The sequence below is a fragment of the Papaver somniferum genome, chromosome 5 (assembly GCF_003573695.1).
Source record: "Papaver somniferum cultivar HN1 chromosome 5, ASM357369v1, whole genome shotgun sequence".
NCBI lineage: Eukaryota > Viridiplantae > Streptophyta > Magnoliopsida > Ranunculales > Papaveraceae > Papaver > Papaver somniferum.
In genome coordinates, this window is record NC_039362.1 from 69,175,296 (window position 1) to 69,247,384 (window position 72,089).

Here is a 72,089-nt window from a genome sequence, read left to right on the forward strand (position 1 = left end):
AGGCCAAATATGCTATTTATTTGAAATTTATCAAAATAAAGCATGTTCGATCTCATTGTTCTCTACTTCTGGAGCAACTATTTATGGGTTATATCATCACTATGCACGCATGATCCTTCCATTGACTCATGTGCATTCTCATAATCCGTCAGGATTTTATTATTCTCTAGAATCATTTAAAACTTCGGAGCGTCCTCCAGTTTGATTCATGGACATATTCAGAGACAATCAAATGAGATGATTTCATTAATTATACAAACTAGGTTGTGTCTTACTCATCTACTTCCATTCTAGGTGAGCATTGATCGAACCTGGTGGTCTCTCCATCTTCCTTTATGGAGCCATGGCCTCAACCACACTTCCACTAAGTGTAGTTGCAACACCTTAGTCTATGGTGTATATCCCTTATTGGGGATTCGTAACCTTGCAGGTAGGTTTGCAGTTGGTATGTGTGATCTCATCACTTTAGCGACATCAGTGTACATTCTGAAATTCGATTATGTCACTTCACATTTACATTTGTGGAGTACAAGAATCAATATGAGACACAGTGGGAACACACCACGACAATTCCTGTCGTTCCCTAAGAAAATACTTTTTCTTATCTCCCCCTAACGATGGGAAGATTGTCTCATTAAAATGACAACCGACAAAACTAGTGGTAAGAGATCTCCTGCCAAAGGTTTTAAAATGCGGATAATTGTTGGAAATTCTTGTCCAACATAATCACTTAATCATTTTGATGACCCATCATAGTACGATGGAGTCTTAAGGGAACATATATAGTGCAACCAAAAATGCGTAAGAACACAAAATGTCAGGCTTATATCCAGTTACCAACTGGTACGCATAAAAGGTTGACTAATATTGGGTTCTAAAATGAATTAAGTAAATAAGCGTTAATATTGCATATTCCCCAAGCTATTAAAGGTAGGTTTGTACGCATAACCATGCCTTAGGCACCATCTGTAACCTTTAATGATAGCCTTTGCGAGACCATGGGGTATAGGATGCTCTGCATTGATCCTATTAAACATGCAATAACCATCAAGTCCTTTTGATGTACATTCACTCGCACTTACAAGGGGTGGTGAGCCCTTATATGTAAAATATGTGCTAGTAGTTTTCCAAACGCAAATTTCTTGGGAACTGTAACTAGTCCAAAATGTCAAAACATTCACCAGAGCCATAAGTCACTTTTATGGTTCGCATTCTGCATGAATATTTTTCTAAATTTCACCTTGTTTTCTTTGTAATATGGAATTTATACCATTTGCATCTTAGGATGGTCTCGATCCTGTTTTACTGAAGACTGTGTAAAATTGAGTGATATGCTTTCTTACCTAAAAGCATAATCGGAAGGGGGTTGTGCATCTAGTAATTTAGAAAACACTTATTGAGAGAGATGTCGTCACTTTGCATTCTGTCAATCTTTTTCCATTTTCGTTCACTCAAATAAAGTGATATTTGTATGAGTTCTTTCAAAACAATCATCATGTCACAACCAGAATTTCTTTATGGTTATACTCAAAGCCTGTATGAGTCAGTTTCCAACATTTCATCGTCGGAGTCAATATGGATTCAATAATCCAAATATTATAGTGAATTATATTGCACTAGACTGACTCATTCATTTCTCTAAAATATATTTCCTTCCAAATATATTAGAGACTATAAAAGATGCAATCAATTACATTCTCATCATTTTGATGTTCCACATGATATCCATTTGCACGGATTACTTGGGAATTTAACAAGGTGTGATTATCTCTTGGTACATCTAGAGATTTTGCGACGTCTTTGTTCTATCTTGAAAAAATGAGCAGTGCTGCGCTCGATAAGATAGTCAATTGGCAAGGCAAAATTCTTGTTTCCATTAAAGTTGATGTGAAAATTGGTTGCTACTATGATACACGTACACATTACATTGTATATACAAACAGTTATGACCAGGTGCATTTCCAACTCTTTTATTTATGATGGGAGCTAGCATTACATTTTAGCTGATCCCATGTTCAATTGATACCTATACTTTGGCGTCATTACTGCTGGGAAAAAAAAGAAAAAAAATACAATTTTGTCTCATGATATATAAGTCCCTTTTCACACGCTTTATATGAGTCATTACGTCTAACCCTTATTACTTCGGGTTACTTTTCATTTTCAATTTTGCTACATTTAGCTTTATTTGAGAAATTTCTTTATCTCAATAGGCCAAGAGAATCTCACTACAAATGTCAACCACTTACTTTAGGTTGAATATATTACTAAAAATAATTAATTCTCTTGTCGTCATACTTCAACATATACATGTTCGTTAGTATTATAGATGAAGTAGATAAATTGAAATTTTCTGACTCATATCATCTTTTGTGAGTTCTTCCACAAAAATTGGAATACATGTGATTTTATTTGCAACGTATCTTTTGAAAATACCGACTCTTAATAGTCGATCCAGTGGATTGCATCCCATGGAACATTTCAAATTTGGGAAGAAAATATCAAGTACACGATAATGGAGCTCAAGTACTTCTAAACCCCAAATAAATATATTGGAATTGAGTTGGTACAACCAATTGAACAAAAGACATGATTCAACATTGCCAGTACAATTTTCAAAGAACAAAGTAGCATTAGGACCAAAATTCTTAATGATCGAGATTAGTAATCATAATTTAAATTGACCATTTGTATAATGTGAACTTATCCTAAGACAACATAAACAAAACTAGGCATGTTCTAAAAATAAATAAATAGGCCTATCAAGTACTCAATGTAAAACCCACATTATAGTTACATACCTCAGACTTTGGTTCCCGCTTTACATACACATAACCAAAACTGACTTGATCGCCCGCAGCCAAAAACCAAATAGGAACAGGGGATAGCTAGGAACCAAGCTGGAAGCTGGAACAGGACAGAGTTGGACGGGGTTGGATAGGGCCTGGTTGGATCGGGACCTGGTGGATCTTGACCTGGTTGGATCGGGTCCTGGTTGGAGTCGCGAACAGAAAATTTCTGGTCACGACCACAATTTCTTCCTCCGAAGAAGAATGTATAGGGTCACGAACAGAAAACACCCCATTAGCTGATTATCAAAAAAAACGATGATTAAGGATTAGGATTAATCCCAAATTACAAACTATTAGTTAGATTAATTAATCAAAATAATTCCTGATTAGTAACCTGATTAATCAAAGTCATGAACAGTACCAAAAATAATAAATCAAAATAATTCATGATTAGAAACGATTAATCAAAATAATCCCTAATTCCTGATTAAACCAATTTTCGCCGCAGATTTAATATACCCAAAATTGAAATCACAAAACAGGGCAGATTCCAAAAATAAAATCAAAAAATTAGGGAAAAGAAAATATATATATATATATATATATTTATATTTATAGGGCAAAATAGATCTAACTTATCTGATTTGATTCCAACGGTTTCCGCATTAGCTTGACGTTAATCCGTGTAGAAAAAAAAAACAATCAATATGATATAGCTCTGTGGTATAACATCGTGCATGATAACGTGTTTTAGTGGATGGGAAAGATAAAGAGGTACAAACAGAAGGAGATTCTATACATTAGAGATCATATGTGTTACATGGATACAATCCTTTATATACAATAAGAATATAGTCATAGATACAATATTGGGCCGCACATCCATGGGCGAAAGCCCTACACCATCTCCCTTTTTCGGGTGAGACTCATCAATGGCACTAGGGACAGACTGATATATTACCTCCGTCTTTTAAAAAATACTACCTCAGTTCCATAAAAAGTGAGTCTTTCACTTTTTTAATTTTGCATTTTTTTTGGTAAAAATAAAAAAGAAAAAGATTCACTTTTGTAAGGACATGAGAGTATATGTTACACAGAGTTGATTGTGAGTCTTTTTCCATTCTTTTTTGTTATATGACTCAGCTAGTTTATTACTCATATATGCGCACAATTTAGAAGATTTTCGGACTAATCCTAACTTTGTCTAAGTAGTATTTACATTTTCGGTACGTCTATTATCTTCACGAGTATATGTAGACATTGAGATGTACACGAGTTAGATTGGGAATGTTCATATATGTTGTTAGAGCATCGCTCGGTCAAAATCACAAGTTTTGGTATGTCAATCTTGTTGTTAAATTTAAATGACCAAAACTACATCCTGATTTATAGCCAACTGGAGTCATTCTCGGACTAGAAATGGAGCATCGTAGCTGAGTATCAGAATTCACCAATCGGCCTTGAAGAATGAAGATTGTAGAACAACGACGTCAATGGAAAATTCATCAAGAAAGGTATGTGAAGAATGATTATCCTATTTACTCATATTATCAACATTTCGTATGGCTTTAGTATTATGGTGAACATTGCAAAGAAGAACTCAAGCAATAAGGAGTAGTCATGTTAGTTCTTATGTTCACAAACTGTTTTGCGTAGTTTGCAAACTTGAACTTATAAATTAAAAGACTTGATGAATTAAATCACAATTAACTCACACACACAAATTGATTTTGTCAGTTCGTGAACTGGTCGATTTTTAAATGTTCGCATGACCTCTACAGGTGAGATATAACACACTTCAGGCCATGGATTTAGCAAAACGTACCAATAGGTGAGGAATGGGGCAATTGTTCCTTAGGGAAAGATGTTCGTCTATGTCTCTACTACAACATACCAAAGGGCACATCAATTGGACGTACGAGTTGAGAGATATGACCTCTACACTCAGGTCCATGGAATCTGAAAATTTTCACGGGATTACACATTACGAATGTGCACGCGTCATAGACTGGCCTAGACAACTCCAAATTGAATGATTATTTTTGCATATGATACTTCAGTCTCTTAGGTTCAAAAGTTTGGGTCAAACATCGAATTCCGACATCGTATAAAGTTTCAAAAACATCCATAGTGGACGATGTTCAAGAAGAAATTTCTAAACAGGATTCATAGCACTCACAGTCGATCGACGTCCACTTAGGTATTTTCACAAAGTCCTTAAACCTCGATATTTCCACCTTTCTAGAAATAGGAAAGAATAAAGAGAAGGAACAAAGATAAGAGCATACCAATATCGGGATTGACAGTTTGCCGACTAGTCACAGTCAAAGAGTCATGTGACCTGGTTACTCCCTAATCAAGGTTAATCGTCCATCATACATGATATTGCACGTCCTCCATGACGGCTCCAGAAGTTTGATATTTTCATGAATGGACAATTCACGAACATAAGACTAGTGCATCGAACATAAAAGTCAGAGCATAAATGGAGTAATAACATCAAGGTTCTTTATAAAGCATTCAAGATACGACCAAATGGTCTAAAAACCTAAAAAAGACGTTTTGCAACAAGCTCGTCTAATGCAATTTTACACTGTCCTGCACAAAGTGATGATCTGGGAGCAATTAGTGAAGAATATAGAGATGGGTCACATGTCATTATCTTTTTATTTAGGTCCTCTACGACGTATCCAAAATTCACAATAATTGGATGAACGAGCTAAGAGATGTGGGAAAAACGTTACTACATGACAAATGAAAAGTTTTTTGAAGACTTCATCAATTTCGACCACCAAACGTGCTCAAAACTCAAAAAAATTCTTCAAAACATTTAGGAAATTTCCTGAAAATCAAAAAATTGGGGTAGATCATCAAAAATGGACATCGTATGAAGATTTTAATATATTTTTAACAAATACCTAATATCTGAATTTTTTGATGACAAAGTATGACGAAATTCCTCATTCATCCACATGGATCTTCATCCATTCAACCATCAAGTGACGAGTTCTATCAAGATGAAGACTTATTTGGGTACTCCATAAACCATTTGGGGAGTTAAAGCAACAGACGAAAGTAATTTCACTTCAATTGATGATACATAATGATGCTTCGAAGACTAACCACATGGTGGAACAAGGATTTTCTCTTTCGAGCAGCGTACCACTAGTGCTAAGCCCACCAAAGTGGTCATTCCACCACCAAAATCAGTGGTACTTCATCAATTTATGTCTTCCAAACGAAGCTCTATCGTACTGCCAGGATCACCATTCAAATCATTGCTCGTATGTAACATCACCGGAGCAAGTCAAGGATTCTGGTAACATCTTATTTCGTTTATAATTAGTAAAATCACCATGTAGTGCTTACTACGAAACATGACTGTCCCTTACTATGCAGGGGATTTAATGTTGATGGTGGATTTTTGATGAAGGATAAAATTGTAAAATTATAATTTTGTATATTTCTGACCTAGCTTCAGCCGAATATATGAAATTCATATTTTTGGTTTAGACATGAAAGCTCATGTCATGACGATCTCTGACTTAGTGTGTAGTCTCTTCGGAGCATGCATGAATATGTAATTATTGAAGTCTCTCAGCTGAGCAATTGCAATTGATATTGAGCAATTTAAGTATATACAATGCAATTGCAGTATCCACATTTCGTCTTTTATACTGAGTAATTTCAGTATAAGTTGTGCAATTGCGGTCTGTATATGATCAAAAATGATTGGACGACTCCTGGATGGATTGACCACTAATACAGAGCAATAACGTCTTCAGGATGTCGCAAATGTTCCCTGACTATATAGAATATATTTTCAGAATGAGTATGACGCTTCTACCATCTCATATCTCGGTTCTCGAATAAATATAATGCTCCTAGAAAGATTGCCTGCTAGTATGGAGCTATCAATTAATTTCTAGTGCAGTATTCATCAATTGAATTCCTAAAAAAATATTCTATTTTTCACCATAATATTTTATTACATCAATTCACGGATCTTTCAGCTGAATTTCATGGATTAGTAATAAATATGCACCTTTCGGGCATATGGGTCACCACTGAGTGAGCTCCAAGAAAATGGTGAGGATATGGAGAGCTAAGCAAAAAAGGAAAGAAAAAAAATAAAAATAAAATAAAAACGGTATCGGGCCATGCCGTGGCCTGTCCCACACCTCTCCACTTCTTTATTTTACACTATTATTGCATAATCTTGACTCCCTCATTCGAAATCCTCGGTTCTCCATATTTTGTCAAATATTGCTCAATTCACCATAAGGTCTACAAACAAATGGTCCCACGACCATTAGGTCTTTTTCACCAATAAATATTAAAGTATCATTATTTTAATATTTTTAAATATTGTCGCTTGAGGAAAAACCCTACTTGCTCATTCATCCACGATGAGAAATCTGAGTAAGTCGTGTTGGCAGTTGAAGGTGTAAGTGAAATAGTGGATGAACAATCGACCAAGTCTCCCACGCAATATGGAATCGGTTCAACCAGGATTCCCGCTTCCTCAACCGCCACCTTACTAGAGATCAATGTGTTAACTACTTCTGCAATAAATAGGTTTATGAACCTAGGATTGATAAGACAACAAAAACTCTCTCAATCGAACTTAATTAAACATATCTCAATCAATCTGATCAGGATTTACCTATAGTTCATCAAATTTTCAGAAATCTCTAATATGGATAATTCAACACATCCACAATCTATCGATCGTCATTGACATCGCATAATTCTCAACTTCCCTCCTACATTTTAACCCTCACCCCTCTTTGTGACCGAATTTACTATGGAACGACCATTGTCTTGGTTTAGGCCGGAGTCATACAGATTGATCTCTCGAACTCCAAGTACTCCCTTGTGGTATCTCTGTTAAAGGTTTAGTCAATTTACTTAATTGAGTATCCTCCTTATGCACAACTCTCCACTTTTCCTCAAAAAATAGCAAATCGTGTTTTACCCATCAACAATAACACATGAAACAAAAGGATGTTTTATGTTGTTACTATTATCTAACGTATGAAACAAGAAATACTAATTTAACATTTAGTTGAGAAGCTATAAATCTAAATTCCAATAATTTAAAAAGGTGTTGCGAATGAAACCACCATGCCACATATTTCCTTTTGATATTCAACACATGATTAATATCAAGTATACAGCAAATAGTACATTAGCAAATAAAATCAAAACGAAAGATATGATCATTTTTAATATATCCAATAATTCCCCTACAAAACATCTTTCACATTCCAATTTCCAAAAAATCAACTCACCTATATATTTTCAGTCGTTGAAAAAACGTATTCCAACACGAACTATAACCATTTCAACCGAGACAAACCCTATTCTACGTTTGTTCACTATTTATAATTATTTAATCTAAAACACTAATTGTGATGATAATTTATCCCCGATTAGAAAAGTTAAAGGATAATATGCAATAGACACCAAAAAAAATATATAACCATTTATGAAGTATGATTAAAGCTCAAAGAAAATTAAAACGAAAGAAACTTTTTTAACATGTAACATTTGCAATATAAGTGGCATCTTTCATCATTTATTCAGAGAAATATAGCTTACAATTTATATTTTTTGATTTTAACTGGGCAAGAACCTTGCACGACATTTTTCATTGTCGGAGATACTAGATCATTTCCTTGCTGAGCTTGGTTACTTGAGATTTAATATGCACAAGCTTCATGTCAGATACCTCAAATCAATTTAGCAAATTTACTTGTCTGAATTTATTATCCAAAATCTTAAAACTTCAATCCTTTCTTGTGCCCATCAGTCCTGATTGTGTCACGGTCATCTAACACACCAACCATAATATGCAACTCTAATTTTATTTATCAGTTCTGCAAGACGAGGAACACCAATGATACATTCAACTAAGTTAGTGCTTTATTTATAGTTCTGGCTTCAGTTTCGCTCAGTAGTGCAAGTAAAGTTAGTAAAATAAATTTACATAACCATTATCTAGTGAAGAAAACAAAAGATATAGGAAAATATTTACTATATTTTGATTTAGATACTCAACAAAGCTACTAATTAAGACATATTACACATCATTATTAACTGCGGCACATTGACTGATGGGTGAATACCAGATATCAAAGCAATTACCGAGATGGGTAACCGAACATTTCTTTATTGTCATCCGGGTTAGCTTCAAACATTAGATTTATATAAATCCACAACTGCAAATGGAAAGAATAAAGATAACAACTCATAAAATGTAACGATTATTTCAAAAACATGATAAGTTTAGCTACTTGTCTCAGCTTAGTAGTTACAATGAACTTCCTACTTAGAAACTTAAGGGCGAACCCCTTAATAATTGGAACTTTCAAGCAAGCAATTAGTGGCCTTGATCAGTTTCACACCTTCGATCCTAAAAATCTAGCTAGGGAACTTCGAATATGAAGGTTTAAGTAAACTTGCATCAAATTGTAAATATTTTGTAGTATACAAAATTAGTGACCACTACTAAAAAGTCCAAAGAGAAGTACGATATATACCTTGACCATCTGCAATTATATTTTCATTATCCATTCGCAGCAAAGCTCTTATCATTTGTTCCAAAAGGGCCTTCCCAATTCCTGGACCTAAAACAAACAAAAACACGTCTTTACCTAATAAGATAAACTGACGTTGACGCTGAAATGATACATCAAGATATGAGTGAACTATTTCTTAAAGTTTCTAGTCTAGAGAGACATATCAGAAGTGCATACCCATACATGGTATTGAGGATCGACGAGGACATCTCAAATTGTGGCATTGAAGGCATGATTGATGTAGCACGAGCAACCCCAATAATCTCCACTTTATCATCCCCTATGTCAAATAACTTCGCCAATTATAATAATATGTTCATATTTACTCTTTATTTAAATAGTATAGGTCAAAGCTAAATATTACAATGAAAGAACACGTGTAAACTTCTATTCACATAACTAAGTAGCAAGTACATGCATGTGGAAATTTCTTTATGGAATGCAAAGTAACAACCATGTAACTATTTTTCAGAGCTACAACTACTTTGGATAGTGGTCTCGAAGGCTAACCTACCTTTTAATTCAACGAGAAGTTACCCATCAGAGATCAAGATAAACAAAAAGATACATGAAAAAAATACGTGGGGTTCATAAATGGGGACTATAATTTATCATTGTTATTTAGATCGAATAAACAATAGTTACAGAAGTTATCATCATTAAAAATTCAACTCATATATATGTCTAGATAAGGCATTATCTTTGTATAACTTCACATACAGATTACAAACAAATAAAAGAAAAATGGTTTATGTATCAAGCTAGCTTTAACAATGTAACAGTGAAGGGTTGAAACAAACACACATTTTATGTTTTGATATTCGTTTAAAATTTACATGTTTTCAATTGGTTATCCAATTTCCTCAACTAGTTTCTTTATAAATTGGTTATCCAATTCTGTTTATCTCGTTATCATAATGACCACAACGAGCGTTTGTTTCTTTCTTTCTGAGACCACAATCGCAAGCACATTATCACTAACATGATTACCAAGAGGAAATATTCACGCTGAACATGTTATTCTAGTAACTTAAACTTATAAAGCAAAATTTATAATAGTATATACTTGTTGTTTCTCAAAAATATTCATCAAATTCTGAATATGTCTTTCCATCTCCGGTAATTGCATCGCATTCTTGGTACATAAGCAACAAATATATCCTCTTAAAAAAAATTAGATAAGAAAATAAAAATAAAAAATATTATCATCGTGCTAACTATTTTTTTTGTATGTTCATCTTTCAATTTCTCCATCACTTTATTTTGCAACTTGAGTTTTTCATCTCGATATGTCACGTGTGACTTAAGGTATTCATACAATAAGCATTGAGTTAATATCCTAATTGTTCATGCATCAGATAACAATAACTTTTTGATCGATCAACTTCCAACAGTTTCAGAGAATTTTTTGACTTGATTCTGAAATTTCCACGGAGACAATATTTTTCAAAAGGATCCCCAACTTGAGCAACTTGAGTACCCCAATCTCAGATAAAAGCGAGAGAACAATAATACCATTTGGGTAAATCTTCTTCAAGAATGAGAGGTGATAAACCAAAGTATCGACTTGAAATTAGTTTCCAAGTCTGTCAATCCTTTCAGTGCTACTTATTCCATCTCCTGTGTGGTTTTTTAGGAACCCTAGGAGTGATTCAACCTCACTAGCTTCTAGAGGAGCAAGCATATTTTTTCCAACCCATACCAATTTCCAATACTTGGATTGATTCATAATATCTTTCATTAGTTTAGGAGATGGGTCATTGTTACAGTTTTCTAGATTCTTCTATATCTTATCAGTCATTATTGAACTGGCAGTTTTGGTAAGCAAACAATTTAACTTGGCACCCTTATCCCACGAAGGCCACCAGGCTTTGGTCACATGCAAGGCTTCAAAGATTGTCTGAAGGTAATATGTGATAGTCGGAATCTATTATCTAGTAATAGGAAGATTAAATATCAAAATTGTTGCATATATGCCTTGCTGCTCCAAATCGTCAACTGGTGCTAAAGAAATGTCATATATGTGTTTTTTTTAAGAAAAACTCATCTATGAGATTGGTTCGGTTGCAGTGAAGTTTTGTCGAGAAGAACCCATCTCTTTGAATTTATTTGTATGTATACTATAGTTACGCATCGATTAAATTTCGTAAAAGTTACAACTCTCCATTTGAATGCAATGCGGTGGTCCATTTCATTCATTGAATTATGACTGAAGTTATGACTCTTTGTTTCGGTTTTGGTATTTTCTTAATTCACAATAGTTTTATGTTATAACTCTTCATTTCAAACCCGTTTTTATGTTTGACTAGTTATTTATTAGCATTAAGTTGTGACTCTTCACTAAAACAGATGTGTAAGTAAGTTTAAACCGATTCATTCTCCAGTCATAGTTCACATTTCAGTAAAATTAAATGAATGTGTAAGTTCATTGCCAATAATTTCACTACATAAATAATTATATAAACAACACAAAAGACTTGCTTAAAATAAAAGACATCATCCTAAAAAGGTAAACCTTATAATGAGGTACGCAATAACCTGCAGTTCTTGATAACACAAGGTTGTAATAAACCAAAGTAATCCAATATCATAGTGCAAACTTATTAGTGCTTAACACATGAAACAAAATGATATGTTCTGTTATTCCTAGCACCTTACACATGAAACAAACAACACGTATTGCATTTAAGGTTTAGTTGAGAAGCTGGAAATCTAAATTCTAATAATTGGAAAAGTTGTGGGAAAGAAAACACACATGCCTAGTAATTCCTTTTAATATCCCGTGCAATATTCTGCATGTAAATAACAAGTGTACACCAAATAATAACATAGTAAACAAAAAATTTAAAATGAATGATATAATCATGTTTAATTTTCCACTACGCATAACAAATAATTATAGAAAAAACATAAAAATATGATTTTCTTAAAATAAATGAAATTAACAATAGTGTGCAGTGTTTGACAGCTCAAAGTTGCAATAAAACAAAGTAAACCAATATCAGAGTGCAAACTTATCAGTATTTTACACATGAAACAAAATGATATTTTCTGTTGTGACTAATATCTAACACATAGAACAAGCAACATTACATTTAACCTTTAATTAAGAATCTAGATATCCAAATTCGTATAATTTGAAAAGGTATGGCAAAGGAAACACCACTATGCTCCTTATTTTGTTTTGGTGTTACGTACATGGCTTTGCATGTAAATAACAAGCGTACACCAAATAGTAACATAATAATAATATAATAATAATAAATCAAAATGAAATATATAATCATGTTGGGTATTCCCATTTGCTACAGCATTACTCGGTTGAACTCACAAAGCGTTGGTATATATGTCAAGTCTGGTTGTCAAGTTTTCGAAAACTCGGAGCCGCTTGATTTGATTACTAAAGTCAACTTCATTTGGTTATACTAGGAACATAGAAATGTTGATACTTTTTATTTTCACTCTCGAAGAACCTGAAGACACATCGAAGAAAATGAAGACATCATCCTTCCGCTTGAGGTCAATAACTACGGACTTGACTTGTTACATTTCTATATTTTGTACTTTTAAGTCAATATTTATTGAAAATATAACACATGAAGTGAATTTTATTATAGTGAATTTAGTATACGTGATTTGTCCATTATACTACGATCAAAGTATCATTAAGGAATGATATACTTGTTTTTTCTACAACTTGAGTATATAGAGCTAAGAAGTATAGATTATCTATGGACTACGTGTTATCGACACTGCACTAATTGGAACTTCCTTTTGAATCCGGATAACATGCACCATTTCTAAAGAGACATAAAGGATCCATAGCAAGTGTTACCTTAGAATTATGTTTGAAAGCAATTCCAATTACATGGTTAAAGGAAGTAGACTTAACTTGTTTCGCTGTGGAAAAGGTGATTCAAGGTCAAATCTAGGATGGATCCCAATTTAGTATTTAATTTAGGACCGACCCCAATAATATAATCTAGATCCCAAGTCAGGATCTAATCCAGAACCGATTCTGATAAAGTCTAGTTAAACTTTACACTTTCGATATGTCTATTATCTTCGAGTTTCTGCAGACGCTGAGGTGTGCACGGGTTGGTCTGGAGATGTTCATAAATGTTGACATAATGAATTGAAAAATGTGTTAAACTCTAATATATTAATGTTCAAGAATATTCCTTTGGTACTGAAGGAAAGATCCTGGAAATGATTTTTCAATATCTACTTAGGTATCGAAATTATATGCTTACCATGTCCCATAAGTTTGCAAATCTCTAGTGAAATGATGAGGGTACCCAAGTACACCACAATTTTTTCGTATCAACTTATAAGTCTGACACCTTGAGAGATCGTTTGTGGACAAAGTCGAGACAAAACGACAACAAGGTATACACTTGATAATAGTTACGATATAAAACCTATATACTATAGGATCACTATCAAGTGTCTTGGACTAACATATAAGTGTATTTACTTTTCACAAGTCAATGTCATTGGTAAGTTTAGATACTCTTTCCTTTTCAGAACATAGTGAGAGTTCGTTTTTCACAAGTCGTCTATTCAATTTTTCTTTATCACTCATATAACTTAATCTGATTTGATCAAGAGATGATTTTATTCCTTTGATCTCAGATTCCAAGGACTGAATCTTTTTATCTTGATAAAGAAGTTTTTGTGAAAATCTTTAGGAATGAACTCTTATTGTGTATCTAAAGTTGGAACTAAATCAGGATTGTAGATCTCTGCAATAGTTGCAATACAATCTGTCTTATAGTCTTGATCGTTCTCATCAGGAGAATAGTCGAGAGTTGCAGTATATGCATTTCTTTTCCCTCGAATATCTATGTAGGACAGTTTGGAGATATATGAATAAATCCTTGGTATTTATAGCATTGAGGAATATTATCATCATCATCCCATGTATACTTTAACTTAGAGGTAGAAGAATGATTCCTTCTTGATACAAAGTGATTTATCTTTTGTTGTCTCAATAATTTCTCGAATTACTGAGTAACAAGAGATAAATGATGATTTAATTCAGCATTTTATTCATCATCTAGAGCTACATGATCTTTGGAGTTTCCCGGACTGGAAGTCATCGGAATTGCAATGGATTTGAATATCGTGCTTGTGTTATTTTCCCTTTTTGACATAAACTCCTGATCAAAAATCTTTAATTTCCTAACAAGAGTACTTCTTTATAAGGAGGAAAGATCATTAGCTTCAATGATAGCATGTTTCTTATACTCGTATCTAGATGGTAAGAATTTGAGAATCTTGCATACTATATCTTTTTAAGAAATAGTCTTTCAAAAAGAGAAAGAAACATTGACAATCTCAGAGAGCTTAACATGAGACTCTTCAAAAGTATTGTTATCATCCATACAAAGATTTTCCCAATCAGAAGTGCGGGTTTGCATTTTAGCTTCCTTTTCTGAAGTATTTCCTTCGAATACGGTTTAAAGATTATTCCACGCTTTCTTAGAAGTTTGACATGTAGAGACATGATGTTGTAGATCTCGGCTTACAAATAGTTAGTTCCGTTAAATCTTGACGGTACTTTAACGGAAATCGATTCATGTGAACTCGAATTCATATCTTATAGGTTGGATCACACCAAACATGGATTGTTAGATCTTTTCGTGTTTGCCTACTCTTATACCAATTGAAATGACGAGGGTACCAAATTACACCACAATCTTTTCATATCAACCTATAAGTCTGATACCTTGAGTGATTGTCTATGGACAAATTATAGACAATGCTACAACAAGGTATACAATTGATAATAGTTACGGTACAAAACCGATATACTATAGGATCACTATCAAGTGTCTTGGATTAACGTACAAGTGTATTTACTTTTAATTATAATTGTGGAAAGTAAAAGTAAAATTAAATCACACAACAAGATTTTGTTAACGAGGAAACCGTAAATGTAGAAAAACCGCTGGACCTAGTCCAGTTTTGAATACTCTCATACTTAAGCCGCTATACAAAGAAAAAATCCAACTTCGTATAGTTGAGACAAAATAATCTACCCCTAGTTACTTAGTTCCCTTAGTATCCCTGTGCCTACAACCGTCTGTCCAACACACGTGAATCCCAAGACAGAAATCACTATCTTGAGTTGCTTTACCTATGTAAGGATTTCAACACTCAAATCCTTTTGATCGTCTTCTAAACAGTAAAAGAACAAATCTGTTTGGTAACTACTCTATCAATCTTTAAGAATAAATATATGTTGAGCTCTTGAGAAAGGTTATTCCGTCTTACAAGTAAACTCCTTTGACGCGTTAGATCGGTCAAGATCTTATTACCAAAGTAATTAGATCTATATTCGCAATCAATCTAAATAGATCTCAAAAGAAAACTACAAAGAGATGCCAGTCTATACAACTAGATTATCACAAGTTTGTCAAAGATAAACAAGATCTAGTTGGATCACAGACGATCAAGATGTATGCCCGAAGTAATATCACAAGATAAAAAACCAATCAGAAAAATCTTTATGTCTTTAAATCTTCAATTGTATTCAATTGTATTGCACATCAAACTTGATTCCACTTATGATCGATCATGCACAGAAAGGAGTCTGTTAACAATGGATGATCATAAGTTGTCTTCAGATCTAAAAACAATTTTGGAGATCCCATCGATACTTTAATCTAGTTTGAGTGACCTTATGTCAGAAGAGAAGGATTTCAATAATAATAAAACTAGGTGCAATCAAAGTTTCAACAACCGCTATTCAATCAAATCAATAATCAAAAATTAAAATAACAATGCAATTATCTAGTTTCCCACCAACGGTACTTTCTAGAGGTTCTTAATCTCACAGAAGTCTGTAAACGAGCGGACGTAAGAGATTCCGCCTAATTAGGGTACTTTCCTCTCCGGTGTAGTATTAGAAGTAACATTAGTAGTCGTCTCCACCGGAAACAACAAAAAGATGAAGTTTGCCTGACTAAGGATGGTTTGCAAGAATAACAAACTTCACTATTTATAGACCAAGGTTGTTTGGACAACAAGGAAATTCCAAAACCGAAAGATTCTCAAGATATGCAATACCTAATTTCGGTTTTCATATTCCCAACTAATATCCAACATGTAATTCTGAAATCTCTCTTTATAAAATATATAATATTAGTTTAGAACTTAACTAATATAGTTTTTCTAGAGATATGTTTTGATTGCTGGAAAATCAAAAATATATAATTCGAAAATCTTAATTAAAAGATTCTCCAATATTTTGGTTTGGGATCACCTTGAGTATCAAGGAATATCTTTAAACAATCAATGATAAGAATTATGCACATGTTCAAATTATGTCGACATCTTGAACTTTCCTATCTAGCAAACCCTAATTTCAAACTCACACAAACCCTAAAGTAATATGTGAATATTGGAAATTGGTTTCGCTCTTGGGACCGGTTCTACCATGGCTCCTAACATAGGTTAAGATCGGTTCTACCAAGTCTCCAAATATAGCTAGGGATCGGTTCTACCATGATTCCCAAAAAAACAAAATCTAGGATCGGTTCTACCAAGTATCCCAATATAGGTAGGGATCGTTTCTACCATGATTCTCAATATAAGTTAAGATCAGTTCTACCTGAATTCCCTCCTTGGGTTCGAATTGGTCATCCAACATATCTTCATATAAAACCAGACCAAAACACCTATTAATTTCCTTTCGATTACAAAACAAGTTCAAATATATACTTCCTTAAACCAATGTAATAAAACATGGTTTCCTAGGATGAAATCACACCTATATCCAATACACGATCGAGTAGCAAGTTACATATATTATTTCGATGTCGTATTTACGACGTTCAAAAGATAAACGTTATACTTCATAATTTAATATACTTCCTTGACACTTTGATCATACTAATATGAACAAGTCTAATACTAGAGTATCATATATATAACCTCGCATGTTATGTTTTCAATCTTAAACGACTTGAAAGAAATGATAGGAATGGAAAAAGTCAAGTCAATATTACTAACCTCAAGTGGAAGGTCGATGTCTTCGTTGTATGCATTACGCCTTCAAGTTCTTCAGGTCTTCAGAGTAATACTTGTATGTCTCAACATTCCTAGACTCTCTAGTCTAACCTAAATGAAGTTCACTTTGGTAGTTTTAATCAAGCGACTCTAATTGAGTTTTGGTACCAATATGACAACCAACCTTGACATACTAACGCATGGTGGGTTCAACCGAGCAATGCTCTAACATATAGTTTTCATATTAGTAAAGGACATGGATTTGTGCTAGATAATATTAGTTGTCATCTATGATGGATATCAGTTTAAAAGTTGGAATATAATTGGTATTCGCTGGTTCGAAAATAAATATATATGCCATATCTTAAGGATTCCGAATTAGTAATGTGTTTTCTTCCAAAAAAGATTTGGTCTAAATACGTGAGTCTTACACTCTTACAAACTCATCCCCTGATTTATCGTGTGGGAAGCCAACTTCTTAAGAGATATGAGTAATATAGTTAGATGAAATATCTTGTGTTGCGTTTGTTTAATGTCTTCTTTGGGATCAAGAATCTTTTAGTAGTACCGTTGATGGGAAATTAAATCTTATTGTTTTTAATTTTTCGATTTATTACTTATTTGATTAAGAACTAACAGTATAATTATCCTTCATATATCAAACTTGTTTATTCTATGGCATTTCTCTTCCGATATAAGGCCTCTCAAGTTTGGTTGAGCATTTGACTGTTACATATCTAGGGATTCCAGATTTATAGATAAAATTGTTATCAATCTACGTTAACAGGCTCAATTTTGTTTGAGTTGATAAATAGTATAATCAAATTGTTTGCAACGATTACTTTGAAGATTAAAGATTGAAGGCTTGAAGACTTTTTTTTTTTTTTTTTTGGTTTTGGTTTCTGATTTTCGTGATTCTTTTTGCACAGTTTATTCTATAGTATCTAACAAGATGTTTATTTCGATAAACATAAGACTTATCGAAAGATCGAATAATCTGCCTAGTTGCTTGGATAGAATTTGTTCACTGAGATTGATTATTCCGATAATCATTTTCTTGGTTTGATCTTTGACCAAAGAAGTGTATGTTAATTAAAAAAAGATCATTTACTCTATTTTATCTCTGATCTAAATATTTACCTGGGAGATTGATAAGCGAATTGATTGCTGAAACAAATTTAGTCATTTGTTGTTTTGGGTTACGATCAGAAGGAGTTAAGAAGGGAAGTCTTCATAGTGGTGAAGCAACTTAACATAACCGACTCTATCTTGGGATTCACGTGTGTAAGCTAGATATATTGTGGTCACAAGAATACTGAAGGAACCGAGTAACGAAAGTGTGTTTACTTGGTCTCAACTATACGAAGTTGTGGTAGTGAATTTGTTTAACCACTTAATTCTGAAAGTTTTCATAATTGGATTAGGTCCTGTGGTTTTTCTGCCATACAGTTTTTCGCGCTAGACAAATCTTATGTGTCATGTCATTATTTTACTTTTCGCATTCCAATTATTGTTATAGTTAAGTAATTTCACTTGTATGCTAATCCACTTGGTAACCATCTCATAGTTAGTTTGGTTTTGAACTCAGATTATTTACCATGTACACCTTGTTGAAATAATATTTTGACAGTTATTGTTTTTGTAAGATTATAGAAGATGTGTCTGCATAGGTTAATACCGAAAAGATTGTGGTGTACTTGATACCCTCTTCATTTCAATTGGTATCAGAACAACGTACTAAGAAGGTTTGTTAGAGCATTGCTCGGATGAAGCCACCAAAAGTTCGTATGTCAAATTTGGTTGTCATATTTTTGTTCCAAAACTTGAAGCTACTTGATTGGATTACTAGAGTTAACTTTGTTAGGATAAACCGCAGTAATGTTGAGACTTTATCTTGCTACTCATGTAGAACATGGAGACTTATCGGCATTAACAAACACATCATCCTTCATTTCGAGGTTACTAACAACATACTTGACTTGTTTCATTTCTATATTTATTATTTCAAGTCATTATTCATTGAAAACATAAAATACAAAGTAAAGTTTGTTTATTTCTCTCTTTCATATAACTAGAGTATATGGAGTTACAAAGTATAGTTTATCTATAAAATTCGTAAATTTACATTACACTAATTGGTAACTTGTTATTATTCAGTGTATTGAACTTCCGGGTGGATTCAACCCTTGGGATCATGATTGGAAGTAATATCATAAACATAATTAAAGAAAGTAGACTTGCAAACATTGTTTCGTATTTGAAAGAGAATTCACGACCGATCCTGATAGGATTCAAATCCATTTGTATTTTTTCAATATGTTTGTTATCTTTGGTTTTCTGCAAACATGGATGGAACTTGGAATGTTCACGTGATGTCGATATAGTGATTTGAACATGTACTAAACTCATGTATCTTAATGTTCAGGTAGTTTCCTTTGGTTCTCAAGGAAAAATCTTAATGTGTGCTAGCTAATATTAGTTGTCAACTAAGAGTGATTTCGATTTATTAGTTGGAATGCAGTTGGTATTTGTCAAATTCAGAAATAACATTCATTGTATATCTTCGTAATTGATTATACATTGTTTCCAAACAAGTCTTGATCATAACACTAAAAATAGTTGAGTTTATATTAGGGGTGGGACTTGGGTTGGGTTAACCCGTCCAACCCGAACGCTGAACAGGCACGAGCAATGTAATTCAAAATGTTGGTCAGGCATGTCCAAAAATCTTACCAACCCAAACTAATTTGGGCGGGCATGGGCACAAATACATACCTATGAAGGATTTGTAGTCCATTCTTCACTTGATTTCTTGTATTATAAAGACACACAAAGAGTTCATATTTTGTATTTCAGAGAGAAAAAGAAATCAAAATGTTATCACGCGTTAGATGGATCATCTTGTTTGTTTTTGGCTGACTCGGGTCTGAATCTGACTTAGCTCAAGTCAGATATCACCTCGTTTGTTTTTTTATTTTCTGTTTTGAGGTCTGGTTCTCTTAACAAGCTAAGATTCATGTTGGTATTTTAGCTAAGTCTTAAGATTAGTGCAATTATTTCCTCTTGGGACAGAAATTGAGTTCGTTACTCTTATAACCCGTTCGGTTGGGAGAATTGGAAATCTAAGAATTCAATTATGAGGTAATCCAATTCTTGAATTGGATTCCAAAGAATGCAATTCAAATCCTAAAAATTCATGTTCGGTTGAGGTAATTCAATTATCTTTGTTTTTATCCTGGAATCCAATTCCATAACACTATGGGACCAATGCAATGGAATTCTACTATTTTGGAGAGAATTGGATACCTAGTAATCAAAATTCTTAATTACAAAAAGTTCATTTGCATCGTTCGCTTCAAGGAATTGGGTGCATTCCCCGGAATCCAATTCCTTGAAACGAACATGCTATTAGAACATTCATATTTTGTTGAAACTCTTTTGTAAGTGAATTCTGATGTATTTGAGTTGGGTACAAATCTAATTCCTTAGCACATATCTGACCAGTTTTCATGACCCTATTATTTAATTTTTATTCTTAAAATGAGTCGAGTTTTCTAGGAGTTCAGACTTCAGCCCGAACCAGAAAGGTGCACTAGAAGAATTTCAAAATGAGTTACTCGGGCCCTGGGAAACTGAACCAGAAACGTGCACTAGAAGAATCAACATGGAGAGTAGAATCCGAAATCAGTGCCTTACTCCTAGCTGGTTTCCTTAGAGCATCTCCAACAGAGGGTAGATTTATTTATTTTTAGTGACACATAGGATTTTAGATCCCCGGTTGACATAAATTCATCTCAAACAGTAGGGTCCTACAAGTTAGGAGGGACCAATTATTAAATATGAAGGTGTTCAAGAAAGTGTTATCTACACCTCTGGTTGCACCTCCACGTCATGTTTTTAACTATTTTTCTTTTAATTTTAAGGGTCAAAATTCTCACTGTTGGAGATGGTATTCTATATATGAGGTCCTATACTTACTCTATGTATAGACCCCATAAATAAAAGGACTAAATTAAAAACCTACATAAGATTTTTTGCACCTTCTCTTGGAGATGCTCTTACTCCAACATAGGGTGATAGTTTTATTTTCTTGTGACACATAGGGTTTTAGACCCTCATTTAAGTTAAATTCATCTCCAACAGTAGGTCCTACGAAATAGGAAGGATGTCAAAATAAATACAAAAGTCTTAGAGAAAGTCTTATCTACACCTTCGAAATGAGCTCCATGTCATGGAATTAAGTGTTTGGCCCTCTTCTCTCTCTCTCTTATTCAAATAGCCTTTGGTTTAAAACTCAATTTTAAAAAAATTAACCCATTTTATTGAAATGACCCTTAAAATAGAAGGAGGGTCATTTGGATAAAGATGTTTGATGATGTTATCAAATGATAAACTATATCATTTAAGGGTATAATCGTCATGCCAACTTAAACATAACATGTCTCACAAATCATACGTAAGAATTCGACAAATTTTATATATTTGGAAAGCTTTTTGAAAGATCTACACAACGAGCGTAAATACAACTATCAAATTTTCATTTCATGAAATTTTTTATTCTCTAAATAATTTTTACATTTTTTTTCATATTTTATGGTGTGCAGACAATATACACACTGATTTTATGTGCAGGATATACACACTGATTTCTGTACATAATTTTTAAAATTTTCTTCATATTTTATAGTGTGCAGGCAATATGCACACAAATTTTTGTAAATATTTTTTTTAAATTTTCTTCATATATTAAAGTGTGCAGGCAATATGCACACCGATTTTATGTGCAGCCAATATGCACACCGGTTATTAATATTCCAGGGCCACTGGAATAACTTACAATTTTATTAAATAACCGTGGGGCCAAAAGTGTAAGACCCATAATTTCTAGGGTCATAAGAATAAATTTCTCTATTTTTAATTATTACTTTTAAATAAATTTTCTAAATCAATAGGAAAAAGGGAACCATTTTTATTCTTATCAAAAAAAACAAATCCTAAAACTAAAACCCCCACCATTGGAGATGGTTCATTAGCAAAACATTGTTATTTTTGGCACCTGTATAAAATCACATAAATAAGGATCTAAATAAAAATTCCACATGGAATTTTTAACACCCACTATCGGAGATGCTGTTAATTGCACTTCACCTTGTTTTGGAAGCTGTAGAGAGAGAACAATTAGCCTATAAAATCTTGTTTGGCTTATGTCGGGCAATGTTGTTGGGAAGTGTAAAAAAATGTTCTGGAGGAAAAAAAGATGGGACTCCGGCAGTAATAATTAGTTGTTAAAAAAACCTATATCCCTCTTCCCCTATCGAGGGATACTAATTGGTTGGGTCTATATGTAACATAAAAAAGAAAGAAAAAAAAATGCCAACCGAGTCAAAAAAAAAAAAAAAAGTTGTTACAATGGTGTTTCCTGGTTTTACAACCAGATGAGACTTGCTGGCTTTTGGAATGCCTATCAAGGAAATCACAACTTTTACCATGCATATCACCCCACTCTTTTGTTGCTCCATATTGGCTTGTTCGCTTGCGCAGCTGTGCTGAAAGTGGGAACAAGATCCGCTGAGATGAACTTACTCGGCATTGTTGGTTGTGTGCTGATCATGAATTTTGATCTTTATTTGGCTCACTCGTGTAACCTGCTGCCCTTCCTGTTCTTCCTGTGACAAATGTGCGAGGTACTGAATCATCAGTTTGCATTTCGAGACCCTGATACGAGCGTGAACTGAAGAACTCTGCTCCAGATTTAGCTGCTCCTTTGATTATGGACTTGGGGTACTTGTCGTGCAGTTGTAACGCCTTGTGGGTTGCCTCAGCTAGATCTGTTGTTGCTCTTACCTTATCTTCATCGTCGTTTATTGATTCTGCTAATTCTTCAAATGTTAGTAAACTATAACAGAGACTAGTGCTAAGCATTTAAACAAAACATGAACACAAAATTCAGTGCAAATGTAAGAGTTTGCAGGACTGATTTGAAGGGAATTAAAAGAAGATACTAGTGAATTATACTAAATAAATACGGCACTAGTTGATTAGAGCTTATGATGGCAATGATGGATATGTGTCCACAGACAGAAATTAGATAGCCGATTCTGATATCGCCCATCATCACAACTTGATGGTGTAGATCTTAGGTTTCACTTGCAGGTACTTAAACACAGGAAACATGGTGTGTGCATACACACACACTGAGAAAAACACACACACACGCACGCAACACACACATATAAATATATAGGGAGAGAGAAAATAGAGAGACCTTGCTGATTGAAATCTTCTACATAACAACCCTTCATGAAGGAAAAAAGAGCTTCTTCGGGCCCTCCATCAACATTAAACTGAGCAGATGTCATCAAATCCTGGAAGCCTGTCACGTATTCCCCAGTCCAGTGACTCCCTCTGCAGAGTCACTAGTAAGAATGAGCAGAATCAACTAAATGTCAACTATTTTATTAACATAATGAAATTCTGAACATGATAGGCGGCTTCCACAACCAGATTGAATTCCAAGACATTGCAAATACCTACGGATGCTACACTTCCAAAAATAAACGAAAGGAACAGACAATGTAACTCCGCATAACGAAGTATGCAAACAGCTAAAAAAATTGTAAGCTATCCAAAAGTGTAATCACTGGAGATAAGAAATCCATAAGGTGTAATCACTGGAGATAAGAAATCTTTGCTATCCAAAAGTGCAGTTTGGGCACAAGAGATATAAATAAAAACATCACACTGCCCACAATGAAGCAAATTTTGTCAGGTAATCTATCCGTGGTCATCCCAAGCAGTTGAACATGGCAACGATATGGATGTCTGGATAAAATTATTTACCTCCGGGAAGTTAGCTAGTTTTGCAGGGTTTGGCTTTCCCATAAGAAGAGTATACGCCTTTTTCCCTGCTCTGGCAATGAGAGCTTTCATTTGATTAATCATATTAAGATAAGCTGCATTCACATTTGCCAAATAGAAATCTCAGTCTGGTTCCGTAGTTAAATAACCATGTTGTGACACATCACCGAATGTTGAACTACTAAGTTCTATTAAAATCTGAAGAAACTGAGATTAAATTTAGCTAAACATCTAGGGTTTCCAGTCCAAAGTTTCCAGTCCAAATGAAGTAATAGTTGAGTAATCTGCACAAATATATTTACAAGTACAGTGATAATAACTCTATTATGGAACATACCTACACCAAGAGTACCGACCAAAATCCCAATAATGTTAGCATCCTTTGCTTTCTCGACAATATAATACCTACACAAATACACGTCCATATTAGATATAACTTCTAGCAACATACCTACACCTTCCATCTGAAAGACAAGATGAGAACCATTTAGTAGTAATACCTACGCTGAAGAATCTTTTTCGTTTGAGACACGTCTTTCATTACACAATTTCCACAGGATCATATCTGACTGAAACCATTGTCAACAAAATTCAAACTCCCAGACACCAATTTAATGTAGGATTCAAAAGCCATTTAAGAATGAGAAGATCTCAAACTAAAACCTAAAAAACGAAAAGCATACCTATATCACTGCTATTGTAGGTGAGCATAAGATTTGAAAAGGCAGGGTTCTCTAAACCTATCCAAAAGAGCATGTAATCCTCCATCTTGTGGCCTTGGGGAAAATTCCAAGTCAAGCCACCAATGGAATGATTAAAACCATCTAATGTAGAATCTGTTTCTTTGCAATCATCATGGCTTCCCTTTGCAGTACAGCCATTTGAAGATTCAAGCTTCACACTAGGTGTTTTACTTTGTAATGGATTAATAACCGAACAAGTAACATCCGCAAAATGAAGCTGCGAACTGCCTTCAGTTCCATAATGCAATGATGATTCCGTTCTCAATGATTCTAATGCATGTGCATATTCAAGTCCATAAAGAACCTGCATGTCGGATAAACACATAATTCAGACAACAAATTAGCAGAACCATTGAACTTTTTCCAGCACTAGCTGGCAATATCTAATTCAACGGGAACAAAAACAATAGAAAAAACATAATCGGGAGACCAAATTTTGCAAATGAGAATCTAATACATACCAGAACAGGTTTGTCACTTGTCAATAAGCAATCTGATAAACACTTAGCGGAATCAGAGATATCGATAGACTCTTTTCCAAAAACACAAAATGCCGGTAAAGTTGTAGTTCTGCACACAAGTAAGAAAAACATGCTATAAACCTTAAAACCCCAAATTGAACTCAATAAAGATTCAATTTTTAGATAAAAAAAAAGAAGAAGAAGAAATACATGGAGAAATACTGACGGGCTTAAGCAAGTATGACCATAATGAACAACACAATCAGCATCAACATGTGAAGCACCAACTTCATCAACACAACAACTCCCGTATGTAGTATCTGCCAATACATACAGCCCAATTTCTTTTCTATCATCTGATGATTCTTTTCTATTAGTTAGTAAATTAAGCTCCTTTCTAAGTTCACCCACAACTTTAATCGAATCCTTCAATAAATTATCTGGAAACTACAAGTACACGGAAACAAAAATCAAACTTAAAATTGGGGGCAAAACAAAGTTTGGGTTTTTCTAGGGTTTAAAGATGAAGATGATAAATAAATTACCTGTAAAGCAACTCTGGTGAAATTTACAGTGTGTATTAAATTTGCGGTTTGGGTGATATCGTAATTTGATGTCAAATCCATAGGAGCGAAAGGAAAATGGAGATGAATGAAGAAAGAGAGACTGAATTTGACGATCAAAAATAAAAATAAAAATAAAAAGAGACTGAATAAGGCCCAAAGCAAGTGTCGCATACCCATTTAGCGGCCTAATATTGTCTACGGGACATGACCGGCTAACCTGTGTTCAGTGAATCAACTTCACTCACAAATACTCATCACTCTAAAGACTTTACGCAACGGAATTCTTTCTTTTTTTCCTCTCTAATTCTTTATGCCCCATAAACATAAGAGATTTGCCATCATTTACCTATTTGACAATCTTACAAAAACAACAACGTTATAAACACAAAGACATGACACAATTAACCCATTTTATTGTATTAATGGAAGATTACAAAACTTATGTACAACCAATGGACTAAACATGTCATCACCCTCTTCGTGATGCCTTGTTCTCTCAAACATGAGACTAACTCTACAAACTCTGTAAGCCTTTCATATCCTACTCTCTCATGCTGATTTACAATGTTTCTCACACTATATATACAGTAGTTATATAGCCAAAAACCGTGCCCAACACTTGTACACACATAGAACATCCATTTGTCCCATAAGGTAGTTCCATGACCGCCAATAACTCTGTATACTTGGCCAAATTCTAGCTAACCTTTAACACATATTCCAAAGTAGTTATGAATACTCATTTTAGGTTATAAACTTCTTCTATAACCGTTATCCCTTGTCTCACACCATTGGCACACTTATAAATCCAATAACCAACTCATAACCGTCATCTGAGCCATAATGCACAATCTTGGCGTATTACTGAACTTGGCCTTGAGTCAATACTCAGCCAACAAGGCACTGTAGTCTTCTTAGCCTAAGCCAATGTACATCCAATATTGCGCTACAATCATCTCAACAATTCTCTTAGTTCATTATCGTTATTCGTGCGTTATATGCTTCATTTAGCGAACTTGCTCGACAATAACAATTCGTACTCTTGCATTACTAACTTGCTTGCATTGTCGAAACTTTCGCCATCCCTGGGCTAACGCATAGGAAAACTCTTGGCATATTCTACATTCTCGCATCATCCTTGAATTTGAGCCAACTCAACTCCACGGATACGCCTCAATGCCAACATCGCATGTTGCATTTGTCACTTTGGCCTTGTCTTGTCTCCCTCAATGAAGCTTCATTGTGTCGGCCAATAAGCTTAATTACTATACATCCATCATGGCGCTTTACTAGCTCTGCAGGGTCCCACTATCTTAGCGCTTCATGGTTTATGCAGTGTAGCGCCATCATGGCTGAAAACTTACTAGGCCGACTATGTTGTAACGCGCAATCTTTGCGCTTCACTAGCCATATCGGTCATAGTAAGGGATATCCCTTACTAGGTAGCTGCACACAAGGTAGTTTCTGGATGACTTTAGTAGTACTGTGTGGTTTCTATGAAGTGAAAAACTTGAGATGTCTGGCATTTTTTTACAGGTACTTCACCACTCATTAGTCTGTCGTTCCGAATTTGAATCAGCTGAAGACATAATCTATAATGAAGAAAAAGTGGATGAGACAATTTTAGATGTCGCGGACCAACATAATATAGAGCAACCAGAACCTATAGATGTTATTGGCTTTGATGCTACTGATTGTTTTACAACATATAAGGTAGTGTGTGCTCTGTTTTGTACATGATATATAGGTTATTTTGTTATTTTGTAATGTTAGGGTTGGTATATGTTTGTTTGTTGTGTGTAGATATTTGATCCAAGAGAAGACATTATAAAATGATGTCGTAAGATCGGTATACAAAACGAAGTGGTTGTTGTGATTCCAAGGGTGGTGACTAAGAATGAGAATCAAAGTTATAAGTGTTCATCTACTGTATTTGGATGCGAGAAATGTGGAAAACATATGAAAGGAAAGCTTATAGTGACTCATTCTAAATGTCGAAAAGGAACTGGCACAGAAAGATGTAGATATTATAAGTTGCAGTCGACTTGTGTAATCGCCTCAAATGGAATTTGGTTCTCAAAGTTGGACACCATAAACATCTTCATCCAGGTACACTTTTGGGTCATTCATTCGTCGGCAGATTAAGAAAAGACGGGGAGGAATTTTTTATTTTTGTCCACGAACATTGTATGCCACCTAGACGAATTATTAGTGCTATAAATAATAAAGATAAATATATATTTCAATTATGAAGACCATTGATAATTGCATACAAAAGCATAGGCAAAACGAAGGTGTTAGAAGAACTAGGATGCAACTACTTCATAAATATCTCGATGACACCCATTATGTGACATGGAATAGGAGAAATCCTGATACAAATGAGGTGACTGATATCCTTTGGGCCAATCCCGAAGATACCATATGTGCTAAGTTTTTTTCATCAGGCGTCATTATTGATTGTACATATAAGACAAACAGATGGAAAATTCCTTTAGTTCGTACGTGGGGCATGACATCTACGGGAACGGTATTCTCCATTGCTTTTTCATTCATGAGCGCCGAGATAACACAAAATTATGAATGGGCCTTGCAGAATCTAAGATCACCTTACTCTCCAAGAAACTTTCCTATCATTGTCACCAACAATGAAAAGGCATTGATCAGAGGTATTGGTATTGTTTTCCCAGATGCACGAATTGTTATGTACATGACATATTCAAAAAAAGTGTATTCTCGTTTTTGCGAATCTACTAAAAAAGAGAAAATCGTCAAATAATTAAAATCGAACAAGAAAAATAGCGGTGAAAGTACAATTATTAATAAAGAACGTGGAAAGGATCCAAGAACATGAGGAAGAGGATCCTCTGAAGGATTTAGAAGATGATTGGGGACGTGTTATTAGGATGGAAATAATGTCCCTATTCAAAATGGGTTTGGATTACTTCATACATAAATATGAGAATAGTTATCCTGAAGCAGTTAAATACGTTTGTGATATAGTTCTTGTCAATAAGGAATTTTTCGCATATGCATAGAATAATGAAGTAAAAAGTTTCGGAATCTGAACATCTAAACGTGTGGAACGTGCACATAGTGTCTTAAAGCAATTCTTGGGAATAGTCAAGGTTGGTTTATTGAGTGCTGGCAACAAATGCACAAGATGCATGAATTTGAAATTGTGACTATCAAAGCTAAATTTCAACAATTTTTTAACTTTCATCAAGCATGATCACAAAACCGACGACTTCAAGGGACTTCATCGTCATGCCTCACAATATGCCTTAAACTTCATCATCACTGAAATAAGAAGATTGGATTATTGAATACAAGACGCATGGCTTACCTTGTGCCCACATGATTATTGAATTTTGAAATCAGAGTAGACTCATCCCACTTTCTTTTATGGATTCTCAATGGAGGAAGATGAAAAAATAATAAATGGTAATTTGTGTAACCGATCCTAAGTAATCACCATGAGATGGTATGATCGATCCTTGTAACTAGTGTGACCAATCATAAGTGTTGTGAGACCGATCCTTGTAATTGGTGTAATCGGTCCTGGTAACTGGTATGACCGGTCACAAGTAGATACCATGTGTAGATGGAACCGGCCCTTGTAACTGGTGTAACTGATCCTAGTGACAGGTGTGACCGATCAAAAGTAGGTACCATATTTAGGTATAACCAATCCTAGTGATTGGTATAACCGATTGAACCCATGTATGAGACTTGGAAAGACCGATCACAACTAACCATTGTGATTTGGTATGACCAATCACATAGTAGTCTTGGAATACTGGCAAACCAATTCTAAACTTGTTTGGAAGTGTGGTATAACCGATTCCAAGAAAGCAAATCCATGTAAACATGAAATAAGGATTTGTAGTGAAATATGTCAACATACTTTGAACACGAGCAGTAACTCTTATCATTTATTGTTCAAAGATATTCCTTGGTACTCGAGGTGATCCCGTGCAGAAAATAAATTAAGAATCTTTTAATTAAGGTTTTTGGTTTTATATGTTTACCAGCAATTCATGTATAGCTCTAGAGAATTAAAATTAGTAATGTGCATTTACTAATTGGAGATTTTCTATTGAGAGATTTCGGGAAATATTGGACCAACATTTATTGGATTTAGGAAAACCGAATTCGGGCATTCATTGCATATCTTGAGAATATTTTCGATTTTGGAAATTCCTTGGTGTCCAAACATCCTTGGTCTATAAATAACTAAGTTTCCATTTCTAGCAAACTATCCTAAGAGCCAGGCAAACTTCATTTCTTGTTGTTTCTGGTGGATCCTTTTATTCGGAGAAAAAAGTATCCTAATCAGGTGAAATCCCTTACGACCGCTCGTTTAAAGACTTTTGTGGGATCAAGAAGCTCTACGAGTACTGTTGGTGGGAAACTAGATAATTGCATTGTTATTAGTTTTCAATTTGATTTGATTGACTAACAGTTGTTGAAACTTTTATTGCACCTAGTTTGTTTATGCTTGAGAATCTTCTTTTCTGATATAAGATTCACTCAGACTGGATCAAAGTATCGACGGGATCTTTAGAACTGTTGTTAGATCTAAAGACATCTTGTTCGATAAATCTCGAGAAAATCTTAGAGAAGATTAAACTCAATACGATAGAAAAAGTCAGATCAGAATACGCAACTACAGAGAAAATACTTAGATCTGGATTCACGAATCCCAAATGAAGTCTTTAAGTCGTTAACCCTAATAATGGTTTTCAGAAGAACTATAAACCTGGGTTAATGGAGAATCGACTCTAGTTTTCAAATAGGACAGACGAAAGTGTCATGTTTAGGTTTTCCAGATGCTAGATTTCTCCGTTATATAGTCTTTCAAATCAGGGTTGCTTACGATCAAAACTAAGATAGCTTAGTAACAAAGCAATTGATATTCACTGTTAGATGAACTCCTGATTTAAGATTCAAGCTTAGTCTGCTTATAAAATAAGCATCAATCTCCACTGTTATATGGTATTAGCTTGATACACACAAATGAAATATACCTATATTTATATATGGGGGAACCATACCTAAACGTGTATAACCAGTTGGCTCAATAACAGTTAACCGAAGTTAGCCATATGAACACTTAGATTTAGTGGATTTAAATAACCCCTTTACTGGTAGTTTTGCTTATGTTTTTCATTGCATACAATCCTTAGGTTTAGTGGATTTAAATTTTATTAATCTTTCCTTTATTTGGACTAACAGACAATTAGGGGACCAAAATATACAAGAAGTAATTGATAGAGTCTTTGCTAATCATAAATGGCTTGGACTTTTTTCCAAAATCTAATAATAAACATCCCACTATAGTTGCTTCAGACCATGCTCCAATCCTTTTAGAAACGGTTCCTTTTAAAAATAAATGCTCTAAACCATATAGATATATGGGATGTTGGAAAAAAACATAAAAATTACAATAATTTTATTAATATATCCATCATTTAAAGCAAAAATAGACATAATAATTTGTTAAAAACTCTTAAAAATGTGGAATATGATCTTAGATCTTGGAATAAGTCTGATTTCGCTAATATATTTAAAAATATTTTTACAATTTTATCTAGTATTGAAGAAGAAACAAAAAATCTTTCGACTTAGAAACAAAACATAAAAAATATTTTTACAATTTTATCTAGTATTGAAGAAGAAACAAAAAATATTTCGACCTAGAAACAAAACATAAAATAAACCAACTTCAAAATGTTCTCAGTTCTTGGTATGAAATAAAAAAGGTTTACTGGATTCAGCATGTGAAGGAAAAGTGGGTTAATGAAAATGATAGTAATACTCATTTATTTCACCATCATGCTTCTGACAGAAAAAAGAACTAATAACATTTATGCCCTTAGAGATAGTACAGGCTTGTGGATAAAAGGACAAGAACAATTAAGCTATCTGTTAACTAATTAATCATTTTAAAAATGTAGCCCAAACTAATGGTAAGTATATTGACCCCATATTTAAGGAAATTCTAAAGCCGACTTGTAGTAAGGATGATAACATAAAACTAGGTGATTCTTAGTAAAACGGAAATCAAAAAATTTCTTTTCATGATGAATGCTTGGGGGATCCCCGTCCTAATGGATTCCCTTCGGGTTTCTATCAGCAACATTGAGACCTTCTAAAAGAGGATATTGTTTGTTGGGTCCAAAAAGTTTTCAAAAATAAAAATTTCAGCTAGAAAATAAATCATACGTTTACCTCTTTGATACCCAAAACCAAAAGTCCAAAAACCCAAGTGAATTTAGGCCTATTAATAAGATAATGTCTAAGATTATTGCAAATACGTTAAAACCCTTACTTGATAACTTAATCTCTCAAAATCAATCTGCTTTTATACCAAAAAGACAAATTACAGACAACATAGTCGTTGCTCACAAAATCTAACATACTATGAAAACCAGTAAAAGAAAGAATAGTCATATGGCTCTGAAATTAGACATTTCAAAGGCATTTGATAGGATTGAATGGGATTTTATCTTGTTTCAATTTGGTTTTTCGGATGATTTATGTGAGCTTATTATTAATTGTATATCTTCGGTTTCTTACTCAGTGCTTGTGAATGGTTCTCCGGGAGAAACTTTATTTCCCTCTAGGGGAATAAGACAGGGTGATCCTATGTCACCCAATATTTTTATTGTTTGTATGAAAGCTTTATCTAAACTTCTATTTCATGCTGAAATGAATGGTAAAGTTACAGGAATTAAGGTTACCAAAGACTGTCCTTCGGTTTCACATCTCTTTTTTGCATATGACTCTTTTCTGTTTACCACTGCTAACAAACATTGTAAACTATTAGTTAGATACTTAATGCGGGTAGAATAACAAAGAATGATACTTATTTAGGAACATCTCTATTCTTTAACAGATCTAAAATCTTTAATTATCAAAGTTTGTTAGATAAGGTTTATAGTAGGGTTCAAGTTTAGTAGGATAATTTTATCTCAAGGCGGTAGAACCACTCTAATTTGTTCTGTTACTAGTGTTATGCCAATGTATCAAATGATGTGTTTTTTACTGCCTAAAAAAACTTTATATAAGATTGATGCTCTGCAAAGAGACTTTTGGTGGCAAAAAAATAAATGTAATAGAGGTATCTATCTTAAAGCTTGGGATTCAATGTGCATTGGTAAAGCAAATGGTGGATTTAGGTATTAAAAACCCATATAAATTCAATTTAGCCTTGTTAACTAGGTTGGATTGGCATCTGTTAGAAAACCCGGATAAATTGTGGTGTCTTATTCTTAAACATAAATACTTTACCAATAATGATCCTCTGTTTTATAAGAAGAAAAAAGTGAAATCCTAGATCTAAAACAGTATTTGTAAAGGTCTAGATATCATTAGAGAAAACCATTGTTGGAAGATAGATAATGTAGAGATATTCAGATTGGACAGATATATGGCTCCCTAGTGAAAAAATCCCAAAACCTAAAAATAGTAATAATGTTCATGTGGTTAGTAAAGTGTCTGATATAATTGATAACAATAGTAACTGGTTATTTAATCTAATCAATAATCTTTTTGAGGTGAGTGATGTAGAAGAAATAAAAATGGTTGAACCCTGTAATATTAATAAGAAAAAGGATATTAGGAAATGGATTGGATCAAATATGGATCTGTCCCTGTTAAATTTGCTTACAACTATTTATGTAATAGAAATCATATTAACTGGTAAGGTTGAGCGGGTAAGCATATGGAATCTTAATATAATGCCTAGAGTTAAAACCTTTCTCTGGAAAGCTCTAAATGGTTGTCTTCCGGTTAGGGAGAGCCTTGGTAGATACATTCGTATTGATATTAAATGTCCTTTATATGCTAGAGAAAATGTTGATCATCTTTTTACTAATTGTGTTTTTTCTGAAGCTAGCTGGAGAGATATTTCTTTTTCTAGTATTTATTATGTTGCTGCTAATTTGAACTTTAAAAAGTGGTGTATGTTATAGCTAAAAGACAAAAGTAATAGGGATATTTTTTATATGACATTTGGTACATTTGGAAATTCGGCAGTAGGGTAGTATTTCATAATGTTAAAGCTAACCCTAAGGATTTGGATTTTAATCTCTCAATTTTATCGCTTACTTGGTTTTTCAGAATTTTTCTATCTTGATTTTGAGGAATAAGTTCAATCCTCCATGTCCCGCTAATTTTCTTTGGTTTACCAACCATGTAGCCTAATTAGCAACCATTGAATCTACTGTAGTATTTGTATTCTTTATGGAGAGATCTCGTTTTCCTCATCTTGATGGTGGTCATATAGTTGCAGTCAGGGCATATTTATATTTAATTCGAAGATTCACATCATATTTTTTTAGGGTTGTTTACCTTTTCTAATTGATTAAAATCAGGGATTCCTTTCTTTTACAAATGTTTGATTTCTATTGATAAGCCTCAATTTTATTAGTTCGGAGGTTTCAATTGATCTCCTATCCTTTCCTTGCTGCAATCCAGTTTTTTGGCCACATGGTTTGTGTTTTAATTTTTTATTATCTATACGAAATTTCTTTGATCAATCTATCGATTAATGTATTCATATTTTTTCATAGTAGTCTTAATCGTATTGTTTCTTCTTAATCATTTTTGTGCATTTTCATCTTAATTATAATCGTGTTCTTCCGTCTTCTATTCATGTCATGTTTTTAATTTATTTGTTTCATTGTTTCAAAGAACAGGTTTTGTGTTGCTGGCCTTTAAAATTCCCTTTTTCTCTAATCTTGTTTAAGCCTTTCCACTGTGGTTTATCTATTTTGAGGTTTTGTCGGATTAATTAAAGTATGTTTTCATTTTTCTTCTTGTAAAATAAGTAGTACCCAGTGGTTTATTATTCTTGTGTCGTCATCTCCATAGAACTTTCCACTGTTAAGTAACTATTTTGGGGTTGTTTGTCGGGCATTTCTAGCCCGGTGCTGTTTTTCGTTTTCGTGGAATAGTTTATTTCAGGTGGTTTTTTAAATTGTGGCCAGCAACTCATAACAATTACCGTCAGTCTTTAGTTTATCTTTTGCATCAATCCTAGGAAGTTTCCTCTTCTTTTCATTTTAGTTTTCTCTTATTTGATAACCCCCCATGTTTGGTTTATTTCGTTGAATTGGTTAGCTCCTTCTGCAGCTTTAGTATATGCCAGTGTCTCCGTGTTGGTCATGTCTTATAGGCAGTAGCTTTAGAATTTTTTTTATTTTAATGTAGAAGAAGGTTTCCCCTCATAATTTTCATGGTAGTCCCCATTTAAAAGAATTTTACCAGCTTGCTCTTAGCTTTGGTGTTTGCTCTCCCTGATTAAGCTTTTGTTTGGTATTTCTCCTTTTGGTCTGCAACTAACGATATCTCCTGCCCCTTTTCTCTTATCAAATACTATACTGATTTAATGGTTCTCCTATAGTGGTTACAGGGTCGGTGAGCTAAGTATTTTTTTATATATAATTCCCCTTTCTTTTTATCGTTCTTATACTGTTCAAATATTCAGTTTCTTTTTATCTGTGTTGGTTATCCAGTGTTCCTTAACATTTCTTATATCTTCAATAATAGAGGTTGTTTTATCTTTCCAGTTTTCTCTCTGGCCAGATCTCCCTCTATCTGACTTCAAATTCTGTTGATGTTTTTTAAGGGTTGTATCTTTTGTTATTAAGTAGACTACAGAGAAATCACCTTGTTTTCTCATCCACATCATTTTCCCTAGTTGATTTGTTTACTCTTTTCCATTTATTTTCAAGTGACATTATGAAACTCCTCTCTTGGAATGTCCAAGGTATTGGTACTCCAATTACCCAGGACCATTTTAATCACCCCAATCTTTTTTACAAGCCAGACATAGTCTTTCTTGCCGAGACAAAAGCTCCGTTGTCTCGAATGGAAATTTTTTTAAAAAAATCCCAATTTGCTGACTAGTTTATTGTACCTTCGGTGGGAATTGCAAAAGGGTTGGCGATTGCGTGGCACAACAACATAGAAATGAATCTCCTATCTTCAAACCTCAATGTGTGCCATTTCGAAACAAAAATCGGACTAGAAGAGGTGCTAATCACTTGTGTTTATGGTGCAGTTGATCCGGAAGCTAAATTTGAACAATGGTCATATATTGCTAGCATTGCTCAATGGGTCAACAAACCTTGGCTCCTAATAGGAGATCTAAATGAGATACTAGATCCAGATGAGAAACAAGGTGGAAATAAAACTAGCTCAAGCAACAAATCTTTCATAGTACGAACAATTGACTCGTTGGGACTTCAATATGCGGGTTATGAAGGAGCACCATTCACATGGTCCAATAATAGAGAGGGTGATGCCAATATATGCGAAAGAATTGACAGAGCATTGACATCATTTCAATGGTCGCAGAAATTTCCCGACACAAAGGTGAGTCATCTTTCTAGAGTTGGTTCTGATCATACACTTCTCCTTTTTGATTCAAACCCGGAAAAACAAAATACCCAAAAACCGTTTAGATGCATTAGATCATGGTTGACTCATCCAACATTTTCAACAATAGTTGCCAACTCTAGGAATTTTCAATCCAATATTACTCTGGATACAAACATCTATTCGAAGCTCCAACTATTATCCTCGGATTTATCTCAATGGAACTCAAATGTGTTTGGAAACATTCACAAAAACATAAAATCCCTGAATAATAGGATTGAAAGTCTACATAGAACCGGGAAATATTCCGAAAATCTAGAGAAAATAAAAAATCTCCAAGCTGAGTTAGGAAAATGGTACAAAATCAAAAATGATTACTACCACCAAATATCACGAGATAAATTTTTTAAAGAATACCACCAGAACACGGAGTACTTCCATGCCACGGCTTCCAATAGAAAAAGAATCAATGCCATAAACTCTATTCGAGAACCATCGGGCCTGTGGATTTCATATAGAGACCAAATCAATACCCTCTTGATCAACCACTTCACTCAAATAGGCACATCGAATAACAACAACTTGGTAGAAGATTTATCAAGCTTTATTGAACCTCGCGTCTCTGATGAGAAAAATTCTTCCCTAATAATTATCCCATCAAAAGAAGAAATTTGGAAGACAATTTCCAACATGAACCAGCGGGGAGCGTCAGGTCCAGATGGGTTTCAACCAGGCTTCTTCAGAGCTAATTGGGATATAATGGGTCCGGACATAATTCAGGTAGTTCAAGATTTTTTTAAAACCGGAAACCTAAATCCAGAATTGAACCATTCCTTCGTAACTCTGATACCTAAAATATCCACTCTACAAACCCCATCAGCCTGAATAATACACTATATAAGATCATATCTAAGATTATAGCAAACCGGTTAAAACCAATCCTAAACAAGATAATTTCCCCAAATCAATCAGCCTTTCTGCCAGGGAGACAAATCACGGACAACATTATCATCGCTCGTGAGCTTATTCATTCAATGAAAAACTCAAAAGCACAAAAGGTTATTTTGCATTAAAGTTAGATCTCTCTAAAGCTTTCGACAGAGTGGAGTGGAACTTCATCAAGTCAGCTCTATCAGCACTAGGTTTTGGTGACACGTGGGTAAAGCTAATAATGCAATGCATTTCAACCACCTCTTTTTCTATCCTCCTAAATGGTTCCCCAGGTCCGAAATTCACCACTTCCAGAGGTCTAAGAAAGGGTGACCCACTTTCACCATACTTATTTTTAATTTGCATGGAGATTCTTTCTACACTCCTAGAAAAAGCAGTTTCTGAAAAGAAAATTTCGGGCCTTAAAATAAATAAAGATTCCCCGAACATCTCTCATTTTTTTCGCATATGATTGTTTTTTATTCACAAAAGCTAATCTAGGTGAGGCAAAAAACTTATTAGACATCCTATCAAGATTTGGGGAGATAACGGGACAGATGGTCAACCTTCAGAAATCTAGTATCTACATCAGTCCTATAATTCATCTGAAACATGGGAAAATCATCGCGAAAATTCTAAAAGTTCCTTTAATGACAAAAAAATGATAGATACATGGGAACTCCTCTTTTCTTCGATAAAAATAGAAAAGAAAATTTTGAACCTCTGTTACAAAAATACTATGCCACTCTTCAAGGCTGGAAATCTAAATTGCTCTCTCAAGCTGGCAGAACAGTTCTAATAAAATCCATTCTTCAAGGTTATCCAACTTACCAAATGCAAGTGCTAGCTCTTCCTAAAGAAACGCTAGATCAGATGGACAAAATCCAAAGAGATTTCTGGTGGAAAAAAGACAAGCCCAAAAGAAAAGGAGGATATATTAGGGCTTGGGCCAGCATCTGCAAGCCTATTTCCCAAGGAGGCCTTGGAATTAAGAATCCACCAGTTTAACATATCTCTCCTTACTAAACTAGCTAGCCGTCTCATCTCAGAGCAACATCAACTTTGGGCTCAACTTCTCAAAGCTAAATATTTCCCAAACTCTCATCCACTGGAATTCTCTAGATCTTCCAAATTATCTTGGATTTGGACTAGTATAAAAAAAGGTTTGGATATAATTAAAGGAAATTTTATCTGGCAAGTAAAAGATGGAGCTTCCACAAAAATTTGGGAAGACAAATGGGTTCCTAGCACAGATATCATTCAGAAGCCCATTAATGTTCAAGAGCCGGTTCCACAGAGGGTAAATGAGTTGATCACTCCCGAGGATACATGGGATCAAGGAAAACTTGATACTTATTTTGATCCAGAAATAAAAGCGAAAATCCTAGCTATTGCTCCAAAAAGACAGGAACAAGACGAATTCAGATGGCAACATCATCCTTCAGGAACCTTTTCGGCAAAAAATGTTTATAACTTTCTCATAAACCAAGATCAGGAGAGTAATTCGATAACCTCCTTTCCCTGGAAAAAAATATGGAAAATCCAAGTAATCCCAAGAACAAAATTATTCGTCTAGAAATTAGCTCAAAAAGCACTTCTAACTAACTCAAGACTTGGGGCGCATAATTCAGACATAAATACAGAGTGTCCTGTGTGTAATTCCCAAGAGAAATAATCAGAACAACACCTTTTTCGCTTTTTCCCCTTTGCAAGAGCAATTTGGTTTGGTCTCTCTCTAGAAGCGGTGACCGCTAGAATTACTTCGGCTTCCATAGAAAATTGGATAAAAGAGTGGATTACAGACCAAGATTTCAATCAACTATCAGATAAAATAGCTACTATATCCTGGTTCATTTGGAAGCACAGATGTTCGGTCGTTTTTGAGAAAACAAATCCGAACCCGATTCACCTTATAGAGCAAATCAAGAAATTTCTAAATCAGAATACTCAGGCAAGGCTCCAAAACTTAATGAAGATAGAAAGAAGAAATAACCCCAAAGAGAAATGGTATGACGTATCTTCGGATTGGATAATATTTATTGATGCGGCTTTCAAAAAAGAAGATTCAACCATGGGATATGCTTTTTTACTTTACTCCGTGGACAACGAAACATTTATGTATATTAAAGCTGGTTCAGAGTGGGCCTCCTCAGCCTTTCATGCAGAATCAAAAGCTTTACTAAAGGCATCCTCGTGGTTAAGTAAAAATATATTATCCAGTGTCTCAATAGTAACGGACTGCAAAACTTTGGCGGAGATGATCAACAAGTCTTGCAAATACTCTCCGTGGACTGCGGATAACACCATACAAGAAGTGATCTCAATTCTGAAAAAACTTCCGCAAGCCCAGGTAAAGTATATAAACAGGAAATATAACTCTGCAACGAACCACATAGCAAAAGAAGCTAGAGTAAAGCATCTTCGGCACAGGTTCTCTCACATTCAGCACAAGGTTTTAAAATCTAGTGTTATTTCCAATGTTTTTGATAAAAATGAGATTTTAAACATGTTGTGCTATATTTCTTGAGTAATATAATTCTTGTTTTCATCAAAAAAAAAACCCTAAGGATCTCATTGAGTTTATCAAAAGAGATCTTCTTAATTACACCAATAACAAGAAATATATAATTGTGAAAAACAATTGTACTAGTAATTTTGATGAGCCTCATCCTAACTACTCTTATGGAATTCATAATGTTATGCAGGATATATCTTATATCTACTTTGAAGCTGCTTTTCAGAGTAAAAAAAAATCGCTTATAGTTTGGTGAAAACAAATAACCTTGGACATATTGTTGATTTTGCGGGTGGAACAGGATGGTGCTCTGGTTCCGAGGAAGCAGAGTCCAGCGTCGAGAAGCCTCAAATGGATGCAGGGATACAATAATGAAAGAATAGTTTTTTCTTACTAATAATAAAAATGTTATAAACAGTACGAAGAAGAAGAACAATTTTGCTGTCAATTGGAGATCTAAAGGTATTTTGCTTCAAGCTTTAAATTATGATCAATTTCTTGTTAGTTCTTCTTTCTCTTATATCAAAAAGAATTGTAATAGTTATGCAGATAAGTTAGCCAGGATTTTAAATAGATACACGAGTATAAGTGTTGATTGGGATAAATATAGAAAGGATTTGTGGTTTTATAAGTTATGTAAACATAACAATGTAATTTCTTCTCCTTAGTTTTTATAATATCTGTCTTTTATCAAAAAAAAAAAAAAGTAGAGACTAGAGATGGGAGTCTTTGTTAAGGGAAACTATTCAGCCACATAATAATCATCTATATATATTTCATAGTCCTTCTTAAATATTAAGAAACTAATGCCACTTTCTTAGATATTAACAATTTTTCAAGAGTGTTGTAGTGGTTGTTTCTTTTGCCGATTGAGACTTATTTTCTTTATTCAATCAAAGATCTTAATGCTTTAACTTTAATAAAAAAAACTTACTTATAAATTAAGAATATTTTTTTTAAAATAATTCAATTATCTACAAAGAGTTAGAATTAAACCAATGTTTTGCAGAAGTATGAATTATAAAGAAAAAAACAATCTCATAATCATACTTTTACTTAATAATATATACATACTTAATGCTATCCAATAATAATTAGTGATCGTCAAATTTTATATAATATTTGATCATTACTGAGCGAATATTAGAAATTTGGCGAGGTTATCAATTTAGTTAACCTGCAGAAGGCGAGACTGGGGAAAAAATATAATTCGTCCTATTAAGGTAAATACTTTGGTGAAAATGTGAAACAAGAAATCAAATGTTCTACAGGTTTCTTGTGATTCACTGAATCATTGCATACTACATTAAGGGGAACATGAGCAACATAGAAACTGTTGGTCAATTTGTGAAGTGGAATGCTATTAGCCATAAACAAAGAATACATTGTGTGCTATAGTCAAGTCCACGGCTGATTTCACTGATGTTACGAAGCATGTAAATTAAAACCTTTTCTATTCTCAAGATATTGGAGATCATGATGCATGAAACAAAAATGCAATTCAAATCACGCACATACGGTACACCAGTATAAGCTACAAAATATCGTTTTGTTCCGACATTTTTCTGTAAGAAACTTCAGACTAACAGAACATGCAACACTTCTAGTTTTCATATGATAATGTACAGTTTCATCAGATATCTAGTTATAACATCATACATATAATTAACAACCTAAACACCCAACCACATCTCTCACTCCACGTCGAGAGTTGCGCTAACCTCCTCTCCCATTAGTCGGTCAACGAAACCCTCGCTCCTGATTGGCTGAAAAACAAGTTAGCCCCCTTACATTTCGTGGTCGTTAATTTTAAATCTAATTATTCGCTCCGAGGTCCAAGATTTAATCAGGATTCTAAAACTACGTTTAGATTAATTTGATAAAAAAACAACACGGGAAACCTTTGGGGACATCTGATTATTTCCCTATTTTAATTTTTAATGCTACATCAGGATTTAAAAAAAAAGAGTAAATATAAAACCGTAAAAAAAACGAAAATATTTTAAACACGGTTAATCATATGGATTTCCATAAAAAAAATATGCAGAAATTTTTTGAAACAATCTTAGCATTTCCGTTTTTTTATGCAAAAATCTTATTCTAAAAAAATAGCAAAAAAAACGGACTTAATCTTTTTAATTTCCATTTCCATATTTTTAATTTTTATTTATAAGTGCCAATATTTCTTTAGATCTTGTGGAATTATGTGAAGAAAAAGAATATACATAAATTTTTAAAAGATGCTTACAACTTATTATGTAAAGAAAAAGAAAAAAGATATACGTATATTTTTAAAAGATGCTTACAACTTATATTTGTTCTTTTAAGGAAATTTAATGTTATATATAGAATTATAGGGATTCTTTTTAGATATTCGTTAACAAATCTAACAACTACTAGAAAAAAATATTCATATAAACAATAGGTACAAGGCTCCCAGATTTGCACTTCATGATTGCACATAAAATACCAAGCCTATACTTTCATTTTCTCGGTATATGTTTTGGAAAGGAAATCAGTTGAGGAATTACATTGACATACGCACATACGGAGAGAGGTTATTCTCATAATTTTTATTTTAAATTATTGTTTTGATTTATTCTTTGAATTTGTATTTGATCATACTATTCAGGTGTTTTTTATGTTGTTCATGCTATATTTTATTGAAGAACGTAGAATACATTCCCTGCAAATATATAATGTTAAGTTATTTTGTTTTTTCAACAGACATTGTTTTGACATGGAGAAGGTACTACAATGAAGCATCTACTTCGTAGTTGGGAAAATAAACAAGAGCTCAATGCACTTCTAGTAAGACTCCGCAACCACATGCAAAATACCAAACTATGAAAACTCGCACATTCAATGGGTGAAAATAAGAAAGCCATGGAGATCCATGAAGGTTTGTCCGCCTAACTTAATTAGAAATGTACTACCAATTTTTTTTTCTTATGATTCACTATTGGTTCATGAACTTTGGGTGCCCTGAAAGTTATTTTACTTCTTGCCGAGGTATTCAAAGAAGATGGTTTTTCTCAGTAGATTCCATGTTCTTATTAGATTCGTATGATCAGTAGTAAAGTAAATAATATAAATATTAGATTTGTACGACCAGTAGTAAAGTAAATCATAATCGTTAGAGCACTGCTCGGTCGAACTCGCCAGCGTTGCTATCTCAAGCTTGCTTGTCAAGTTTAGTTGATCAAAACCGTATACTTGATTTCTATGAAGTATTGACTAAGGGAGAGTGATACATATCACCGTAGTATTATTTCTAAAAAAAACGGGGGGGGGGGGGGGGGGGGGGGGTCTAACAACCACACCCGATATTTCGTTTAGGCAATCTGTATGGACAAACTCCAATATAATTCTAAGAGAATCAACTAGACAGTCAGACTCAATCAATGGAAATATATCCAAGAGTTGTATCTCTGTTTCTCAATGTAATCAACAAATCAAACAGATAGAATCCGTGAGCCTGATTATTATGAGGAACAACTTGAACGGTACCAAAGACCAATGTTCAAGTGTCCATCAATTTATATCAACAACCAAAGGTTGGATTATCTAATTGATTGAACTACGCACAACCTGTGATATTTCAATTATATAAAAAAATATAATGCGGAAAAGAAATAACACAGACACCAGAAATTTTGTTAACGAGGAAACTGCAAATGCAAAAAAACCCCGGGACCTAGTCCAGATTTAAACACCATACTGTGTTAAGCCGCTACAGACACTAGCCTACTGCAAGTTAACTTCGGAATTGAATGTAGTTGATCCCTAACCAATCTCACATTGATCAAGGTACAGTCGCGTTCCTTACGCCTCTGAATCCCAGCAGGACTCTACGCACTTGATTCCCTTAGCTGATCTCACCCACAACTAAGAGTTGCTATGACCCAAAGTCAAAGACTTGATAAATCTATCTCACACATAAATGTATATTGACTAGATAAATATGTCTCCCACATAAATATGTATGAGTTTTGTTCCGTATTTTGATAAATCAAGGTGAACATGAACCAATTGATACACCAGACTTACATTCCCGAAGAACAGCCTAGTAATATCAATCACCTCACAATAATCTTAATCGTATGGTAGCGAAACAAAATATTGTGGAATCACAAACGATGAGACAAAGATGTTTGTGACTACTTTTTATCTTGCCTATCGGAGATTAAATCTCGAGAAAATCTTAAAGAAGATAGTAATATAACCAAGCAAGATCAGAACACGCAACTACAGAGAAAATAGTTGGGTCCGGCTTCACAATCCTAATGAAGTCTTTAAGTCGTTAACCTATAATGGGTTTAGGAAAAACCTAGGTTAAAGGAGAATCGACTCTAGTCGCAACTAGTATCACATAGGAGTTGTGGGGATTAGGTTTCCCAGTTACTAGAGTTCTCCCTTATATAGTCTTCAAATCAGGGTTTGCAATCAATGCTACCTTGGTAACAAAGCATTCAATATTCACCGTCAGATGAAAACCTGATTAGACTCAAGCTAATATCTTTAAACCATTAGATCGAACTTAGCTTGTTACACACAAATGAAAAGTGACTTCATTTAGATACGAGTAACCGTACCCAAACGTGTACACCTTGTTGGCTCAACAATAGTTAACCGAAGTTATCCATATGAAAACTTTCATATCAACCTTGTTCATCTTAATCACAACTATTTGAAATGACTCAAATGAAACTAGTTATAGATTTGTTCAATTGTTTATATTCTCATAGAAGTATACAAGACACAATTGAAGCAAAATCGATTTTAATTCACTCTAATCAATTCATAAACATTATAGCCACGGTTTGCAACAAATTTCATTCCTTATTTTATAAATTTATGTTCATGAACAAACAGATTTTAGAACATAACCCACTCAAGTATGCAAACGGGTACGCATACCTAAGTAGCCGGACTTGGTCTGGGTTCGCCAGTATGCGAACGGGTACGCATACTGTCGTACACCACCAATCTCAATTGAATTCCCGGACCTGAACTATTGCGCCGGTACGCATAGGGTATGCATACTAAGTTCCCGGACTTCAACTAACCAACCAGTACACATACAAGTAAGCATACTATGGTTCCCGGTCTTGGAATAACTTGCAACAGTTAGCAAACAACTACGCATACTGTGCTATATTCAATCAGTGGTTAATTGTTCTAAACTCTCATTTCAATCATTGAAACATTCTTAGAAGATGGGAATAACTGTCTCATACAAACTATTAGCTTCAAAGCAATTTTCAAGTGATCAAATGATCAATACGAAACGTTCCGAGTCTACATTAAATTATTGTCTCACAAAAATAATATAAGATGTTACCATGCGATTTTCACATGATCATATTTTGACTTTCGTCAAGAATATAAGATGAACTTGGTTAAAGCGAAAGCTTACAAACACATATTTCGAGATAAATGTAAGCGAGTTATACTCAACTCAAAATATCAAATGTGTATAATCGAAGTCTATATAGTTATACGACTTTTATCTCAAATAAGAGATAGAGCAGATAGACTTTTGAGTGATAGATGAGTTTAAGTCTCCACATACCTTTTTGTTGATGAAGTTCCACAAGCTCCCCTTAGTAGTTCTTCGTCTTCAATCAATGAACGATGTGGATTCTAAAGCTCAACTACACATTCTATCCTAATCCGAGACTTATCTATAAGTAGATAGAAATCAAAACTTATAGTTTTGGCAACTAATCTTGACAAAAAGCTTGAGATAGCAACAGTTGCGAGTTCGACCAAGCAGTGCTCTAACAATCTCCCCCAATTTCAATTTTAGTGACAAAACTATCAAATACATATGGATTACAAAATAAATAAACTTTGTAGCTTCTCATCCAAATGCTTGATTTCCTTGGTTCTTCAACATTACTCGAAATCTCCGTCACTTCCTGATGTGATTTTCAATTGAGTTGTAGTAAGAAGATTCGTTCACTCAGATTTGTTGAGAATTTTTTTTAAGACTTAATAAAGAAAATAAGAAAAAAATATATATACACAATTTGTCACAAGATGAAGAGACGCTGAGACGCGGGATTCCATTACTTTTCATATTGTTATGGTTCAGTCATTAACTCTAGACAATATAGCTCAAACAAAAGAAGTTGTGACTCTAGTTCTTTGCCAAAAATAGATTTTGTAAAATATTATTTGTAAGTTAAAAGCATGACGCATCTAAAGTATTTAGAACTAAGCATGCGGCATCTAACAAAATAACAAATAACTAATAGAAATCATAAAGCAATTAAATCTATGCAAAAAGTTAATAAAAGAATTAATTCATTTACCACAATCATGAAAATTTGCTTCCTCCGTTGTCCCATTGATGGGGTCTAGCTCTGCATGGTGAAAACACACTCAAAGGAATTTTTCATTGCTCAAAAAGGTGTTTACAAGGAGAAAATGGAGAAATAATTCAAAATCGGGTTTGTAACAATTATATTTGTTACAAACCAGAGAACTACTGTTGCTCTAAGACTGTCTCCTGAACTACGACCCTCGGCTGTGGGTCGTTACCACTGTAGCATAAACGACTGTCCTTAGGCGTCCAATGAGTGGGTCGATGTTCTTCGTTTTCTTCACAACAACAGAAATGGTGGTTTCCTGCCACTTGATTATCTCGACTTTCTGATGCTCTCCAACTCTCCCTAACTCTTCATTCCACGCATAAGATTCCCCAGCACTCTATTTATACTTCACAGGATCCAAATCTCTCTAATTAATGCCAGATATTCTCCATTATTCTTCTGTGTCATTATACGGGAATGATTTCCTTTTATCTGATTTTCACACGCCTGCTACAGCTCAGTACCCTTCAAACACGTTGATTACACAATATAGATTGATTCAAACCTTTGCAGCTTCCAGAAATAACTCAACAACGCGTGACAGCAACACCAAATCCCGAGTATTTTTCACGTCCTGTTTTTATCTTCACGTGTTTACCGAGTTGTTAAAGTTTCCAAAACTCTTCTAGTTGATATATTCGAATCCAGAAAAAGATATCCTTCAAATATTCTCTACGAAACTTCCATTTTAAACCAAACAACACTCGATATATTTTGTTTCCTGAATTATCGAGATATGCATGAAATCTTCCTTTTATTTTCTTTTCCATCTCACTTACCAACCCTGTTTAGTCAAAACAGGAAGTTACCAATCCATACTAACGAAGAAGTCACATGAAATATCTTCCAAGACCAGATCATAACTTCCGCAGCTGCAAGCAACATTTTCCCGCCGTTTTTTCACTTCAAACAAAGAAGATGGACCTCCCCCTAACTAAACCAGGGGTGCAAATAGCAATTGGGTGCCCCTTAGCCACTGAGGTACCCCTTATCCAATGTGGGAGTCCGCTTAATAAATGCCTTCCGTGGGTGCCTTTAACAACTTTTCGAGCTAATTTTTCCACAAGAGCTTATTTCCAAAAAAATACCTACAAACACACAAAACACCATAATAAGTACGAAATCGAGTACTAACAATACGAAACATTGAGGACAAATTAGACACATAAATGCGTCTATCAAATACCCCCAAACTTATTATTTTCTAGTCCTCGAGCAAAACTAATAATAAGAAAATAAAACCGAGTTAATCTCGGGAGGGTTTACCATAGGTGTACCCACAAAACCATTACTCCAGACCCTAGCTATCTATGCGGAACCTTGGAAAGCACTAAAGAATCTCCTTGGTTGGCATACTTATTGACTACAGGAGAGAAGTACCCTGATGCGAAATTCCAATTGTTGTACACGAGTTTGCACTCAAGCATACTAAAATTCATATAAAGTGACAGAGCTCTACTCAGATAGTTTCTGGACATCATAACCGGAGTCAACCAATCACATGGAAAGATTAAGAAGATGGATAAAGAAAAAGATGGTTTAAAGTGAACGGTGTTTCCCATATCTGTCTGAAGGCCTCTGCCAGGATGAACCTATCCTAATGGACTGAGATACTGGTCTGACTAATATCAACACAACTGGCATATACAAGGGGACCTAACTCCAGGTCAACTCAACTGGCATATACAAGGGCACCAGTGGTCGACTTTATTGAATTTATTCCGATTGGTATGATGGTCTGGTTTTAATCTTTTTTTTTTTTTTTGTATCTCAATCACCCTATTTCACCCTAGCAAAGGTAACAACTTGAATCGTGTGCCCCACCAAATCACTTAAAAAAAAAACAGAAGGATTAGGATTCAACGAGATATGGCGAAACTACCAAGTTTTTTTTAATTCTAACACCTGAGCTTTGTGCTTTTATGAATAGACTCTTTAGATGTTTCCATCTAATCAGATTGGTTCCTCAACTCCAACAACCAAGATGTTCCCATCCACTTAGATTGATTAGTGCCGACCTTAATAAGCATATTTATTGCAGCAAAAAGTTTCTTTCCCACCCCCAAACTTAAATCTAACATTGTCCTCAATGTTATAAAATTAAAAACATGAACAAGGAGAAACTGTTACCACTTGAAGCAAAAGAGTTGAGGAAAGATATTACCGTGTTGCATGAGCATGGGTTACCTCCCAAGAAGTGCTAAGTTTAAAGTCTTCAGCCAGACATTGGAAGAATTAGTCACCTCGTAGAATCATATAGCAGTAGCCGGAATAATTGTGGGTCATCTGGATCAAAAAGTATTACCCACAAGAAGAGGAAAGTGCAACAGACCAAGAAGATACCGAACATACCCTCGCTTAAGACAACTACATCTAGTTGTGGTTCAGGTTCAGGCTCTATAAAAGGGTCTAAATAAAAAGCTTTCATCGGTTGGATTTCCTCAAAGCTAAGATCCGGTTCAGGCATTAGAGTCTGGAAAAACTCAACTAAGAACTTAGAAGCACATAACAACAACCTGAATAATTGGGGATCCTCTAAGTCAATTAGATTTGACTCACACAGCTGACCACAATTAAAGAGGTGGTCTTCCTTAAGAAAATGTGTCGACCCTAATATCCTAAAGTAATTAGGTTTAGTCTCAAAACTTAATAACCGACACATCTGAAAATCATAAATTCCCACAATTGGTTGAAAAGTTTTTGGTGGGAAAACAAAGTCAATCTTGGTATCATAGCCTGGTTAACCACATCAATCATAGGATGGGTTTCTAACAACTGAGCTTCTCTATGGACATCATTAGGTTCGGGAAAACATGTATGAAGATAATATTGTAAGATGGTTGAGGCATAAATGTCAAGTCCTACACGAGGGAACTTTCTAAGAGTTAAAGCACATGGAGAATGATAATCACCCCCAAACTTAGAGTTTTCTGTGTCTCTAGAAAGACTAGTCACAACTTCCCTAATTTCTAGGTCATCAGATTCCTGGAAATGGTCAATTGATTCTTCTAAGTTGGGTTCATCCTCACTCATTTCTACGAGTTTATCATCTTCTTTGTCTAAGACTAATGTTTCTAAATCACTAGACTCTAAAACAACATTCTCAAAAGAAACTCGTTCCTCTAAACCATTATTAGCATCGTAATCAAAAGGAAATACTACATCGTCTAAAACGGGGTATCTCTAGTCAAATCCTCTTCCTTTTGAATAGGTGAATAATTATTAAAATTATTTGGATTTGAACTAGAAATAATATTATCATTAAAGAGCTCATTGGGAGTAACAGATTCCTCATCACTATGCCTATATATTTCAGATTCTTCATCAATACTATCCTCATCATAGTCCTCATTATAATAACATGAAAAAGGTCGAACCTCATCAAAACAAGTAGTGTTACCAATTCTAACCTCGTCATCTTGATTATGTGAATAAAAACTATCCTTATTTTCGAGGGTGGTATTGGGAAAACTACACTGGAAATTAAGACTATCCTGAGCAAGTTTTTCCACAATCCTATTTGTACTCTCAGTAAATTGCTTGAGGGTCTCTTCTAGAGATATCTTAGTTGACCGCTCTACGGACTCTTCTGGGAGAAGAATATTATAAGTCTCTTTCATAAATAACTTTCGTGTTGACTCATTGAAACTCTTGAGAGACTCTTCTAGAGAAATTGAAGGATTGTTTTGCTCGTATGACCTGTGCGTATATGGATAGTAATTGGGCTCCCTTAGCTAACCTCACCCATAACTAAGAGTTGCTACGACCCATAGTTGAAGACTTGATAAACAAATTTGTATCTCACAGAAAAGTCTATTGAATAGATAAATCTGTCTTCCACAAAAATACGTATGAATTTTGTTCTATCTTTTGATAAATCAAGGTGAACAAGAACCAATTGATACACCAGACTTATATTCCCGAAGAACAGCCTAGTAATATCAATCACCTCACAATAATCTTAATCACATGGTAGCGAAACAAGATATTGTGGAATCACAAACGATGAGACGAAGATGTTTGTGACTACTTGTTATCTTGTCTATCGGAGATTAAATTTCGAGCAAATCTTAGAGAAGATAGTACTCAATACGATAGAACAAAGCAAGATCACAACATGCAACTACAGAGAAAATAGTTGGGTCTGGCTTCACAATCCCAATGAAGTCTTTAAGTCGTTAACCTATAATGGTTTAGAAAAAACCTAGGATAAAGGAGAATCGACTCTAGTCACAAATAGTAGCACACAGGAGGTGTCGGGATCAGGTTTCCCAGTTGTTAAAGTTCTCCTTTATACAGTCTCCAAATCAGAGTTTGCAATAAATGCTACCTTGGTAACAAAACATTCAAATATTTACCATTAGATGCAAACCTGATTAGACTCAGACCATTATCTTTCAACCTTTAGATTAGGTTGACAACTTGAAAATTAGTATGGAAATATCGACAAGGCTACGATGTCCCTATATCCCAAAGTGTCATTCAATCTGGTAACTTTGTGGAATGAAATGAAGATAATATTTGTTTGGTTTGTAGTAAATAATTTGCTTGAATAGTCTTTGCCCCTACAAAAACTTAAAATTTCAGCATGTGCAAGCCTTTTTATCTTATGTTACATTTGCATTGTCGGCAAATTTTTGGTCTTGGGTAAATTTAGCATATTATGACCTTTTTTTGCCAAATATGTGGAACAGTAGGAATCATTTTTTTTATCCATTAAATATACCGGACTAATCAAGAATTTTTCAAAGATGTTCAAAATGCATCTGCATAGCACACGGGTCGCATACTAGTGGAGCATAGAAACTTGATTCTGGTAAAGACATAGCAGCAACCAGATAGTAAACAGAAAATCTAAGATTAGCTATAGCACTCTACCGATAATGACAGCTCAACCAATGGGTGGGTATTCTAAGAACTGGCGTTTTGATTCAAGACCTCTGCTTCCGCCCTTGCCATCGGATCATCCTTCATCTCACTGTCTTCGTCTCTCTCCCCTTCTCTTTCATCAGCTAACTTCTTCCTATGTAATTCCTCTGCCTTTTCCATTTCAGCACGATTTTCTGCCTGTACACGTAGCATTTCCTCTTCTTGTTGCTGGCGCTCAAACCATGTATCCGCATCTGCCCAAACTGCAATAACACGCAAAATCCCACAATTAAATTAAGCAAAATCTACAGACAAAGCGAAATCCATAATGCCAATCTTTTTGCTACTTGCTATACCATAGTTTCAGGGGGGAAAGGTTGGCTAATCTCAGGCTCTCAACATAGCACGCTAATGAAGATCCGAACAGTCCAATTGAACCAAATGACACAAATCTCAGAACAGATACAATTGACATTTAACATTAACTAGAGTGGCTAAACCCTCCAAGAACCCCAATAATTAAAATCTCAAATGAGTTCTCAATTCACTGCTTAAACTAAAGAAATTTCGAGTAAACCCCGGATTCTCAAATCAATAAATAGGAAAGCAACTCATATAATCAAATCAAAATCAATGCTAACTGTATGGAACTAAACGCACACATTCAAGCAAAGATTAACCAAAATTCCATAAATATAAAAATTTAGAATAATTTTATAAAATTAGGGTTAGAGAGAAGCGGAAAACGTACTTGGTTGTGCAGCCCAACCCTGTTCACCACCTTTAATTTTCTCAGGTAAAGCATAATTAACAGTTAAAACTCTTCCATAAAGCTCAGCATTATCCATATTATCCATGGCAGCAGCAGCATCTTCTTTCTCTAAAAAAGTAACAAAACCAAAAGATCTATGTTTCTGAGTAGCTTGATCTAATGGAGTTTTAACATCTTTAATATCACCAAATGGTATGAATGCTGAATGTAATATTGTCTCATTCACTTCTTCGGCTAAACCTCCTGAAACACAAAAACAATCATCAGTAATTAGGGTTTTTTCTTTATAATGTATGGATTGAACTTCCTGATATTCAAGTTAGGGTTTTGTAACGAATTAAGTTGAGTAGTGGTTTTCTTACCGACGTAGAGTGTGTTCTTCTGTTTCGGTTGAGCCATTAAACTTTTCTTCGCGCTTTCTCTCAATCTCTCTTCCTCTTCAAATTCTTCTTCAGCCTTCTTTTGTTGCAGACTTGCAGGATTGGAATTTCCTCCTATAAAGGTAGGACCGGGCTACGAAGTCTTCAGTCTATATAACATACAACTTCCCTAATATGGGCCTTGGCCTTATATATGAACACCAATTTTGAGCATGCCTAAAACTTTCAAGGCATACAAAGGACTAGTCCTAACTTGGGTGACCTTATAAGGGGTACCCTATGGGGTGGTTCAATTACCTATATGCCCTTAAATCCATTAAATTACTACTAATCTATCCCTAACCCTAATACAAAACCTATAATCAACTACACCTAAAATCAGTTTCATTCACCTTCTTCTTCTTCCTCTCCACAGCCGAACTCCACCCTTCCCTTTCTTTTTTTTTCATCGCGGAAATTTAATTGTCGATTTGTGAAACTATATAATGGATCGTCGTAAGGCAGTATCTCGTTCAAATCGATCGATTGAACAACCTATTCATGAAGAAGAAGATTTAGAGAGTGAAGAACAAACTCAAAATCAACCACAAAATCAATCGGAAGAAGAGATTGAAAAAGAACCAACGCCGGAAATGAAAATAAGAAGGTTAGTTCTACAAACCCATCTCATATTTGATGTTTTTGATTGTTTTGGTCGATTTAATTCGTCAAAATCATGTGTTCTGCGGCGGTTACAGGGTATGGTTCGGCATAAAACAAATGTTAGATGTGCGCCGAGCTGTTCTTGAAACTGAACTCTGAAAGTGCATATGAACGGCTCGGCGTATATCTGAAATCTGTTTTGAGCCGAACTTAGTAAAACAGAGACTTATATTTAGGATCGGCTTATTCGATGGTGTTAGTTTTGTGCCGAATATGTTTTGTGAATTTCAGAAATTTTGCGTGTGCGTAGGATCGGCTTGTATGGTAGTATTAGTTTTGTGCCGAATAAATGTTGTTTGAAATTCAGAAATTTTGCATGTGCTTAGGATCGGCTTGTATGGTAGTATTAGTTTTGTGTCGAATAAATGTTGTTTGAAATTCAGAAATTTTGCATGTGCTTAGGATCGGCTTGTATGGTAGTATTAGTTTTGTGCCGAATAAATGTTGTTTGAATTCCAGAATTTTTGCACGTGCTTAGGATCGGCTTGTATGGTGGTATTAGTTTTGCCCCGAATAAATGTTTCAATTCATAAGTCTAGATTCGGTTTATTCGATAGTATTAGGGCTGCGCCGAATATCATTGTTAAAATTTCATAAATTTTACAAGTGTGTAGGATCGGCTTATTTATATGATATCATGTTGCGCCGAATACATGTTTGAGTTCATAATCATAGGTTCGGCTTATTCGACAATATCGGTTGTGAGCCGAATACAGGGTTCGGCTTACTCGACAATATAGGTTTTGAGCCGAATATTTAGGATCGGCGTATAATTATTTTGTGGTATGAGCCGATCCACTCTCTGTGTAAGCTAATAAAAATTTCAAGACATGATTCATACTTGCGCCGAATTAGTCTTATAACTTTCATACTTGTGTCAGGACCAATGCCGCGGGTAGGGAGATGTTGAAAAAAATGAAGGACAAAATTGATTCCAAAACACCAATGACCGTGGAAGAACAAAACTACCTCTACAAAAAGTGGGATGCAATCATCGTGAATTATGTCTACTGGATCAGGTTGATTTTCCATGGGTCCAAGCACGATCTACAAAGAATATCACAAGGTTAAACACTAGAAAGGGAATATAATAACAAGGTTCGACGCATTCGATAATCACATTATGTGCCGAACTATAAACATTTAGAGGTTTCGGCTTGTACGATATCCTCAATATGTGCCGAACCACAAACAATATTTTAACCCAAAAATTAACAAATGCATGTTCGGCTCAGAAGATAATCATATTATGTGCCGAACCTTGGAAATAAGAGGTTTCGGCTTGTACGATATCCTCAATATCTGCCGAACCTCGAACAATATTTTAACCCAAAAATTTACAAATTTATGTTAGGCTCAGAAGATAATCATATTATGTGTCGAACCTTGGACATAAGAGGTTTCGGCTTATACGATATCCTCAATATGTGCCGAACCTCGAACAATATTTTAACCCAAAAATTTACAAATTTATGTTCGGCTCATACTATAATCAAATTATGTGCCGAACCTTGAACATAAGAGGTTTCGGCTGATACTATATTTTCCATATGTGCCGAACCAGTAACAATATTTCAACCCAGAAATTAAAAAATTATGTAAGCCGAACTAGTGTCTAGCAAAAGGGTTGGAATTGGAAATTTTGGATATGTAAGCCGAATTAGTAATGATTCTATTCCGGGCTATTCAGGATGTTGTTCGGCTTACTATGAAACTTTCATATAAGCCGAACTAGTGTCTAGCAAAAGGGTTGGAATTGGAAATTATAGGTTCGGCGCATGCAGTAAACAGATTCAGTAAGCCGAACCGTTCATCAATGGTAGATTCGGCTCATAGATGTGAGCCGAACCTCAACCTGTTTCGCCGAACCATGATTCAAAAAACCTAACTTTTGATAATTGAGAGCTATAGAAGTGAGATTAAGTATAGGATATAAGTGTACCTGTGTATTAGAAGAATTGGGTTCCTCATCAATGTATTCATCATCAGGATTTAGCTCATAAAAATCATCATCTTGAGTTTGTGTTTGTGTTTGAGTTTGAGTGGGTGTAAAATCATTCTCATAATCTAAGAAATCAGCCATTTCTGGATCATTGTTGTAGTTGATGTGTATTTTCCTAGGTTTTTTAGATGAATGATGACCCTCCTCATCCTCCATTGAATCAAGAATTAGAATTTTCTCACTTTCTCCTTCTCTTTCTCTTCTTCTTAACCAAACCAAAACTTTGATTTTTTTTTCCTCAAATTTTTCATCTAAACAACTCTTATAATTCTGAAAATTATCTTAATCACTAAACAAAATATTTAATCACTAATCAAGATTATTAACACTAATACGTAAAGGGCAGATTTGCCATTAAGAAAATTTGGGTTAAAGGGTTATCTGATTTTGCTATTCAACAACCTTTTTTGTCTTCATTCAGTATGCCTTGAAAGATTTTGGTATGCCCAATATTATGGTTCTTATATATAACACAGGGGTTGTGAAAAGCCTTATATATAATGATAACACGGCGGCTGTGAAAAAAAAGGGTAGTATAGTAGAACTTTTTTAAATTAATGCGCGATAAATTAATAATTTCACTAAGATAATATTTTTTATTAGTCCCGATTTGGATCAGTGTGTTAAATTAATAACCCCCTAAAATTTTATAAAATAATAAAAAATTTAAATTTTCAATAGGGCCCCACTAATGTATAAATTAATAATCAGTGTGATAACATTATATTATGGTGTTTATTAAAATTGGCATCTTCAGTTATTTGTTTTTTTTTTCACATTTATAATATATTGGACTTCATCTTTAATTTTGTGTACTACCTTGAGAAGTTCCGAAATGATTTTATTGTGTTTTCGTTTTCGTATTTTAATTTTAGCATTAAAGTATATACATTCATACACATAATATGCCATAAAATAATCAGAAAATAATTTGAATTGAAAATAAAATCTCTAGATATTTGATACCACACACTAATTTTAGAAATTTAAAGTTAAATTTGGTATGTTTCGATATAATAATAATTTATTAATTTATCGATAAATTAATACTTCGCTAAATTGATAGGATTTAGCAGTCCCAAGACTATTAATTTATTGAAGTTTTACTGTAGTCATGTTTGTTTAGGTTTGACTCGCGATCTGAATCTATCTGACTCGACATATCGTTTATTTTTTAATTTTTCTGATGTCTGACTCGAAATCAGGTATCATCTTGTACCTGACTCGTTGGGCGCATATCTGACTAGAATTTTTCTTAAAAAAATTATAACTCTATTATTTTAGATCCAGACGAGTCTGTTGAGTCAGAAAGAAAGTAACCTGTTGGTGATGGGGAATGGTATTGTTCGTAGTTGTGACAAGAAGTGGTGGTGGTGGTATAAGTGAGGCGGTGACAACCAGAAGGATGTGATAATGATTGATGAGACAAGGTCATAACCCTTTCGTGGGTGGAATCGATCATTTAATGGCATGGACCATTGGATGACATGGACACAATAACACCATCAGTGTGGTGGCATTAATGAGAGATGAGATTGGTAGTACATTGGCATCAAACAAAGGTGGTACGCTAACAAATTGGGCTAAAGAAACTTTACCAAGCACCACAGAGCTAGGGTATCGATTAGCAATTACACCTAGACATGAATTAGTAGCAGCATGAGGTTAGGAAAAAATCATATAAAGTATTTTCAGCTCGTTTGTAATAGCAACGCAACCAGTATTACCCAGTGGTGCAATTTTTGGTTATAGTTTCCGTCATACAGTTAAGTTTGTAATTATCTCTATTATTGAGTCACATGCATGTTTTATACACATCTAAAGGTTAATTTATGGTCATCAAATTTGTTGAATCTGGATTAGGTCCCGGGGTATCCTGCTGGGATCAGAGGCGTAAGGAGCGCAATTGTACCTTGAATCAGTGTGAGATTGATTAGAGCTCAACTACAATCCATACCGAAGTTAGTTTGTAGTAGGTTAGTGTCTGTAGAGGCTTAATACAGTGTGGTGTTCAATCTGGACTAGGTCTCGGGGTTTTTCTGCATTTGCAGTTTCCTCGTTAACAAAATCCTGGTGTATGTGTTATTTCTATTCCGCATTATGTTTTTTTATATAATTGAAATATCACAGATTGTGCGTTGTATCGATCAATTGTGAAATTCAACCTTTGGTTGTTGATTGGAAATTGATTGGTCCTTGGATATTAGTCTTTGGTACCATCCAAGTTTATATCTCTTGTATTTGATAAAGACTCACAGATTTCTATTTGTTTGAGTATAGATCAAATCGAGAGATAGAGATATTAACTCATTGATATACTTTTTTATTAAGATTGAGTCTGAATGTCTAGTTGATTCTCTTAAAAGTATATTAGAGTTAGTCCATACAGATTGTTAATCGAAATATTGGGTGAGGTTGTTGTACCCCCGCATTTTCAATTGGTATCAGAGCAGACAAACACGTTTAAAGACCTTACAAGTTTGTGTTTGTAGCGATCTGACTCTATGGACAGAGGTGCCATATCTATTAACGTACCACCAGTCTTCGATGGCTCTAATTACTTATGGTGGAAAATTTCTATGCGAGATTTTCTTCAAGCGCGTGATTTTCAATCATGGGTATATGTTGTTAATGGCTATGATGCTCCCGTTGTGGCAATAGGTAACGCCACTGTTCCAAAGAATATTGGCGAATACGATGTTGTTGAGATACTTGCTGCAAAGCAAAACTCTGACGGTTTGAATGCCATCATACATGCCATTACCCCAAATCTTCAACATCATGCGTCAAATTGCACTTGGTCTAAAGATGCGTGGGATATCTTAGAAACCGTATTCGAAGGTAATACCAGTAAAAAGGAAGCTAGGCTTCAAAACCTTAATTCCGATTGGGAAAACCTTCGTATGGCAGATGAAGATTCATTTGATGAGTTTAATCACAATGTGTCTGAAATTGTTAATGCATCTTTTGCATTGGGTAAGACTATTCCTGAAAAGGACATTGTGATGAAAATTCTCAGATCGCTGCCATCTAGATACGACTCTAAGAAGTATGCCATCGTTGAGGGAAATTACCTTGATAATCTCTCCAGAAATACGTTGGTTGGGAAGCTTAAGATCTTTGATCACGAACATTCATCCAAATCTAAGGATGTTGCGTTCAAAGCACTAAAAGACACAAATTACTTGATAAAAGTAAAAAATGTGTATATCTCTAAAGACGATCACTCTGAGACTGATTCATCAGATGAAGATCTTGATAAATCGGTCTCGATGATCACAAGACAGTTTAGAGATCTTCTGTTGAAGAGAAGTAAACGGTTCTCCAGAGATAAGCTTAAAGCATCAGTCAAACCTCATAATCGTATTCCTCCTAAAAACAGGGACACATATGAAACTGATGATGAGGATATGCCTCAGTGCTTTAAGTGTAAGGGATTTGGTCATTTTACAAACGAGTGCCCAAATCGTAGAAAATACACTGGGAACAAAGGTCTTGCTGCGACACTTGATGAGATGTTTGACAATTATGATTATGATGAAGACAAAAAATCAAGTGTTGCTCTTCTATGTGAAAATATTGATTTTGATAATTTTAGCAATACATACATCAATCTTGATAATCTTTTAGAAGAGAACCCAATCAAGATGGAAGAATCATTTGACCCCTATGTTGGAAACTCCATGTTTAATGTTTTAGGATCAACTATGTGCCTAGCAGCCTGCACATCTCGGGCACCTGAACCATCTTATACGTTGACATGCTCCTATTGTTCTCTCAAGGGTCATTAGTTTTCGAAGTGTTTCAAATACAAACACAAGATGAGATATGTCAACAAGCTTCAACGAAGAGCAAATCGTCTAGCCACCAAGCTTAAACTCGCGGAGAAAACAACTGAGGTATGTAAGATCTTATCTTCCTCGAAAAGATTAGTTTCCAAAGATAGATATAGGCCATTAGAGAAGAAAACATGGTCGAAACATATGGAAAGGCAGGGCTCCATGAATTCCAACCAAAAGGGTCACGGTGGACAAATTGTTATTCACCACAACATAACTTGATTATGTTGTCATGTGCATCTTGTCTCATATGTCTGTTCAAAAGAGACAAGATCCTGCACACCTCAGGCTTTAAAAAATAAAATTTGTTTTAGTTTTTTTTTTTTGCTTTGTGTTGTTTTGTTTTTTGGAATTCCTCCATATCACTGTTGATTGCAGAAATGACCAGTTTGCCAAAAGAAGAGGGTTATTATCAACAATTCTACTATTTATAGGGTTGTGAGTTGGACGTGTACGAACCTATTTAAAGTTTTCGAAACCCTACTGTTAGAGCATAGCTCGGTCAACCTCGCATGTGTTGCTATCTCAAGCATGTTTGTCAATGTTAGTAATCAAAACTATAAGTCTTGATTTCTAGCCTACATAGCTAAGTCTCGGACTAGGATAGAAAAGTGTAGTTGAGCTCAAGGACTTCATGGCGATTCATCATACAACGAAGAAGATCTATACAAGGAACCGTGGAACTTCATCAACAAAAAGGTATGTGGAGACTTGAACTTATCTATCACTCAAAAGTCTATCTCTTCTATCTCCTACTTCTTATGAGACAAAAGTCGTATGCTATATAGACTAGATCATACACATTTGACATTTCGAGCTGAGCATTCATTGCTTATATTTTATCTCAAAATCGTGTGTTGGTAAAGCGTTTCGCTTTGATCAAGTTTATCTTCACCTAGTGACGAAAGTCATGAAAAGTTTCAATCACTTTGAAATTTCTCTGACGTGAATCGGTCTGTGAATAACGGCTACATAGCGTCCTCTGAGAATGTCTCAATGATTGAAATGAGAGTTTAGATTACATAACCATGTATTCCTTGAACCGAAGTTTTCGAACTTTGTTGATCAAGAGAAATCGGGAGGATTATGAAATTGGCTTGCCAAGTCCGCGAACTGTCGGAAGTTATCGACCGAGAATTTCTGATGGATTTTCCAAAACTCGTTTGTATGCTAAGTCTGCGAACTCAGTCCGCGAACCCAGTCCGCGAACTGGCGGAAGTTCTCTTTCCGAGAATTTCTGTTGATTTTGGAAAACTCAATCGATTAACTTAAGTCCGCGAACTTGTTTGTGAACTCTAATGCGCCCGCTATAGTCGATCTCCATTAACCTTTGATTTTCTTCTCTAAAATCAGGTTAACGACTTAAATACTTCATTGGGATTGTGAAGCCAGACCGATACTACTTTATCGTAGTTGTGTGATCTGATCTTGCATCTTCTATCGTACGAGTACAATCGATTGATTGACTTGAGATCGTGAGAGTTCTCCGATAGGCAAGATAAAGAAGTCACAAAAATCTTCGTCTCACTATTTGTGATTCCTCGACAATCCGCTTGTGTAGTCAGGAAGGATTCTAGAGAGGTGATTGATTAATCTAGGCTGTTCTTCGGGAATATAAGACCGGATTATCAATTGGTTCCTGTTCACCTTGATTTTATATCAAAAGACGAAACAAAACCTAGGGTTTATCTGTGGGAGACATATTTATCCTTTGATAGACTTTTCTGTGTGAGACAGATCTGTTTATTATCAAGTCTGTGATTTTGGGTTGCAGTAACTCTTGGTTGTAGGTGAGATCAGCTAAGGGAATCAAGTGCGCAGTATCCTTCTAAGATCAGAGGCGTAGGAGTACAACTGTACCTTGGATCGGTGGGAGACTGATTGGGGTTCAACTATAGTCCAGTCCGAAGTTAGTTTGCAGTAGGCTAGTGTCTGTAGCGGCTTAATACAGTGTGTACTCAATCTGGACTAGGTCCTGGGGTTTCTCTGCATATGCGGTTTCCTCGTTAACAAAATTTCGGGTGTCTGTGTTATTTCTTTTACGTATTATATTTTATATAATTGAAATAATACAGGTTCTGCGTTCGTGATCATCAATTGGAAATCCAACCTTTGGTTGTTGATTGATCCTTGGACATTGGTCTTTGGTACCGTCCAATTATTCCTTGTATTTGATAAAGACTCGCTATTGTTTTTAGCTTGAGTAAAAATCAAATCAAGAGAGAGATATTAACTCCTTGAGATACTTTTATCTAGATTGAGTCTGACTGTCTAGTTGATTCTCTAGCAAAGTATTTCGGAGTTAGTCCATGCAGATTGCTAAGCGAAATATTGGGTGGTGTTGTTAGACCCCCGCTTTTTCAAATTGTATCAGAGCAGGCAAACACGTTTAAGACCTAACAAGTCCGTGTTTGTAGCGCGACTCTATGGACAGATGTGCTATCTCTATTAACGTACCACCAGTCTTCGATGGCTCCAATTACTTATGGTGGAAAATTGTTATGCGAGTTTTTCTTCAATCGCGTGATTTTCAATCATGGGTATATGTGGTGAATGGTTATGATGCGCCCGTTGCTGCAGTTGGAGACGGAACTGTTCCCAAGAATATTGGTGAATATAATGCTGCCTAGATTCTTGCTGCAAAGCAGAATTATGAAGGGTTAAATGTTATCATGCATGCCATTGCCCCAAGTCTTCAACACCATGTGTCTAATTGCACTAGGTCTAAAGATGCTTGGGATATCTTAGAAACCATATTTGAAGGAAACTCCATTGAAAAGGAAGCTAGGCTTCAAAACCTTTATTCCGATTGGGAGAACCTTCGTATGGCTGATGAAGAAACATTTGATGAGTTTAATCACAAAGTGTCTGAAATTGTTAATGCATCTTTTGCATCGGGTAAGACTATTCCTGAAAAGGACATTGTGATGAAAATTCTCAGATCGCTGCCATCTAGATATGAGTCTAAGAAGCATGCCATCATTGAGGGGAATAACCTCAATAATCTTTCCAGAAACACCTTGGTTGGGAAGCTAAAGATCTTTGACCATGAGCTTTACATCCAAAGTCGGTAAGGATGTTGCCTTTAAAGCACAAAAGAGCACTAAATTACTTGCCAAAGGTAAAAGTGTTCATGTCTCTGAGGATGATCAGTCTGAGAATGATTTTTTAGATGAAGAGCTTGACAAGTCGGTCTCCTTGATCACAAGACAGTTTAGGGATCTTCTGTTGAAGAGAAGTAAACGGTTTTCAAGAGACAAACCTAGGTTATCAGACAAACCTCACGGTCGCATACCTCCTAAAAACAGGGATGCTGACGAGGCTGATGACGGGGACATGCCTTAGTGCTTTAAGTGTAATGGTTTTGGCCATTTTGCTAACGAATGCCCAAATCGTAGAAAATACACTGGGAACAAAGGTCTAGCTGTAACACTTGATGAAATGTCTGAAACCTATGATTCCGATGAAGATATAAAATCAAGTGTAGGGATCCTTGGTGAAAACATCGATTTTGATACTTGTAGCAATACATATATCAACCTCAATGGGTTCGGAGAAGAAGGAAACCCAATCAAGCTGGAAGATTCTCTAACTGGAAACCCTGTCAGTAATGTTTCAGGATCTACTGGACACGAACTATCAAGGTGTTACAAGTACAAGCACCAAATAAGGCACGCCAGCAAACTTCAACGAATGGCAGACCGATTAGCAAGGAAGCTGAAACTTGCTCAGAAGACCGCCGAGGTATGTAGGATCTTATCTTCGTCTAAGAAGTTGGTTTCCAGGGATAGAGTAAGACCATTTGAAAAGAAAGTATGGTCGAATCGTTTTGATAGACAGAAGTCTGAAGATTCCTCCCTTGAGGAAAAAGATGGACAAATCGTTGTTCATCGCAACACAACTTGATTGTGTTGTTGGGAAAATCTTGTCTCATGTGCCTGATCGAAAAAAGACAAGATTGAGTGCTGATTCAGGTTTCAGTAAAGTTTTTCCTTCTTTTCTTAGATTTGTTATTTTCTGTCTATCAAATAAAATAAAGGGTTATTATCGACAATTCTACTCTTTATAGGGTTTTAGAGTTGGGCGTATACGAACCTGTCAATAGGTTTCGAACCCTACATTCCTTTTTCCTTTTTGACATCCTATATAAGATTGCTTGTTGAGTTAGGTGATTCAATCACGCAAATCCAGTTGTTTATAACTGTTCTCAAAGCACCATGTCATATGGAAAGGATGTCAACATGATTGTTAAATCTTCAATCAAGGAAAAAGAAAAATCTCCTGTTTCTAAGTCCCTGAAAAGAAAAAGAAGGAATACAAGAAATCCCAGGGTTGTGCCTTCTAACTCTCAGAAGTTTTCCAATGTTCTTGATGAGTTGAAGGAAGTAAGAAAGGAGATTCTTGAAATAAAGGCTTTTGTGTCAAAGTCCTTAGAAATTCAGAGAGCGTTGGTACGACATAATCAGCCAAGACAGTTCGTTGATATAAACTCCTATCTTCGTGAATCGTATGTTTCAATGGCTGTTGACAGCAAGGAGTTCGGGAATGATGCTGAATTTCTCAAAGACATTGTCGCCTAGGATGTCTTCTTTTTGGATTAGTTGGAGGAATAACTAGTGCTTTGAATAGCGATGATTGTGACTACACATAGCTATTTTTGTTTTCATCTTCTTATGTTATTTTTTAGGTTTATTGGTTATTAAATTCTAAAAATATTTGGAGGATGATGCTTATTGCAGTATTTTAATGGTTTGTGATATTGCAATATTTTTATGTGATATGTATTTTTTACGTCCGTGAACTTGAATGTCCCATATTGCAGTCAAAAGTAAAGTCGTTCATGAATCGTTATTCGTATTGATGAAACGACGAATGGACTTTTGACATATACAAAAGTTATGCCTATGCAGTCATGAATTTGATGGAAAATAGGATAAAAATTTTTGTTCAACAAGGATAAAGTCTATTATGTCGTTATGATGGAAAATAGAATAGATCCTTGTATGTTATCCACTGTATTGATCTTCATTGATCAATTTTATTATGTTTTACCGTGAAGACTCCATTGTGTGTCTTATGTTGAGCTCCTTGGCTTTGTTGGTTGTTCCATAAGATGCTATATGTCGAGCATTAGAAACTAAATTAATCAACTAGTTTGGTTATTTAGTTAGTACTCCATAAGTCTTCTTTCTTATGTTGAGTACATGTACGGTTGAGGTTGTCATATTCTATGATGAACTTAGTCGGGGTTCCATAAGTTCTTTTATGTTGAGACGAAAATAATTAAATTGATTAATTCGGCGATTAGTTTGGTTGTTTGTATTCCAATTAGATTAATTATAGGTTCTCTTGTAATTAATCTAGTTGAGTTTTCATATATTCCACAAGTTCTTGTGTTGAGTATATGAAAGGCTACACTATCATGTTCTTTGGTTAATGTAGTCATATATTCCGTAAGATTTTCCTTATGTTGAGTATTTGAACGGTTAAGTTAGTCATCTCCGTGTGATTGACTTAGTCATAGCTCCGTGAGTTTACTTATGTTGAGCACTTTCAATCAAATTGATCACTTTTGTGGTTTGATTTAGTTGCTTATTCCAATTGAATTAATCATGGTTTTTCTTGTGGTTAATTTGGTTGAGCTTTGGATATAGAAAATCATTCCTATGGTTTTTGGTGTCCAATAAAAAATCCTTCTTTTGTTTCGAAATTAAGGTCGCTCTTGTTGTTCTCTCGGGAAGGACATCAAATCGGGGAGAGTTCTTTTGAACTTGTGCTTAACGGTAATATCTTACGGGGAGTGCGGCTGTGGAATTTTATAAGGGTTATCTTGTATCTTAAAACTCTTTGATGAATGATGTTAGCTTCGGCTATTAGATTACATCTAAATTAAGTTGGTATGTATTTTTCTTTTGGTCATGAAATGTCTCTTGTGGAAATTTCATTATGATCCCATTCTTGTACCTTTGCCAATTTTATTGACAAAAAGGGGGATAAATATTGTAGTTCACACTACAAATACATATGGTTTTCGGATCATTGTGTAAGGGGGACTGGTTTCCATGATCAAGATGGAGTATTGACTAAGGGGGAGTGATGCATATCACCGTAGTATTATTGTTAAAGTCGTGATACAATTGGACTTTGATGTTATATAATAATACAATGACACTGTATAATAATGATCGAGAATATCGATTTCTCTCATTGTTATAGCTACGGATCTTCAACAACGATGGTGCTAAACTTACAACCTTTGGGATCATTGGAGTACTTGGAAGGACGAAGATTTCAAGGAACGTTGAAGATTAGACTATGAAATAGGAGCCACTAAAGATTTTTTTTTTTGTATTCCATATGTATTAATAGTTTTGTCACTAAAATTGACAAAGGGGGAGATTGTTAGAGCATAGCTCGGTCAACCTCGCATGCGTTGCTATCTCAAGCATGTTTGTCAATGTTAGTGATCAAAACTATAAGTCTTGATTTCTAGCCTACATAGCTAAGTCTCGGACTAGGATAGAAAAGTGTAGTTGAGCTCAAGGACTTCATGGCGATTCATCATACAACGACGAAGATCTATACAAGGAACCGTGGAACTTCATCAACAAAAAGGTATGTGGAGACTTGAACTTATATATCACTCAAAAGTCTATCTCTTCTATCTACTACTTCTTATGAGACAAAAGTCGTATGCTATATAGAGTAGATCATACACATTTGACATTTCGAGCTGAGCATTCATTGCTTATTTTTTATCTCGAAATCGTGTGTTGGTAAAGCGTTTCGCTTTGATCAAGTTTATCTTCACCTAGTGACGAAAGTCATGAAAAGTTTCAATCACTTTGAAAATTTCTCTGACGTGAATCGGTCTGTGAATAACGGCTACATAGCGTCCTCTGAGAATGTCTCAATAATTGAAATGAGAGTTTAGATTACATAACCATGTATTCCTTGAACCGAAGTTTTCGAACTTTGTTGATCAAGAGAAATCGGGAGGATTGTGGAATTGGCTTTCCAAGTACGCGAACCTAGTCCGCAGACTCAGTCCGCGAACTGTCGGAAGTTCTCGACCGAGAATTTCTGCTGGATTTTCCAAAACTCGTTTGTGTGCTAAGTCCGCGAACTGGTGGAAGTTCTCTTTCCGAGAATTTTTGCTGAGTTTGGAAAACTCAACCGATTAACTTAAGTCCGTGAACTTGTTTGTGAACTTAAGAGGTTATGATCTAAAGATGTGCTCTGAACATGAAACATTAAATTACTAAGGAATGCTTTATGCAAACTGTGGCTATAATGTTCATGAGCCGATTCAATCGAATCGAATCATCTTTGTTTCAATTGTGTCTTGTGTAGTTACATAAGATCTCATAGCAATTGGAGAACTCTTTAACTAGTTCATTTGAGTTAATTGAACTAGTTATGGTGAAGAAGAACAAGGTTAATATGAAATGCTCATATGGTTAACCTTTTGGGTTACTATGTTGAACAAACATACACGTACACGTTTGGGCATGGTTTTCACGAACCTAGTAAACGGCTACCCAAGTGTGTGTGACAAGCTAAGTTTTCGATCTAACGGTTGAGAAATATTAGCTTGAATCTAAATAAGGTTTTCATCTAACGGTGAATAAAGATTGCTTTGTAACTAAGGCAAAACCCTTATTTGAAGGCTATATAAAGGAGATATCTTCATTGTGCAAAACTAATCCCCACACGTCTGTGTGCTACTAGTGCTCCCGCTAGAGTCGATCTCCATTAACCTTTGATTTTCTTCTCTAAAATCAGGTTAACGACTTAAAGACTTCATTGGGATTATGAAGCCAGACCGATACTAGTTTATCGTAGTTGTGTGATCTGATCTTGCATCTTCTATCGTACGAGTACAATCGATTGATTGACTTGAGATCGTGAGAGTTCTCCGATAGGCAAGATAAAGAAGTCACAAACATCTTCGTCTCACTTTTTGTGATTCCTCGACAATCCGCTTGTGTAGTCAGGAAGGATTCTAGAGAGGTGATTGATTAATCTAGGTTGTTCTTCGGGAATATAAGACCGGATTATCAATTGGTTCTTGTTCACCTTGATTTTATATCAAAAGACGGAACGAAACCTAGGGTTTATCTGTGGGAGACAAATTTATCCTTTGATAGACTTTTATGTGTGAGACAGATCTGTTTATTATCAAGTCTGTGATTTTGGGTTGCAGCAACTCTTGGTTGTGGGTGAGATCAGCTAAGGGAATTAAGTGTGCAGTATCCTGCTGGGATCAGAGGCGTAGGAGTACAACTGTACCTTGGATCGGTGGGAGACTGATTGAGGTTCAACTATAGTCCAGTCCGAAGTTAGTTTGCAGTAGGCTAGTGTCTGTAGCGGCTTAATACAGTGTGTATTCAATCTGGACTAGGTCCCGGGGTTTTTCTGCATTTGCGGTTTCCTCGTTAACAAAATTTCTGGTGTCTGTGTTATTTCTTTTCCGCATTATATTTTATATAATTGAAATAATACAGGTTGTGCGATAGTGATCATCAATTGGAAATCCAACCTTTGGTTGTTGATTGATATTGATTGATCCTTGGACATTGGTCTTTGGTACCGTCCAAGTATTCCTTGTATTTGATAAAGACTCGCTATTGTTTTTAGCTTTAGTAAAAATCAAATAAAGAGAGAGATATTAATTTCTTGAGATACTTTTATCTAGATTGAGTCTGACTGTCTAGTTGATTCTCTAGCAAAGTATTTCGGAGTTAGTCCATACAGATTGCTAAGAAAAATATTGGGTGGTGTTGTTAGAACCCCGCTTTTTCACCTACATTCTTTTTTCCTTCTCTGATACTCTTTACATCTTAAGACTTCTTGTTGAGATTTGATTGTGAACTCCTCTCACTAAACCATGCTTTCATGGATACTCCAAGCACCATGTCTTCTGATGGGAAAGATATCAATATGATTGTTAAGCCATTAATCACTAAGGAAAAAGATAAATCTCAATTGTCTCCAACTTTAAAAAGAAAAAGAAGGAATGTGAGGAATCCAAGAGTTGTTCCTTCAAACTCTCAGAAGTTTTCTGATGTTCTTGAATAGTTGAAGCTTGCAAGAAAAGAGATTCAGAAAATAAAGGCTTGCGTTCTAAGATCATTGGAAATTCAGAAGGCCCCGGTTCGACATCATCATCCAAGAAGGTTTATTGGTATTGACTCCTTCCTCCATGAACCATATATTCCAATGGTTGTTGACGACAAGGAGTTCGGGAACGATAAGGAATTTTTCAAAGATCTTAATGTCTAGTAAAACTTCTTAAGAGATTTTTATTCTTGTTTTTGTTTAAGAAGGATAAATAGGGTTTGGAGTAGCCATTATTGTGAGTACACATAGCTATGTCCAACGGTTTCATCTTCATGTTTTTAGATTTATTTATTTAAATTCTAAAGTTGTTTGGGAAGATGATTTTTGCAGTATTAGTCTTTATGGTTTTATATATTGCAATATGTTATGTGATATGTTTTTTCGCGTCCGTGAACTATTATTGTCCCATACGTTGTCAAAAGTTATCTCGTTTATATGTCGATATGCATGTATTGATACAAGATCGATGAACTTTTGACAAACAAAAGTTAAGACTATTATGTCATTTATTGATGGAAGATAGGTTAAAATCTTTTTTTACGAGGATTATGTCTATCATATGTCATTGTGCAAATAGTGATGGAAAATAGAATGAATCCTTGTGTATTCCGCAGTATTGATCTTCCCTGATCCATATTTTATGTATATACTGTGCGGCTCCATAAGTATTCTTGTGTGAGCATTTCCAACTAGAATAATCATAGATTCGTTTGTGGTTATTTTGGTTGTGTATTCCGATTAAATTAATCATGGGTTCTCTTGTGGTTAGTTTAATTGAGATTTTTGGATACAAAATCATTTTGTGGTTTTTGGTGTCCAAAGAAATCCTTCTTTTCTCGTAAAAGTAAGGTCGCTCTTGTTGTTCTTTCGGGAATGAAATCAAATGGGGGAGAGTTCTTTTGAACTTGCGCTTAATTTCCATATCTCTGTGGGGAGTGCGGTTGTGGAATATATGAGGAGTTATCTTGTATCTTTATAAACTCCGTGATGAATGCATTTAGCTTTGGCTTTATGATTGCATCTAAACAAAGTTGATATGTACTTTTCTTTGGTCTTGAAGTGTCTCCATGAAAATTTCATTAGGATCCCGTTTTCGTACCTTTGCCAATTTTATTGACAAAAAGGGGGAGAATTAATATGTAGTTCACACTACAAATACATATGGTTTTCGGATCATTATGTAAGGGGGAGTGGTTTTTATGTTGAGACGAAGTATTAACTAAGGGATTGTGATACATATCATCATAGTATTGTTGTCGAAGTTGTGATATAATAACTTTGATGTTGTGTAATAATGCTATGACACTGTATAACAATGATCGAGAGCTTTTGTTTTCTCATTGTTATGGCTACGGAACTTCAACAACTATGATGCTGAACTGAACATCTATGGAATCATGGGAGTACTTGGAAAATACGAAGTTTTCGAGTAATGTTGAAGCACCAAGGAGATCAAGCATGTAGACGAGAAGCTACAAAGTTTTATTCATTTTGTAATCCATATGTATTGATAGTTTTGTCACTAAAATTGACAAAGGGGGAGATTGTTAGAGCATTGCTCAGTCGAACTCGCATGTGTTGCTATCTCAAGAATGTTTGTCAATATTAGCGATCAAAACTATATGTATTGATTTCTAGTTTACTTATCACTAAGTCTCGGTCTAGGATAGTTAAGTGTAGTTGAGCTCCAGACTCCATGGCGATCATCTTACGAATACGAAGAACTACTCGAGGAACCAGTGGAACTTCATCTGACTAAAAAGGTATATGGAGACTTGAATTTATCTATCACTCAAAAGTCTACTCTATCTCCTACTCTTGAGACAATAGTCGTATAAGTATGATAGTTTTCATACATACACATTTGCTATTTCGAGCCGAGTTTACTCCCCTATATTTTTCTCGAAATATATGTTGGTAAGGTTTTGCTTTAACCAAATTCATCTTTACCCGTGATGAATGTCATGATGACGTTTCAATCTTAAAAATAACTTTGATGACGATAATCGTGAATAACGATTCTTATAACATCATAGAAGAATGCTTTAATGATTGAAATATAGAGTTGAGATTACCAAGTATGGATATAAGCATATATAGTGTGTTCGCACATTAGTGTATAAATCCATGTACCGGAAAACCAAGTGTGTGCATACGGTATTGGTGAAGGAGACAGGTTGGGTATGCGTACCAGAGGAAGTTTTCAACCGAAAATTTCTGCTGAGTTTGTAGTTTGCAAACTAGTAAACCAGTCGCCTTAAGTACGCGTACCCGTACGCGTATCCACAGAAGTTTCCGAACCGAAAATTTCTGCTGAGTTTGTAAACTCAAATCCGGTAGCTAAGGTACGCATACCCGTACGCGTACCCAAGCTGGTTAATTCTCAAATCGGTAGTTCATGAACTTAAAACAATAAATTATAAGGAATGAAATCTTTGCAAACCGTGGGTATATTGTTCATGAATTGATTCAAATGGATCAAACCGATTTTGTTTCAATTGTGTCTATGAATAAAGACCTAAGCAATTGAACAACTCTTGAACTAGTTCTTATGATTCATTTGAACTAGTTATGAGAAAGATGAATACAGTTAATATGAAAGTGCTCATATGGCTAACCATTAGTTAACTATTTGTGAACCAACTAAGTGTACACGTTTAGGTACGGTTACTCAAACCTAAATGAATACATTTCATTTGTGTGTGACAAGCTAAGTTTCAATCTAACGGTTGAAAGATATTAGCTTGGTTGAATCAGGTTTTTCATCTAACGGTGTATATTGAATGCTTTGTTACCAAGGTAACTTGGATTGCAAACCTTGGTTTGAAAACTATATAAAGGAGACATCTAGCAACTGGAAAAACTAATCCCCACACCTCCTGTGTGATACTAGTTGGTTTTTCTAGAGTCGATTCTCCTTTAACCTTAGGTTTCTTCTCGAGACCCTGTAGGTTAACGACTGAAAGACTTCATCGGGATTGTGAAGCCAGACGAAAATACTTCTCTTGTAGAGCGATCTGATCTTGCCATTTTCTATCGTACGAGTTTAATTGAATAATTGACTTGAGATTATATCTCCGAACGGGCAAGATAAAAAGAAATCACAAACATCTTAGTCTCATCGTTTGTGATTCCGCAATATCTAGTTTCGCTACCGTATGATTTAGATTATTGTGAGGTGATTGATAATACTAGGCTGTTCTTCGGGAATATAAGTCCAGGTTATCAATTAGTTCCTGTTCACCTTGATTTACAAAAGACGGAACAAAAACTCATAGGTTAATCTGTGGGATACAGATTTATCTATTATCGTAGACTTTTCTGTGTGATACAGATTTGTTTATTAAAGTCTTCGACTTTGGGTCGTAGCAACTCTTAGTTGTGGGTGAGATCAGCTAAGGGAATCAAGTGCGTAGTGTCCTGCTGGGATCAGAGACGTAAGGAGCGCAACTGTACCTTGAATCAGTGTGAGATTGATTAGGGTTAAACTATAGTCCAGACCGAAGTTAGTTTGTAGTAGGCTAGTGTCTGTAGCGGCTTAATATTGTGTGGTGTTCAATCTGGACTAGGTCCCGGGGTTTTTCTGCATTTGCGGTTTCCTCTTTAACAAAATTCTGGTGTATGTGTTATTTTCTATTCCGCATTATATTTTGTTATATAATTGAAATATCACAGGTTGTGCGTTGTATCGATCAATTGTGAAATCCAACCTTTGGTTGTTGATTGGAAATTGATTGATCCTTGAATATTGGTCTTTGGTACCATCCAAGTTTATATCTCTTGTATTTGATAAAGACTCACAGATTTCTATTTGTTTGAGTATAAATCAAATGATAGATAGAGATATTAATTCCTTGATATACTTTTTATTAAGATTGAGTCTGATTGTCTAGTTGATTCTCTTAAAAGTATATTAGAGTTAGTCCATACAAATTGCTAATCGAAATATTGGGTGAGGTTGTTTTACCCCCGCATTTTCACATCCAATATGTGTGATTTAGTATAACCGCTCACGACTTGTTTGTGTTCTTGGTAAAACTATTCACAAAGGCATGACTTATGTATTGGTATGAATTTTATTAGTGAAACCGATCTTAAGTAATCACTTGAGATGGTATGATCGAGTTTGTGATATGTTGAACCGAATCTGGGTAAAGGAGAACCGATC

General features: G+C 34.9%; 1 protein-coding gene and 1 pseudogene across 1 annotated transcript; both read right to left on the reverse strand.

Moving 5' to 3' along the window:
• Positions 1–22,648: 22,648 nt before the first annotated feature.
• On the reverse strand, positions 22,649–26,119 carry LOC113277501 (annotated as a pseudogene).
• A 24,799-nt stretch (positions 26,120–50,918) lies between these two features.
• LOC113277502 (peptidyl-prolyl cis-trans isomerase E-like) lies at positions 50,919–52,395 on the reverse strand. The gene is made up of 3 exons (XM_026526580.1): positions 52,238–52,395; positions 51,855–52,118; positions 50,919–51,366 (listed from the first exon to the last, which is right to left on the reverse strand). The coding sequence occupies exons 1-3, from the start codon at positions 52,272–52,274 to the stop codon at positions 51,146–51,148; spliced, it is 522 nt and encodes a 173-aa protein (XP_026382365.1). The 5' UTR covers positions 52,275–52,395; the 3' UTR covers positions 50,919–51,145.
• Between the last annotated feature and the right edge of the window lie 19,694 nt (positions 52,396–72,089).

Excerpts from the sequence above, each read along its gene's own strand:
- LOC113277502 (XM_026526580.1), bottom strand. The coding sequence starts at position 52,274 with ATGGCTCAACCGAAACAGAAGAACACACTCTACGTCG. Across the intron at positions 52,119-52,237 it reads GAAGAACACACTCTACGTCG|GAGGTTTAGCCGAAGAAGTG; the intron begins GTAAGAAAACCA and ends TTTGTGTTTCAG. Across the intron at positions 51,367-51,854 it reads GGGTTGGGCTGCACAACCAA|TTTGGGCAGATGCGGATACA; the intron begins GTACGTTTTCCG and ends GTGTTATTGCAG.